Genomic DNA, 70181 nt, shown 5'->3' with positions numbered 1-70181 from the left:
ATGTGGCTGGCAGGAAAAGCTGGGTTTGCTGTAGAACCCTCTGCAGAGGGTGAGGGACACTGGGGACACTGAGAGCTCCCTGTGCAGAGGAGCAGGAGCTGATGCTCGGCCAGTCCTCTCTGGAATCCAAGTGCAGCCGAAGGTCAGGGGTCCTGCCTGGGCAATGGGAGTCCTGGCAATCCTTCTGTGTCCCCGTGGCTGCTGTGGCACCTTTGCTGTGTCGCTGCCACTGCACAGGCTCAGCTTTTGAGAGCCCTTAACTCAGTGACTGTCACACTCCTCCCTGTGCCTGGGGATGGGTGAGCACCTCTGACAGGTGAGGGAACAGCAAAGCCCTTCTTCATTCCCTGTCCTGCCAGGGCCCCTTGTTCACAGGACTTACACATGTGCTGTTCCTTCTCAAAGCTGTGTAATTATTTCTCCTGTGACTCTCCCCTTGGATCTCTTTCTTTTTTCCCTGTCTGTGCTGGGGGGCTGACTGGTGACTGGTGATTGCACACTCAGCATCTGCCTCTGCCCTCTGATTATCAAGGACAAAACCCAACAGCAGACTGGAACATCACGTTAATCAAGGCAGAAATATTATTTTTACAGCCTTCTGATTATTTCTAACAACCTGCTAAAAGCCAGTGGGACTGGGTGGGTCAGAAAAGCTCTGGAAACATTGGGAGAGTTCCAGCCCCTGGAGTTTTTCCAGCTCCTGCAGTTTTCAGCTCACCAGCTGAAGGTTCAATCCATGTGGGACTTTTCCACAGCAAAATATGGGATGAATTGTGTTTTCTCTGTAAGGTTTACAAATAAATCCCTTTCCTATAATCATTATTTTCATAGACAAGTGTTATTAATATATTTTGGCATTTTAAAGCACATCCTTGAATTTACCCTGGCAACTGCTGTACAGCTGAACACACAATCAGGGAAATCTATTCCATGACTTTAGCAGTGTTCGCATTCTTTGCAATGGTCTAACAAGGAAAAAAATGGAAAAAGTCCCAAAAGCCTCAAATTTAGAGCCATAAAAGGCCTCCTGAGTTATTTTTCAGATGTTGGCACTCAGACAAGTGACTGTGTCAAAAACCCCAGCAGGTCTATGTACAAAACCATCTGCTGGAAGAGTGCCAGCAGCACTATCAGGATATTAGTTCAGCCTTTTGGGGAGGGTAAATGTCAGTGTTTGTAGCTGGGAAGGGTCGGGGTGTTCGGTGTTAATGAGGCTGCCTGTCCACAGCCCAATCCTCCCTTTCTACGTGATCTGTGGGATCTTCCCTGTTTCCATTGCCCTTGAAGGGATGGATTAATATTCCAGCCCAGCCTCGCTTGGGTTTGGTTTGCCGTTTGTAACACATCGATGTCTGCAGCAGTTAAATGCTGGTAGGTATTCAGGTCTGTTAAACAAATGATGGGAGCCTTTAAACATCACTGCACTGGGCTTCATCCCCCACAGGCAGCATGCAGATCACTGAGGTGCGAGTGGAGAGGAGGGAATGGGGCTTCCTGCCAATCCCCCTCTCCAGCAGAGCCAACTCCCTCCTTATCTGGGCAGGAGGGGAGTTAATCAGCATGTCTTGGTGGAGGGTTTAACAGCAGTGCCCCGGGCCTGGGGATAGAGCTGTGTCCTGTTTTCTCCCCCAGCTCTGGCTCTGTCTCTCCAGGTGTCTCTGCTATCTCTCAAGTTCCTTGGCTCTCCTTCCTCCATCTCCCCCTCTCTTTCCAAGGGTATTTTTGTGTGTTTGTGTGCTGTAGCACCCTTCCCTTGAAGCTCTGCCATGGGGATGGAGCCAGGCCGTGTCCTTGGGACCTGAGCCATGGTGTGCACCCCTGCAGCACCCTGGGGAGAAGGAAGGCTGTGGCTGGCTGTGTGTGTGAGAGCTCCCTGCCCCAGCTGCTGCTGCCAGCTGGGCTCTTTGGGACAGGAGTGTCTCTGCAGGGCCAGCAGCAGCTCCCCTTGCCACGGGCAGTGTGGGTCTGATGCTCCTGCAGGGGCTGTGCCAGCAAAGTGAGTGATCAAACTGGGCACCAAGGGGAAGAGCTGCTATACATTTATATATTATGCTATATGGTGATATTCTGAAAATGGCAAAGCCCAGGTCCTGCCTATAGGAGCAAGTTTTATCTGTTATATCAGCAGAGTTGTAGCAACAGGTAACTATTGCATTCAGTGCTGTGGAATAGCTCCCAGTGGCTTTTCTTACCAAGTCTTCACTAGCAAAAGAGGTGTGACCTTTTTTTTTTTTCCTTTATGGGCAGATAGCTAAAAAAATAAAATAAATAGATAAATAAATAGATAATTTTGATAAATAAACAAATAATTTAAAATCTTTGAAATAATAAACAGATAAATGAATAAAAAGGAAACTATTTCCCTGTAACATCAGGGGGTGATGAGACTCCAGACCCAAAGGCCACATTGCTGGGTGACAGTAGCCGTGGGTCACTTGGCATTGGCCAAGGGAAATGGTTCAGTCCCCATGGTTATTTCAGACTCACCACTGCTCTTTACTTGCTGAGTTAACTTAAAAACCTGTCTCAGCACTTGTTCTGCTTGTGCCTAGGACCTGCCCTGGAACATTCATGCCAGCCTGTGTAGCCAGGCCAGCAGAAGTTTCTAGCTTAGCCTGCCCTTCCTGGCCTGAGGGGACCATCTCCTCTGCGAGCAGAGCTGGACAATTTGGTTGTGTTTTGCAGAGCATCATCAGCCCAGGCTGGTGCAAACCCAGGATCATTTATCATCGGGGCTGTGATGGATGAGGTGAGGTGAATTGGTGGCTTTGCTCCATTAGTGTTGGAACCAGCTGATCTCCTTGTTGGCAGCCTCAGCTGAAGAGACTCTTGGTGCCCTGTGGCACCTCTCCCTCTTTGGAGAAGGCCTCTGTCCTTCTGGGGGGCTGTGAGCCATCAGCACGGTCACCCCTGAGATTTTGCTGCCTCTGCTTTCTGCAGCTCTTTCCTCCTGTGCCAGGGCTCAGTGGATTCTCCAATTGCTGCTGCTAGTCTGAGTCAGCTCCCTGGGGACAGCGGCCAGGACCCCCAGGCAGGTGAGGCAGGTCCCACAGCAGCTGCAGCAGCCTGGGATTTGCGTGTCTGCACCGTGGCTGCTTTGCAGCACCGAGTTATTTGCATTTGTGGGGTTTTTTTTCTGCCCCAGATCCCACAGCGAGCTCTGCTCGGAGCTGCTGCCTCTCGCACGCAGCCCAGCCCAGGCTGGCTCTCTCCTGCAGCTCACCTGTGCCTGCCACACGTTCTGCAGTCCAACTTAAAGTTAGCCCTGGCTTTTAAAGTCTATTCCAACCCATTTAACTCCTCGGCTTTGTGTGAAAAACAAATGGGAAATATAAAAGCTTACATCAGCTCTTGCAACTTGCAAAGTGAATGGGAAAGCTGCAATAAATTTACAGTCAGAAAAAGAACTGTGTGTAAACTCTCACTTTGTTCAAAGACAGTTTATTATCAAAGGATAATTTTAGGTGACAGTTGTTGCTGGGGTATTTTGTGCTTTTTTAAAAATTATTACTACTTTTTAGTTATACAGTGTAATTCTTGAGCAGATACTCAAACAAGCGAGATTGGCTCATCATTCCTCTTTAATTCCACATCATGTCACTTTGGAAGGGAAATGGCTTGGTAAAAGCCAGAGAGTTCAGATACGATGCTGGCAGATCGTTATGAAATATTCACAAGACATTTAGTTTAACTTGGTGCTAATTGAACACTGACAGCACAAGTTACTCCTGCCTGCAGCAATAGTCTATCACGTTTAGGCAAGTGGCATTCCTTCCCCTTTGATGCTCTCCGAGATTGGAGGCTGTGAGGGAGCACAGTAACAACCAGCAAACACTCGGGGGGCAGCACTGGAGATGGATCCTGCATGGAGAATCCTGCAAGAAGTGGAGAGAGTTTATCTGCACAGGGGCTGTGATAAGGCTTCCACTTTATCAATGAAAATACTCAGCGTTAGGTGAGGGGTGACTCTAAATTGACAAAGTTTTATTTTATTTTTTTAAAATATCCACCTGAGAGGATAAGACACTTAAAAGCAAGACTATTTGCAGACTACCTAATTTCTGAAGCCATGGCCCAAAAGGCCTCCTTGCCCTGAGATGAGAGGTTTCCAGGGCAGTTATAGCTGTACTGGTGTGAGTATTTTGCTATGGAGACATGGCCTTGTTTACTTCTTTCTCCTTTATTTCTATAGCTCAACATGCTATTTACTGATACTTGTGAATTTGTTTCTTATTTGTCAGTTCAGCTTCCCTGTGGACATTTAATAACAGGAATTTTCCTACCATTTTAATTGTCTCCTTTTCCAGAGCCAAGCAGAGTTTGAAGCAGAGTATTGATGCCATCGTTTTAGTCATCAGACATGATGTGTGGTCTAAATAGCTTGGATCAAAACTCAGTGCCCAGCTTTGCCTGAAACCCTCTGGCCATCTGTGGCTTAGATGCAGTCATCTGCCTTGGGTGCCTCAGTTTCCCAGCCATGGAGAAAGGCCAAGCTGTTACTCAAGGACTTTTCTCATCTTCCCATTTGGAGGAGTTTGCTGCAGACTCCTCCTGTGTGGCCAGCACAGGGGGTGCCCAGCAGGAATGTGCAGGAACAGCTGCCTCAGCAGGGACCCTGCTCCCCCTGCACTGCAGCCCGTGCCAAGCACATTTTGTCACTCTCAATGGAGCTGAAGGATTGAGTGACTTCCATGTGCAGCAAAATATTAGAGAAGTGACCCAGAACATTTTTAATCTATCAGGGGAAATGTCCTGGTCTGCTTAACTCACCTGTCCCAGGGAGTTCAACTGGAGACTGTCACATAGGAGAAGGTGTTCATGAAACTGTCGCTGAGTACTGAGGTGACAGTGGCTTTGATTTCATGAGTCCCTCTAGCAAATGGGGTGGGGACTGAGCCCTTGCTGCCTGTAGAAAGGCAGTCAGTAGTGCAACCACCGTGACTGACCAAAGTAGTAGTACTACAACTGGTAGTAACCATATAAGAGCTCCAGCAGCTTGGAGTAAAGCCCTGCTGCTCAGTGCTTGCACAAATGCGAGGAAATTGGGCATCCTTTTCCCCTAACCCTGATGGGAAGCTACAAATGGGTGTAAACAGCCAAGGAATATGAGTTAAAATGTGAGAAACATTGCACAGGCAGCAGCCACACTGGTGATGAGGCTGTGTTTTTCCCTTTTGAACAGAAATCATTAGAAATTGGGAGTGCTAAGAAAGGATTTAAATGAGGTATCTGTGATTTCTTTGAAGCTTGGGGTAGGGTGCAGGGTGAAGGATGGTATCTGAGCTGGACAGACTGGAAACAGCAGCTGAGGACACTGCTGGGGGTGATCCCCACTCCACTTGCCTCCAGTGCCAGTCATGGTGAAAGAGGGATCACCCCAAAAGAGCTTCTTTCTGTCTGAGGTGGGGGACACCCAGCTGGGATTGAGAGGAGGGATCAGGTAAATTTCAGTAACTAAAAAACCCATAATTTGATTAGCAGAAGGTTTTTCAGATTCTGGATATAAGGTGATGGCTGAGCTGAAAGCCATGGAAAAGAAGCTTTCCTGCCCTGCAGTTTTACACAAGTTGGTTGATGGCTGTAGATAATGATCTGCTGGGAAAACACACCTTGCTTTCAACAAAAACTTATTTTCAAAAGCCAAGGATGCAACACTGGACTAAAAGAGCTCCCAGACTTCCTTTCCATAGATCCCACATCCCTGGATTGTTGAAATTCGCTCTCCCAGTGATTGTGTCCTTGGGAGGCTTGAATAAACGAACAGTCTCCCTCTGCAGAGAAGCAGCAGCAGAGGGAGGGACATGAACTGTCCCATCCTCCCCAGAGTCCTGCTCCAACTGGCTTCCATAAGCATTGCTCCTCAGGAGGGAAAACAAATGAGCCTTTCAAAACTGTTTTACTTAATTCATTTCATTCTGGGCTAGAGCAAGGCAAATAGACAGTGGGAGGACCTCACTGATAAAGTTTTTTGGTTTTTTTTTCAAAAGCTGAGAATACCAGAAGATAACACAACAGCAAATTAATGCATATTTTAAACCCTTGTAGCTAAACATTCCCTTTTGGGGCTGTGCCAGGTATCTCCTGGTGCCAGTGAAAATGGGATACAGATGTTCACTTGTTTGGATGGAGACACTGCAATAATTCATGCCTGCTACAAATGATCGGCTGCCTCGTGCTCACAAAAGAATACTCAGATCTTTTTGTCAGGAATAAGGAAATATATCCCCTGTGCCTATCTTAAGGAAAGTAAGGCCTGTAAGAGCTGTGAAATGTGTTTTTCAGTTTTCAAAATGTAATTACTGTGTAGCACCTCAGCCTCTGTTGCTGGAAGTGCAACCAGCACGATTCCAGTCCAAGGGTGTCCTCAATCCAAGGGGAATGAGTTGGTGTCTGGGACAGGTATATGGAGCATTAAAATACCTGATGTGAAATGTGTGTTCACAGAGGAGCTTTGGGATGCTGTCCCTGAGACTTTTTCCTTTGCTTTTTATTTTGCAACTTCAGCTTTAAATATTTGCGTCTTTTTTTAAGATGAATTTCGGCGGTTTGAACATGAACCTCTGACTTTGAACTCCCTTGTGGTGAATATAACCTCACTGAAGTCCACAGTAACAGTGCTCAGGAATGTGTCTGTTTTAATGGACATGAGATGGAAAAGGGAGCTGCATCCCCCAAAAACACACAGGGACGTGAGGAGGAAGAGCTGAGCCCATCAGGCTGCAGCACAGCAGCAGGGCTGACACTCACCTTCTGCTTTTCCATGTACAGCAGAGCACTGCTAAACTGGCATCTGCCAGAAGGATTTGTTCCATCCCTGAATACCTGCACCGCTGGTTTCCCCCCTGTGCTGCTGTCAGGAGAGGTACAAACAGGTTCACACCTGCTGCATAGCTTGGGCTTGAAGGAATGCATGTGCAAATTTGGCAGGTAGGAATTGCTCTCCTCGAATCACTTCTTGAAATAGGAGCTCTCTGCTTCTCCTGCCTGCTGTTCTATTTTTCACTTTCTTCTTGCAATGCCCATATTAAAATGAAGATTTTTTTTTTAAAACTTTTTTTTTTAAAAAAAAATCTTCTTAATTAATTTTCATGGTGAGGCTGTAACCAAATCCAAACTGGCACTTCTGGGAATCCAGCCCCAGTGTTGTATGAGGATTTTAAAGGTGTGCATAGATTTTTGCTCTCACTCCCTCAATCTTTTTTTTCTTGTTAATTTTTGTGATGTGGATTTGGACCTGACACAACTGGCATAATTTGGGATGTAATGACTTTTTCTCCTGGTTTGTTTGGGAGTTTTTTAACTTTTTGCTTACCTTTCTCAAGTTGTAGGTTGACATCTAATTGAAAAATCCCATTTAGAATCAAAACCAACTGAAAATCTTTGGATTCAGTACACTTAAATGCAGTGCTCTATTTTCCTATTTTTTTCAACTGTTTTTCTTGGCTTAAATGACTCACCAGATTTTTTATTTTTTTTTTCTTCCAATTTAATGAAAAGTTTTGGCATTCTGAAAGGGCATTTTTTTCAGGACTGTTAACTGATTGTTTTTTCCTGTTACTGTTTACTACATTGTAATTGTAGTTTTTCACACCAGTGTAGACCATGGACAACCCCAGCTGGGCACATATATATATATATATATATATATATATACACACACATATATATATATATATATATATATGCAGACTATTCCAAACTTTCCAAGGGAACTGTGGATCCCTGGATAGCAAATTTCTCTCTAGCAGCTGAATACCTTTTCTCATTGTGCTCCTCGAAGTCCCCAGCCCCCAGAAGTTCACAGAGCACAGCTAAAAACTGTTTCAGGTTCATTCCCACTTGCTCACAGAATGTAGTAGTTCAGCCAAGATGTGCTGCCCCACTGGTGTTGCTTCACTGGAGCAAGTCATAGCCAGAAATAAAGGCAGGGTCTATTTTTTTCTTCTCTAAGTATGTTCAAAACATGAATTTCCATGAGTTTCCAACATAAGACCTATATCTGCATGGTAAGTAGAGTCACTTTCACTTGCAAATGAGGTTGGATCTGCTAAAAAATCTGCTAATTTGCAACAAAAATAGCATCCATCTTTGCTCTGCAAATATAGTCTCTTTGAAAACTGTCCCATTTTCAGAACTGCAGAAGCTTGTAGGATGGGAGAAAGGGGAAGGAGGAAATACCTTGCATTTGAAGTCACTTCGTATTTCTCCAGGACTATTTCACACACCTTTAGTCATTATGTTGCGTTTTGTGTTGTCACATTAATTTTCACAGTAACAGACTGATACAAACAGTGTGACTGCACTGCAGAAGCAAGGGAAGCTGGATTGATTGGGAGGGAGAAGGATTTGTTCAGACATAAATATCTCCTGCCATATTGAGGGGAGCTTAAAAAAAAAACGGCCAGCCAAGAAATTGCTTTTTTGTAGGAACGTTCTGTTTCTTTCTTTTTCCTATTTTTTTTTTTTCTTTTCCTTTTAATACAGGCTTTAATGTGAGAGACCAGGAACAAGGGGAAAGCAAGTGGCTATTTAATGAGTCTGAGGTGCTGAATCCAACTGCTCTTTCAGAGGGTGAAACTGCAAAGAATGGGAGACAAGGAAGGTGATGTGGAAATGGTATTAAATAAGGAGGCCTGGTCGTGTAAGGTCTTGTTGGGGAAACTGCTGACTTTCTTGCAGGTTAAATGCTTGAAGGAATTGCAGACTCAGGCTCCTAGAAAATGAGGGCACACACCAAAAAATCAGCACCTCAGCACACAAGCAGGTGAGAACATCAGGTGCAGGGAGGAAAGCCAGTGCAAGGCCTTCTATCCCAATCTCCCTGCACCCCAGGAAGGATGCAGAGATTGCAGAGAGGAGCAGCTACTGCTGTCCCTGTACCTACCTGGCCACCACTTTTATCCCCTGGGATGGGGTTGCTCTGTGCAGCTCTGCCCAGCCTTTGAGAAAGCTGTTCCAGCACTCACATCTGCTGGCTTGCAAATGCTGCTTTTGCCCTGCCACGGCCCGTGGGATGATTTTCAGTGCAGGCTGGAAGCATTCCCTGGGCTCCCATGGCTTTTCCTTTAAGGGAGGAGCTGAGATGTGCCTCAGCTTTGGAGCTGACTGAGCTCTCTGCTGGCACTTGTCACTCCTTGAATATTCTGGGCTAGAGCTTGTGGTCTGGTGTAAGAAAATAAATCCGCCTCTGAGGAAGCTTGAAGAGAAGTCCCAGTATCTGATCAGAGGTTTTGCTATTAAGGATGGGATCAGTTGCAGCTCTAGGAATGCCTTATTCCTCACACTTCTGCTGTGCTAAGGACAGCTGGGATGGGTCACTCTGTCCCTTGTGCAGCATCTGAGCCTTCAAATGAGGTTTCCACTCAGTATGTCCAAGTTTCTGACACCAAAAGCCTTGGGTGGAAACTTGCTTATGTCTGGCTGGTTGGCAGCACGCAAAACTCTTGAAGGAAGAACAGCTAATTGCATATTCATAATGGCACATACTTGAGAAAAGCCCTTAATTTCTGCTGTGGTGTATCTGGAAATTCACCCCTGTCCATGCTCAGCAACACCCACCCCCAGTCTCTGAAGAATGTGGATCAAGCAGAGCTTTTTGGCCCTTTTCCTCTGAGAAAGAACCACTAATTTCTTCAGTTGGAGCACATTATTTTTTTTAACAAAAGAGCATGATACAGCTCTATACACCAGTTGGAAGCAACGTGATTTGTGTCATGAATACTAATATGCATTTGACGGTATCCTATAAATTCAACACGTTCTGAAGAGCGTTAACAAGAGTTGTAGGAACCATACTTAAATTCTTCCCCTACTTTTTTGTCAATTAAAGGAAAAGGAAGCTAGTGAGAGTCTGTATTTGTATCCAAAACAAATATGGCTTGGGTCACGACAAGACTTCTGCACGCCGTGCTAGACCTGGGTCTACAGCACATTCATTGATTTTTGTCTCCATGAATCACCCTAAAGCTATAGGCAACAAAAGCTGAAGCTATGTAGATGTGATTTCTAGTTCATTTGTTGTTCATTAGAAAGATTTTGTCTCTCTCATTTGCAGCACCCCTGCTGCTGCGTGTTCATTAGGAGAATGGAACGTATTCCAAATATTTCCTAGCTCTGGCAGGGCAGATGGTGGAAAGTAATTATCCAAACTCTTCTGGAAAAGGGGGGATGGGGGGGGAAACACACCCAAATAACCCCAAGTCACCCCCTACATGCCAGAAGAATTTGGTATTTCTGAGTGCAGACGTGCCGTACACTCTCTGTCTCTCTGGTTGTACAGTGCAGCGTGTCGGAGTGGTGGGAAGTGTGTATGAATGGGAATGTATCACATTACATGTGGGATGTTAGCAGGGCTGGGATTTTTTTTCACAGGAAACTGCATTTGCAAAGAGCACACAGCAACACGCAGTACCCTAAAAGATGTGTGTGAAGGAGTGAGCAGGATTCATTTCCCTAAATCTTCTGGGCAACCCAATGCCTGAGGGAATCCCAGGGAGGGAGGACAGAGCCTGGGCCCCACTCCAGTTTCCAGAGGCAGAGGCGTGAGGAACTGGAAGCTTCTCAGACATCCCATTGCCACTGCCTGCCCTTGGCCGGCGAGGGCAGAAGGATGTCCCAGTGCTCAGACAATGGTGCAGGAAGCGGCTCTGGCTGCGTTTCCCTTCTGCTCCCTGGAGAGCCGGGGGAGCACACAAGGCAGGGCCAGATTTAGCTCTTGGATCCACATGAAACATCCCAGTGCCGACTGCTCCCTTCCTCCGTGCCGGGGCTCTCGTCTCGGAGTGGAAGTGGCGCACACAGGGGGAACAGAGGGGCCGAGCCCGAGTGCAGCAGCAGGGCCAGGGACACAATGCGGGGCAAACAAAGAGCGGGGCTGTGTTTGCTGCCTTCCCAGAGCCATTCACTTCTGCTCAGAGCCCGTTTCCTCTTCTCAGGAGCCTCTTGACCTGCAGCTCCCTCTCCTCGGCAGCCAGACCCCCAAGCCCCACGGCTGGATGCTAATGCCTCTTCAGATCAAACCAGCAAAACACTCGGCACACAGAGCCCGAGCTGTGTGTTTGCAGCCAGGCTTTAAGCTCCTTGGCGCTGGCACCAGGGGTTCCTGTTTGTTTTCCAACTCCTGGGGACAGCAATGGTGCTCTCGAAGTCACCACAAACAAACCGGGAGAGGCTTTGGGCAGTGCATTATCCAGTGCATTATCCAGTGCATTATCCAGGGCCTTATCCAGTGCCTTATCCAGGGCCTTATCCAGTGCATTATCCAGTGCCTTATCCAGTGCCTTATCCAGGGCCTTATCCAGTGCATTATCCAGTGCCTTATCCAGTGCCTTATCCAGTGCATTATCCAGTGCCTTATCCAGTGCCTTATCCAGTGCATTATCCAGTGCCTTATCCAGTGCATTATCCAGTGCCTTATCCAGTGCATTATCCAGTGCATTATCCAGTGCCTTATCCAGTGCATTATCCAGTGCCTTATCCAGTGCCTTATCCAGTGCATTATCCAGGGCCTTATCCAGTGCATTGTCCAGTGCATTATCCAGTGCATTATCCAGTGCATTATCCAGTGCATTGTCCAGTGCATTGTCCAGTGCATTATCCAGTGCATTATCCAGTGCATTGTCCAGTGCATTGTCCAGTGCCTTATCCAGTGCATTATCCAGTGCATTATCCAGTGCATTGTCCAGTGCATTATCCAGTGCATTATCCAAGTGCTGCCGTGCCTGCACTGGGCTTTGCTCCTGCCGATGGAAGGTGCCTCCAGCACTGACCTGTGCGTCAGCTCAAGCCTGCACACCCCAAATCTCACACAAAGAAACACGACGGAACACAGAAGTTCCTCAAAAGAAGGGGGCAAATCGACCCATCCGTGCCAAGCCACCCAGCCTGGGAGGGAGGTGCTCTGACAGCTGCTCTAAATCCTCGTCAGATTTCCAGAGCTCGCTATCAGTGATGGATTTTCAAGCCCCCTCTTTCTCCAGGCACTCCTGCAGTGCAGTGAGTGGGTGCAGGTGGAGGTGTTGGGGGCTCTCACTCGATTAATTTCATAGAATCACAGAATGGTTTATGTTGGAAAAGCTCTCTAAGGTCATCAAATACAACCATTCCCCCAGTGCTGCCAAGGCCACAACTAAACCCTGTCCCTAAGCACCACATTTCCACACGTTTGACACGGAGCAGGAGGCAGGGGATCCCTCTGAGCCCGTGTTCAGCTGTCAGGCAGCTCCATGCCCTGGCATCCCGTAGTTCAGTCTGGTGCCTACACGTGCAGCAGGCTCTGGGGAAGCGGGATGGGAAACGGATGCATCCCGGAGCAGCCGTGACCTTAAACCCCACTGCTCGGTCAGGCAGCAGGAAAAACCAGAGCGTTCCTTCCCACCAGCCGAGCGTGGGGTCCTGCGGGAGCTGCCTTTCCTCTCGGGCTGGCCAGAGCTTCCTCCAGCTGGGACTGTCCCACCAGCCGAGATTCAGGGATTTGTGGATCCCACATCCAGCACCTGAGCCTGTGTTTCCTACAGCCAGGCTGAGTTTTAAACTCCTCTCCATCAGCTACATCCAGTGGCCTTCAGAGATGAGCAGGGGCTGTAATTGATTAGTCAGGGCTCCTGTTAATTGGGCTTTGCTCAATTGTTGTGATATATTTTGTTCCCGATTATTACGCTCTGGAGCCAAGGTTCCTTTAGGTAATTTACGCTGCAGCCTACGTATGTGTAAAAAATTTATTGCAATCATGTTTTTAATTAAAATGCATGCGATAATACTAAAAGCAGAGAGGGAGAGGGAGGGAGGAGAACGCAGATTAAGTTTTTAATTGTTTTAATAGTGAGATTTGTTTCAGAGAGAACAGGGCATATTGGTTTCCTTGGAAACATTGGCGATGTATTAGCTGTATAAATCTAGCATAAAAGATTTGAGAAAGTGAAGCCTTTAGGTTTTAACTGATGTTATAACTCTTTTCATTTGGAAAATCAGATTCACACAGGTTCCCAGGAGTCCTGAAACAGTGTCTTTTTTGTGTTTTCTCTTAAACCTTAGACTTTATCATTTCGTAGATTATCAGAATCATTAGAAATCCCAAACTGCAATAACAACAAGAAAAAAAAACCCTTCAACAATTCAATATCCCTGATTCATACGATTTAATTAGATGTGCCTGTAAGTTCTCTTTGTGCCAAACAGTACCAGGCTCAGGCAAGGCTCCATGTGATTTGAGAAAGAAGTGCAAAAAAATTGGCTTTTTTAAATGTTCCAGTAAAACTAGAGATTGTTGGTAATGGACAGGGGGTGATGTTTATATACATCCTGTGTTATTTTATTGTACAGGATGTACAATATACAATGCACAGACAGGTTCAAGCTCAGGGAATCACTGAGGCTGCTGATGATGGTCTGCTCTCACACAAAGTCTTCAAGGCCTCTGTTTTTCCTGGTTTATATTTTAGGAACCAGAGGATCCCCAGAGAGCCTCATCCCCAGAAACAGCATGTCAGGTTTGGGGCTACAACAACACTCCAAGGCAGTACAGGAGGTCAAATGTACATCTTAAAGATGTTCTCATCTGAAGTTAAAACACTTTCTCATCATTCTCTTTGAAAAGCAGGCTCTCAGATTATCAATTTTGTCTCTGTGAGGGAGGATTCAGCTCTCTGCAGCCAAATGGGACTGAAACGACGACTTTTAATATCTGTGATTCACCTCTGAGCCCAAACTGTGATGATACAGTGCATCTGGGGATCAAATACTGCAAAACACTCTCTTTGAAACAAAAGGGGGGGGAAAATAGACTGCAGACAAAGTACCAGATGTAGGATTTTGGACCATCAGAGAATGAATGGCTTGGTTTTAGCATGTAAGACTAATCACTCAGTTGAAATCATTTCAGCAGCTGAGTAAATAGACTTATGGAAAAGACATTTATGGGAGCATTTGTGTTCCAGGATCCTCCCTCTTCCCTAGCCCTGCCGTTTGTTTGCTTTTCTGTCTCGTTGGTGTGGCAGCCTCCGCTGTCGCAGGTTTACGAGGCAGCGGTGCCGGTGCGAGCAGAGGGCCCCGGGCAGTCCCGGCTGTGCCACCCGGAGATTGCCGGGGTGTCACGGGGAGCCACCGGCACCGTGTGCAATGAGTGAAGCCTAAAGGAAAGCCGAGTTTAAGGGCACGGGCCAGGCAGGCTCGGCCTGCACAGGGAACGGGGGATCTCATTGCCCAGCCCTGCCTGCTGGCCGTCTGTCCTGCCCGGCCCGAGCCCTGCCTGTCTGTCCGTCCGTCCGTCTGTGCCCGGCTCCGGGCAGGGCACGGTCAGCGCCCGGCACCCCGCAGGGGTGATGCCGTAAGTCCCAGCCTGCTGTGCCGGTTCATGACCGGGGCAGGAAGCGCTGGCAGGGCCGCGGGTGCCGTGACGCTCCCGAGGCGCACGGCCCGCAGCGCCGGGGGTCGGGGCGGCCGCGGGCCCGCGCTGTCCCTTTAAGGCGGCGGCGCGGGAAGGCGCGCGCTGCGCCTCTGTCACGGCCCCGGGTCACGGCGCGGTCACGGCCCCGCCCCACGTGGCGCCGCCGCCCGCATGGCCGCGCGACACGCCCCCTGCGCTGATTGGCTGCCGCGCGCACCGCGGCCGCCGCCGCCACTTCTGATTGGCTGATCCCGAGCGGCCTTTACCGGCGGGGGCGGGGCCGAGCCTGCCCGTGACACCGGGGCCATCTGGGGCTGCCCCGCGGCCTCCGCGCGATTTAAAGGGGCCGCGTCCCGCCGGGCTAGGCGAGCTCGGTTCTGGGGGCACGGTCCCGCTGGGTTTGCCGTGCGAGACCGCGGGCGCATTCCTGGGGATACCCTTACGGTACCCCGCGGGTGATGGTGATGGCGGGAGGAGGGCTCGGGCTCGCCCTGTGCTGCCGCTGAATGGCGACTTAAGGCATCTTCAGAGCCTCCTCCTCCTCCCCTCAGAGTTTCCCTGTGGCAGGCGCGGAGGGGCTCCAGGGATGAGTCCCGAGCTGCTGCCCGCCTTGGGCCCGGGCAGTGAGCGGGGCCTGCCCGGCCCGGCAGCTCCAGCCCAGCCGTGTGAGGCAGAGCCTGCAGAGCCTGCGTCTGCCCGAGCTCACCTTTCATGCAAGAAACAAAAGCGCCAAAGCGCAGCAGATGTGTTTTGACAAACACCAGCGTGTGTAGTGCTTTTGCAGTGGGTGTAGATGGGCATCAAACAAGGCCAGGCCCATCCGTGAGCTGCTCCAGCTGCTCCGGTTCCGAGAGTGGTTCCGAGAGCGGTTCCAAGAGTGGTTCCAAGCTGCCTCCCAGCATCACTCAAGTGCTTCCTCGGATGAGTCTGAAATCCTCACTTGGCTGTGGCAGAGCTCAGGGTCACCTTGGTTTGCTCTCCAGAGCGCCATTCCCCTCACCAGAGCGCCTGGTGTTCCCCTAAATCAGGGATTATTTTATGTCCGTACAGTTCGAACTCTTCCCTCGGCGCTGTTTTATTTTACATGTGCCATGCCGGTTTCTCTAGCACAAGGAAATGAGGTGTGCTCAGGTGGGGAGCTGGGAATTCAGAGGGTGATGTATTTCCTACCAGTGCCCCAACAAAATGTAAAGGTAGGGTGGAGTCTTTCCAGTGATGTCAGCCGGAGTTATATCAGGCCCCTGATGAGACAGAATGGATTGGAATTACATTCTGGTGGCTTCAGTGAAAAATTTTCATTGCAAATACTCACTGACTTTTTATCCCTCCTGGCTGGGAATAAAACCTCCTAAGTGGGACCCTTAACTAAAGCTGCTGAGCATCCGTGTCCCCGTGGCATTGTCCTCCTCTGTGGCAGCAGAGATCCTGTTCTAATTGTTGGGATGAAAACCTGAGTTTCTGGTACCAAGCAGTTAAAAAAATAAACTTAAATTGAGAGTTAGTCACCAGAAAGTGGAAACCATGTCTGGAATTGTTAGAAATAAGGCTTGCTTGGAAATAAATATAGAATTATTCACCATGGTAACTATTGCCCTATTGCGTTAGTGTGTATCGATTTAACATTAATCCAAAGACTAATGCTGTGAAATATTTGGGCTCTTTAATGGACAACTGTTTAGTTAACAAAGCTTTGGGGAGTTGTGGAGTTTTTTTGTTTTGTTTTTCCTTAGGTTGTCTTGAACACGATTTGACTCGTAAGGTTACTTATTTCTCAGATGGATCTTGCTTTTCCATTACATTTTATGAATTTATCCATAGTGCTGCACTGTAATGATCTAAGTGATGCTGCAGTGAGGAATAAAAGGAAAGATTTAAATGTGACTGCACAGGCAAATGCCTGACTTCTGGTCTGGCACTGAGTGAAATTACGTTACAATCCCCCAGAGCAGACTGATGTGCCCATGTCCTTCAGTTTGTCCAAGGATCCCAGATGATCTCAGAGCTGCTGGTGTCCCTTTCCATGGCTTCAGAGCCGGAGGCCCTGGGAGCAGCCTTGGCTTTCCCTGAAATTTTACGGCAAACCCAGGAAGCGAAGGGAGATCTCACAGTTCCAGCCTCATCCTGGAGCCGTCTGAGGTGTCTCCAGGGAAAACATAAAAAGAAATGGAAAAAAGCTGATCAGTGACAGAATACAGGAGCCAAAATCAACAACAGTGTGTTCTGGAAACGTCCCACAGATGAGCAGCACTCGCTGCTGGGACAGAAGCTCTGACAAATGCATTGGGCTGGAGGCTGGATGGTGTCATTACAAAGAACAGGGTGAAGCATTTAAGTTAGCTGATGTACTTTTAATTTTTACAAGCCCATCTGGGATGACTTTAATTATTTGTTCTTAAATCATGGTGGAAAAATGCTGATTATTCTTAAAGCCACATTAGTCGTTCAGATGAAATGGGGATGGTGGTAAACAGCATTTTTAAACCAGCATCGACTTGCAAACAGTTATTTTTTCTTTATTTTTAAAGGAGCTTGGAAAGATGTGTGAACTTGCAGCAGCCTGCACCTGAAACGGGAGCCTTTATCCACCAAAGCTTTGTGAACTTGTAAAAACTCCCCCCAGAAGGAGCTGATTCATGGGGTGAGGGCGGGCACCTCTGCCCTGCTGGAGCTGCCTCTGCCACAGAAGAATAATCCATTGCTTGGAGCTGCATTCACTCTCTTGAGACCATTTGAGGGTGTCCCAACTGTCTTAAAATCCAAGAATTCTGAATCAAACGTGAAATGTGGCCTCATCCACGCGGCTGAAGAGCTCAGAGGGCTCGGCAGGGCTGGTGATGCCAGCTGGGATCTCACATGACACAGGGACACGTGCAGTCTTCACCTTGACTTATTTATGGCAATGCTACGTGTTTTAAGTGCAAAAGATGTTAGTTGCAAGCTGGTAGGCTCAGATAAGCTTCCAGCCACCTTTTCTGGCCAGTCAGGCAAGATCCTTTGGAAAAGTGTCGCTAATATTTGACTACCAAGTGTTTTAAACATAATATAAAGATATGTTTCCAGATAAATAATAATAAAAGTCATTTGATTGATAAAGCATATCTGAACTGGAATTTGTCTTCAGAATTTTGACTGTCTGTGTGCCTGGCTTTAACTTTCTTGATATCCTTTCTGGGGCAGGTGGGTCCAGTGTCCCTGGAACAGGGGTAATGTTTCTTCACATTTTCACAAAAATTTCTAAATTTTCATTTCTAAAAATCTGACTGCCACAATATAAACTGAGCCCCCAGAAACAACCTGAAGGAATCAAGATTACCCCTCCTGCCTTACTGATGAGGAAACTGAGGCAGGGAACAAAAGAGAAAATAGGATTGGAAATTCTTTGTCTCCAGTTCTAGCACAGATTTTTTTTTCCCAGTAATTGTCCCTAATCTCCCTGCACACCAACTCCCACCCCTGGTGCCACCCCAGCACCTTCTCTTGCCTTTGGGAATGGCACTTGTTGGATAATTCACGTCTGCCCAGTGCTGGGAAGTACAAACTTCCTAAAGCTCATTTCTATCCGGGCCACACGATCCTCTTCCGTGTTTCCTTTGGATTAGTAATTGTTGGGAGTTACCATCTGTTGAGTGGCAAAGAGTAAAAGATTAAACAACCTGGGAATTCCTTGCTCCTTCTCTCCAGGTATTTTCACAGTATTGGATGGGGCTGCAGGAGTAAAGTACAGGTGTGTATTTAACATTAGTTTGTAGTAGTCATGTAGAAATAGATTCCTTTTTTTTTGGGCAGGGAAATAAAGGTAAAACCTTACCAATAAGTGCCACTGTCTCTGACCCAGATTTTGAGACCATTCATCTTCTGTGATTGCTTCAGCTTTGTAAGAATAGGATTTCTGCTGGTTGGTTGTCTGTCCCCACCTCGGTGCATCTTCCCAGCAGCATCTCTGGGGAATGCCTCAGATACTCCCAAATCCTGAATCAGAGCTATCAACAGTTGTGGGGAAATGTGCTTTCTTAGGAGATAACTGAAGCTGCCTTTATCTCCCAGTAACAGGATTCACCAAGTATTATAGCAGCTACTTCACACCAGTGTAGTTAAGCTTGTTTCAGCATTTTTATTATAAACCTTTGTTTTACAGGTTTATTTCCCAGAAAAAAAAAAAAAAGTCTGTCTTGACTAAAGCTTAGCACATTGAGCCCTTAGGGAAGAGAGGATGTTTTTTTCCTTTTACCTGTCTTGCAGTGAATGGGGTCACTCCATTTTACAGCATGTGGTTCGAAATAAAAGTGGGAATGTGTCATGAATAGTTCCTGAGCGCTGAGCAGCACCACTGGCACTACCATGGGAGCTAATGGTAGAATTTTCACTGAGCTCAGCCATTGAGAGAGGGAGCAGACTGGCCCTTACAGGTTTATCCCCCATGTTTCTTTTCCAATCTTTCCCTTTTTTCTGTCTGAAATGCTGCACTGGGGACTGGCTGTGTGAAGTGAGGATGAAGCCCTGGGGCTCAGTGCTGTGGGGCTGGGGCTGAAGGGGGTCCCCAGAGCTGGGTGGGTGTTGAGGGGTGAGCCTGACTTTTGGGTGCTTTTCCAGCAGGATGCACAAATCCAGGTGCTTTTGGAGCTGATGTGCAAAAGCTCTGCCAGGTCCTGCTGGAGGCTGGGGGTGCCACTGGACCCACTTGGCTGGGCTCAGTGCAGGTGGTACTGTGAAGATGCGCAGGGGGTGGGTGGTGCAATAAATATGACTGGAACATCTCGGATGAGGAAAGGCTGAGAGAGCAGGGTCTGCTCGGACTCAAGAAGGGACATCTGAGAGGGGACCTCATCAATGTGTGTAAATATCTAAAGGAAGGGTGCCAGGAAGATGGACCAGGCTCTGCTCTGCGGTGCTGAGCACAGCACAAGATGCTACAAAACTGATGGCCAGGAATTTCCAGCAGAACATGAGGAAGAACTTTGTTCCTGTGCAGGTGAACGAACACGGAACAGATTGCCCGGAGAGGGTGTGGAGTCTCCCTCGCTGGAGATATTCCAGAAGTCTTCCGGACACAATCCTGTGCCCTGTGCTCTGGGATGACCCTGCCTGAGCCGGGAGGAGGGACACCAGGTGACCCACGGTGGTCCCTGGAGTCTGACCCGCTCTGCGCTCCCGGGGGTCCCGCGACCCCGGCAGCCGCTGCCCCGTCCGGGGGGAGCCGCACCGAGCGCTCCCCCAGCCCCGGTCCCGGCGGCGGCGCGGGGAAGGGAAGGGAAGGGAAGGGAAGGGAAGGGAAGGGAAGGGAAGGGAAGGGAAGGGAAGGGAAGGGAAGGGAAGGGAAGGGAAGGGCAGTCCCCGTCTGGCGCTGACGTCACGGTCCCGCCCGCGGCGGCGGCGGCGCGGCCGCGTCCCCGTGGCCGTGAATGAGCGCGGGGGGCGGGAGCGGAGCGGAGCGGGAGCGGGCGGGCCGCGCTCCCACCGCGCTCCCACCGCGCCGCGCCCCACAAAAGTGCGGGGCTGCCGCGGCCGGGCCCAGCGCTGCCGCTTCCCGGGCCGGAGGGGCGCGGAGCAGCCGCGGGGCCGAGCGGAGCCGCTGCCGGGGGCGCTGCGCCGCGCCGGGGTTTTTTATTTCCAATTTCTGATCGCAGCTGCATTTCCCTCCCTCCGCCCCCCCGCGCCGAGGAGGAGCCCCGGCTTTATGTGGTGCTGCCCGGGGAGCGCTCGGCGGCCGGGAAGTTCTTTGTGTCGCCGTCGCCTTCCCCCTTTTTTTTTTTTTTTTTTTTTTTTTTTTTTTTTTTTTTTTTGGTGTGTGTGTTTAAATGTATAACTTCATGGGGCTGAACAGCACGGCCGTAGCTATTCAGCCCAATGTGTCCTGCACATGCAACTGCAAAAGGTCTTTGTTCCAGAGCATGGAGATCAGTAAGTACCCGTCCTGCTGCTCCGGGGGAGGGTGCGGGAGGTGCCCGGGCTGCGGGGGTGCCCGGCGGCCCCGCCGCGGGCGGGGAAGTTCCCGCGGGGGCTCCCGGCGGCTGCCGGGACCCTTGGCTGCGATGCGCGTTCCTCCCGGAGTGCTTATCCTCCCCGCTGCGTGCGATCCCCCCTCTCTCATCTGTTGCCGCTGGGATGTCGGTGCGGGTGTGACACGGCGCGGGCCGGGCTGGCGGAGCTGCCCGGGATCAGCCTCCCCCGGCCGCTCCCCGCCGGCACCGGGGCTGAGATCCCCGCTCTTCCCCATCGCGGCTCCATCACCGCCCGCGTCTCGCCCTCTCCCCGCCGTGCCCCGGTGCTCCTGCCCCGCGCCTTCCCCTCCTGCGGGGGTGATGCTCGGGGACCCCCGAGCCTCCTCCGGGGCTCTGCGCTACCCCCGTGTAAATCACCGTCCCCTCGCTACCGGACACCCCAGCAGGGCTTGTGTTTGGAAACCGGTTCTCCCCGTCTCCAGCCTCTCGGGGCTTTTTGTTCCGATGGGCGATTTGGCTTTTTTCATTAATATTTTTCAACCCTCGCAGAGTAGCAGTGAGGGCAGTGCCTGACCTAAATATCCACCACTTCTCTATGTGCTCTTTCCCTCTTGGAAATGAAGTGCACGGAGGTGAGAGAGAAGGAATATCACTGGTGAAGGGAGAGGAATGAGTTGGGTTCTTGGGCAGTTTTAAGCAAATGGTATTTTCTGTAAAGGGAAGGTTTTCAAGGCATCCCAGACCGGGAGGATTGTCAGGATTGTACCCTGCTTAGCACCTTATTCAGTGCCATGAAATCCAAACGCTGCACAGACTAATGCAAAATGGCCCAAAAGGAAAACTTGGGAAAGAGTCTGGATTTTGCATATATTCCTGGCACTGCGACGGGGCAGGCTGGCGCTCAGTGCGTGCAGGGAGAGCCAGCTGAGCTGTGCCTGTTTCTGCTAGCACAGGATCTGCCCCGTTACCTCCAGCGGGGCTGCAGAGCATCTGTCCCTTGGTATTTTGGATGGCTTTTGTCCAGTGTCATCTGTCTTCTCCAGCTTCATCCTTGTTTAATTCAGGTGTCTGAGTCCCGGAGAAGGTCTGCAGGCATTTGTATACCGGGTACTAAAATGTGTTCATTCTGAATTTTAGCATAAACCATACCCTTTGTACTGTATGCACTTTTAATCTTGATTTAATCTCATTCATGTTCAGACAAAACTAAGCTGGATTTGCCTGATTTTATTAACACTACCGGTACTGAATAGACCATTATTCTTCCCTGACTTTAACAGGCCGGGCTAGATGTGCATACCAATAGCAGTGTATAAATAATGAAGATACAGTTCTTTTTTGTGTCAGCCAATTGCTGAACATAAACTGTGTCCCACAGAATCCCAAGGATGAGAGACTTTATGTCTGATCAAGGCTCATGGTTATGATAAAAGTTGTGAATTAAAATGTGTAATGTCTTTTGAAGAAAAATCTTCTATTCCAGTCTAACTCTTGGCATGAGGTTTTGTTGGAACAACTCAGGCTTTTAATTTCACTCCCTGACTTTTCAGAAATAGCATAGTTTATCATTTTCCCCCCCATTTTTGTCAGCATGTGAAAGGCTTGGTAAGAGGCAGGTGCTGCTTATGGATGGGGTGTGTGAGAGACAGGGAGCAGTGAATTACACCGGAGGAGACCTTGCCTGGATTCGGATGGATGCTGTGGGAGCCTCATGCCTGATGCTCCCGAGGTCCTTCCCTGACTTGTCCCCTGGCCTCTCTGGACTCTGGGCTCCTGACACTCAGTTCCCATTAGCTCCTGGGAGCCTTGGGCTGAGCTCCCTTATTGCTGCCCTTCCTTATTTCATGCTGGGGTAGGTTTCTTATCACTAATGTTATTATTTATTTCCTGCTGATGGCGGGCAGCGTTCATTCACCTCTGTGCTACAGGAGAGCTTTGGTGGCACTACAGGGGCTGTTACCTGATCGCTTCCTCCACCTGGCTCCAGTGGAAAGGGCAGAGCTGATAAATAATAAGAGAGATAAATTCATTCTACAGCGTTTTTCCTCCTCCAGTGGCTTGATTTTGTGTATCTTTCTGATACGACTTAAAGGGAACCTCAGAGCAGCTACCAACAGATGCTCCTTAATTTTTCAGCCAAAATGTTCAGTTACCAGGCAGGAATGCCTCAGGAAAGCGGCACGGTGAGGAACACGAAACTCCGCTGGTTTACAACCCTCTAAATAGGTTAACTGTCCAAGCGATGCCCAAACCCCTTTTCCTCGCAGGCTTTATTCCGTATGGCGGCTGCGGCGCTGCGGTGGAGGAAGCAGCTGGTTTCTGTGTGTGGCGCTCCCAGATTAGGATTATAAAAGGGTTTTTTTGGGGGCGGGGGCGCGAGTCTCGCCGGGCTGGAGTGCCAATATGCCGGGCGGTGCTAAGCAGCCAGACGTCTGCAGCAGTGGGCTCTAATCGCCTCGGCTGGGTGAAGGAGGTCAGGGGTGAGCGGAGTGGCGGAAGAAGCTGTAAATAACTAATTATTTGGCACGGGCAGCGGAGCGAGGCTCCGTGCCTGCCTCCCCACCTGCCCGCTCCGGCCATCCTGCGGGCACCTGGGCATCCCTGCAGCTCTCTCCGCGCTGGGCGGCTCTCGGCAGGGGCTTTGCTCGTGCAGACACTTTGTTCGTGTGCAGAAGTGTTATCCGAGGCGTTTGGGATTTTTTGGGAGGTGTTTTTGCGTCTCCAGGAGTCGAGGCCGATGCCCCCAACTGCAGCACCGTGTCCGGCTGGACCGCGCGAACCCAGAGCGAGAGCAGGTTCCTGTCCAAGCCAAGACTTCCAGGTTTTCACATTCTTTGCTTTAATAACAAACCAAATGCATATGGCTCAACCAGGGATCACATCTCCTTTCCACTTTCACACTGCTTTTCTGACAAATGCATTTCTTTCCCGACACTCTGTCATTGGCACTTACGGTTTATTCCAGGGCAGGGTGGATAAGAACCGTGTGCTTCTTTATTTCCCCCCCAAAGTTTTCCTCGTGGAGGGAAGCCAGAGCTGCTCCCAGCATTTCAGCAAGCCCAAAAGTGCTTGCACAGAGGATGTTCAGTTGTGGCATCTCAGTTTGACCTCAGCCAAAGCGGGGAGTTCCCTGTGTCTGGCTCTGGGCGGTGTGTCTGTGACAAGCTCTGCTTTTTGCTGAGATCAGCGTCCCAAGGTACGATCCTGGAGGAGCTGAGCACGGGTGGCTTTTGCTTATGGTGGCTCAAGAGCTGTCTGTGTGTGCCTTTGGTCATCTCAGGGGACTCAGACACTCTGCAGCCCCAGCCCTGTGTGTCCCCTGTCTCATACCCTCAGCCTGGACAGCACAGGGGTCTTTATTAAAATTACAGTTTATTTTGTGCCCTCAGGTAGTGATTTTAATCTTAGTGTTTTGTAATTGATGTCAAATGGGAGAATGAAAAGACGCAGAGAGGGAAATGCAGGGAAAACAGTCAAACTTTGGTTTTCTTTTTCCTGTGGGTGAACACCTGCATTGTGCTGTGCTGCACAGCGGGACTGGCACACGGCACCAGAGGTGATCCTGTATAATCGGAGGTGATCATTTATAATGCCAAGTGGAGGCAAGACATGGTTCATTCTTCCTTTTCAGGCAGTGTCAGGGTGTTTTCAGAGGAGGGTGTTTGCTGCAGTAAGTCCTGTTACCTTCTGGCATGGAGGCATCCTGCACCCCCGAGTGTTTGCTTCTGTAGGGTGTTTTTGGATCCTGCTTGTGAGAACACCAGAACTGAAGGGTGTGTGGGGATTAGCAACCATATTCTTTTCCTTAAAGCCAGGAATTCCCGAGGTAGGATCTGGGATTTCTAAATTTTTGAGATATTGAATTAGCTGCTACCACTGCTTCCTTTGCAAATGGGGAGAAGAGCACCCAAAATTACATGTTTTTTTATTTGCTGTTGCTCACCAAATGTACTAATAATTTTAGATTTCCCAGGATGAAGTTGGTGGTTTGATAAATCCAGTTTTAGAATGAATTTGTAAACCCAAATTTTAAGTGGAGAGACATGAGGAGACCTTTCCAAGGGAAGTGCCAAACTACATGGTGTCACTAAGAGAGGGTAATTACAATCCAGCTCCTTTCCTGAGTAACTCAGTGTACAGTCATGTCTGTCAGTGTTGTTTCATTCAGGTAGCAGCAGCCGTCAGAATTTGCTAAGCCTAATTAGTGAAAATAAAGGTCATTTATTTGCAGTGTCGTCTCATGTGAAAACTGCCAACCAGTTTGCTTCCTGGAGGAAGATCCCGTACTGGTGTGTGGTTTGTCTTATCAGATCCCTCCTGTTCTCTGGTACACGGTGCATCTGTTCCTGGCGGGTTTCATCAAAGGGATGAAGCCTGGCTGGAGAGCTGCTGAGCAGAGAGGTGCAAGGGCCACTTCGCTGCAATTAAGTGGAAACTTCCTTCACGCCGTGAGCACGCTCCCAGACGTCCATAAAGCACAGGAATCATTGGTGTCAACGGGGATGTTTTTATGCAGTGTTCTTCCTGTCTGGCTGAATTGCTGGGTGATTATTTTATAACTATTTTGGGTGACAGGAGGTAGGTCACTCGGGCAGGTCCCAGGTGAGGAAGTGCATCCCAGACCTGCTCGGTCTGCGAGCGGCGTGGCCGAGTCCAGCACCAGGAGGAACAGCCAGGAATTCTGTGGTAGCAGGACCTGACCCCTCATCTCCATCTTCCAGAAGTGATCAGTGGCTGCTGTGTTGCTGCTTCCTTGTGCAGGGAATGCAGTAGTGGTCTGGAAGCTCCTCCAGGAGCGATGGGTGAGTGCAGGGTGTAGGGGAGCAGGGCAAGGGCAATCCCAGCGCTGAGCATGGGAGCAGCTCCCTGAGTGCCAGCACCTGGAACCAGTGTGAGAGCTGGAGAAACCCTGCACACACCCTTCTGAGAGCTGGAGAGGCTCTGCACACATGCTCCACCAAGGGCTGTCAAGTTTTCAATCCTTGAGGAGGTCTCGGGGTACTGTGTGTGTGCACGCAGGCATAAACACATCCATGAAACTTAATTTAGTAATACAGGAAAGTGGCTCCAAATGAACTGGTTAATGAAGTAGTTGGTAACCAGAGAAAGGAGTTTTGGGGTTTGGGCTTTTTTGATTGTTTTTGTTTTTGTTTGTTTTTTTAAGGCAGATAAATTTCAGTTGTAAGAATTTATCATTCAAATCAGAGGATTTGGGGAGCTATTGAGAGTAAAGAGAGCTTTGATGATTTGGCAAGAAATACTGCTTCTAAGGCAGCACTTTGATCTGCATTTTAAATGCTTCTTTGTAATGACAGTTTCACAATTTCTTTTCTCATTTTGAGTCAGTTTTGCAGAGGTATGTTTTGAGAGAAAATAGTAACAGCACACATTATTCTTGTTGGCTTTGGAGCCAGCTAGAACTTGTAGCTCATCCCAGATCTTTTGGCTACTGTGGTAAATTTATGACTGCACCAAAAAGGAAATTAGTAAAGATGTTAAATATTATCAAAGCTTTGCAAATCTTCTGAAATCTCTCCGGTGTGAAAACTAAACTTGAATTAGCATTTCTGCTGCGGCGTGTTGAACAGTGTTTATCCAAGCATCCACCTAATACTGCAGGTTCCTGATTTAGCTGTTTTTTTCCCTTCTGAAGGACACGCTACTGTTTAGCACATGCATCCTTTTAGTCATGCCTTGCACCTGAAACCTTGGCTCTAATGACTCCAGCTTTCTAAAGACAACCCTACTGGGAACCTTTTTCCTTCCCTTCTGTCTACAGCACCTCCTCAGATAAACTCTTGTTGGAGGGAGAAGGTCGTTGGTGCCTGCATGTTCTTATACGAGAAAGCTTGTTGCATTAATTCATGTAGCATGGAGTGGGGTAGGAATTTGGAATGTTTGTTAAGGTTTTAATTTAAGTTTTCTATGGCATCTTGATTCCAGTTTGCAGAGAGGTTTATACCTCTCATTGGAAATCAACAGCCTCAAGCTTGAGAACAAATAAGCAGGTTTTCCCAAATTGGTTTGGAGATGTGTGGCAGCTCTTCTGCTGCTGGTTTTGGCCTCTCCTGTGGCTCTGATGAGCTGTACCAGGCTGGCAGCTCTCTGCTTGTGGAGCAGGTGTGTAAAACAGGACACACATTTCATTTGCAAGGTAAATTTGCCCAGGAAGTTGGGTCTTCAGTACATGCAGAGGGTACTGGTAGGCCGTAGATAAAGAGTGCTGTGTGTACATTTGACTTGCATCCCTCCCAGACTGTCAGTGACTGTGCTCAGTGGGGCGTTATCCCTGTTTTTGGATCTCTTTGGTACAGGGTGCTGATTTGGAGCATGTGGCTCTGAGACATGTCAGTCATCCATCCCACTCAGAGATGGTACAACCAGGGCACTGTCTGTGTTCAGGCTCAGGTTGGCATCAAGTCCACCTTCACTTTTAGCTTGTTTTTAACTAAATGCTGCTTTTTCACTGCGTACAGCGAGGTAGCAGTGCTAAAGCTGTAATTCCTCAGTGTCTCCTTTTTCTCCAGGTAGTCAAACTTGCCATTTCTCACTGATGCAGGACTAGGCTAATGCTCCATTTAGAAGAGGGTGTGTTTTTCGCTGTGTGTGGTGTGTGTGTTCGCATGTCCCAGACTGTGGTGTTACATAAAGACACCTTGCACATCTTTGGAAACTTGCCTCACAAGTTGTCAGTGTTGGTGGATGTCCACAGTGCTTTCAAGTGGTTCACACATTTGTGTTTGGTGTATTCAGTCTCGCACATCTCTTTAATAAAGTGCCTCAGACTGGGTAATTTTTCACTTGCAGTATACATTGAAAAACGTGCAGTTAGAAAGGCAAGTGCTTCTGCACATGGTGGTTCTCTGAACCATTCCTGAGACCCTGCTGATGCCTGCAGAGCTGAGGGATTGTGCCTGTGATGGTTTGTGCTCTTCAGCAGGTGCAACAGGATTTCCCACATTTGCAAACTTGGCCCAAGCAACCCAGCAAAGCAGAATTTAGCCTTGGCAAATGAAAACTGATTAACCCCCAGGCTTGGAGCGTACCAAGGATGAAAAAAGTTACTGGCACAAAAATCAAGGCTACTTTTCAAAGAATATGTGCAAGACATGGCTTGGGGATTTTTTTCCATCTCTTCATTCTGTCCAATATGTAAAGTAGCTGGTTTGTTACTCTAACCCCCTACAAATGATTGTCAGTAATAATTCTGTAAAACTGTGAATCAACTCTGCATGACTTTGTGCAAATAGACTGAGTAATTTCTTTGTTCTTTTCTTCTTACTTTGTAATTGGAGTCTGTAAAAGCCCAAAGGTTTGGTCTTGTGGAAAGCATGATTCATTTATTGGTGTCTGTGCCGACTAGTTATCTTTCAGTAATTCCAGAGTGCTGCTACAAGCCAAGAGTGATTCATACATGGCTAAGTGCACAAACAAATGGGGTCATGGCCATCTGCAGAAACTTTTCTAATCTATTTATGGTATCGGAGAAAGAAGTGGGTGTATTAAGGATGATGGAATAGGTGTCAATTACATTAGTGACTATAACTGGTTAAGTAACGCTCACCATTACTCAAAACCACATCTGCTCCTTGCTAAAGATCACAACAGCAGGTCCTGTTTAAATGTTAATGCAGGTCTGATACGAGAGATGGATTGAGTGTCTAGCCTGCCTCCTGAGGAGCTCTCCATCCTCACAGCTCTTCTGCTTTCCTTGAGATTCAGACAGGGATCAGGAACTTGCACTGGGAATATCTGTATCTAAGTCCATCTCTGCTGTTGCAGACCTTGGTCATTGTAAGCTTTACACACGGAATTTGGCCTTATACTTGTGTTGATGTTCAGGGTAGGGTTTGTCATTGGCACACCAGGCAGAACGGCTGTGCTGCATCTCACAGTGCTGGTCAGGTGGTCAGTTTTCCCTCAAATGCATCTTCAGCGGTGTAAAATCTTGAGGGGAACATGACCAGCATCTTATAAGGTGGCCTTTCTCTACTTCTGTCCCTTTTTACTGGTTGTGAGAATTAATTCTGCCTTTGTGACTCCAATAACAAAACATCCCTGGCTGCAGCTTTGTCAGAGCTGTGCTCTGGTCAGGCTTTAGGCTTTTACTAATGGCAGACCATTTGTTCCTGCCCTGCTCAGGGATGGAGGAGCCAGGCCCAGGGCTGGAGTTGGTTGTGAGGAAGAGAGAGCTTGGGACCAGTGATAGGAAAGAGCAGGGCAAGAAGCACTCCAGAGGTCTATGGTTGGGGGTCTCTGGGGGGCTCCCTCTGGCCCCCTGACTGCCAGAGCCTGCCTGCTCGTCAGCCTTGGGTGCTGCAGCTGCTTTTGCACCTGAGATACGTGTACCCAACGAGATCTTGCCCTTGCAGAGCATGGAGGGGTCTCACAGTGCGTTAGAAGCGTCCCACACCCTCAGGATGGATGAGTGTTACTCACGATGGGGTTTGGAAGTGGCCATGGCCTTGTCTCCCGAGCCCTGGGAGATCCTTACAGTCACTGCTAAGTTTTTGATTTCAGAGGACTTGATTAGAACACAGAGCTCACAGACTCCAGTTTTTGTGAACTGAATTTAAGCATCAGCACTGGCCAAAAATATGGCAGAATTTGGCAATACATTGTTGTTGTCCTTTCACTGATGTTTTGAGCACTGTGTTCTGCTGCACCCTCACTGCACGTGCTCCCATGAAGGGACACAAGGCCTGGCTGACTCCCTGTGAGTTCTCTGTGGAGGGGGAAGTGACCCAGACTTTTGCCCAAAGGACTGATGAGCCTCTCCTGATGTCTGAGCAGCTTTTTTCTCCTGCCCTTGCTTTACTTAAGTCAACAGATTGTGTAAGCCACATGCGAGATTTACCTGCAGGGCAAGTGGGAGAGAAGCAGTGCCATTTGGATGAATTCCCAAGAGACATCTAACCACTGAGTGTTCAGACTCACATTTCCAAGCCCAAGTCCTAAAACAGTCCTGAGTCTGCTCGTCGCCTCTTCCATCCGTGGCTTTGGCTGCTGAGGATGAGTCCCAGGGAATTTGCCGGCTGCAGCCGCTGGCTGGCAGCTCCCCTGCGGGCTGGGCTCTGTGCTGAGCAAGCTTGGAAATTCTCCCCCTTAGTGGTTTCTGTTTAATGTTATGATTAATGTCGTTGTTTCTTACAAAAACAGAAGATCCCCCCAAAGCAGAGCAGATCCCCGCGCTGCCCACACCCTCCCGCGCCGTTTCCCACGGTGCTCAGGGTACATGGGGCTCACCCTTGCAGCCCTGAGCTCTCTTCACGGGGTGGAACCCACAGCTCAGCAGCTGAAACGAGCCAGGGTTGGGCTTGTCCTTGGTGCCTGGTCCAGGCCTGAAACCAGGCTGGATTTCCTTGTGCTCTTCCCAGGTGTTGGTGCAGTGAGACCTCGAGTCAGTGGTTGTCGGTGTCCCCTGCGCTGGCTTGGCTGCAAGGGCTCACTGAGGGCAGATGTCTTTCCTGGAGGAGCAAGTCCTGCTCTTTCTGTGTTGTTTTCATTATTTCCACCATTATTCCGCTTTACCAAGGGTGGTCTCTTGGCTTCAATACCTCAGAATAGCATATACAGATTAGGCTGTTCATCACTGAGCTCTGAAAGTACCTTGGCCTGCTAGGTGCTCTCTTTAGGACACTGAAGGAACAACGATTGATGGGCACTTGCTTCACACAATTCAGGGGAAAATTATCTTAAATTGCAATTATTTCCTACGTAATAAGCAGGAATCTCATTTTTGTCGTTACCCTTACATTACTGTAATGGGACTTTGCTTGAATGGGAAGATGTGTTTTCAGATTCAGCATTTCCCTCTCCAACTGCTCAGACACACTCAAGGTGTGTAACATTTAATGATACTGATCACTGGTGTGTAATGCAATCAGGGTTTATGTTTCTCTAATGTGACTTATTCATAGCAGTATATACACACTGCACCTTCCTCAGCTTTTTCTGGGAATGCAGGTGCTGGCTGTCCTGTCAGCTGATGAGCCAGAGATGGGCTCAAAAACAAGGGGAGGGGGCAGAAATCTCTGATGGGGGTCCTGTGTGACGTGCAGAACAAACTGCAGTGTTACAAACACGTTCTTTCCTGCTGATAGCTTTTAATCCTCATTGTCTCATGGGTTTTCTTGATAAATACACTTCTCAGCCTCCACTGAGTTGCCATCCAGGCCTGAATTGGAAGGAACAATAAACATAATGGACAGGCTCAATTTAATAGATTTCGCTATGAGCTATTTATTAGTGCAGCTTTTTTAAAAAATAAGGAAAAAGAGATGACTGCATTTATTTACTTGAAGTGCAGACAGCAGCTCTTGGAAATCCAAGGGAAGCGTGCCTGAGTGGGCTCAGTTCAGCTGGTGACTGTGGAATGAGGGATGGATCCATCCTGCTGCGGAGCACCGGCTGGTCTGGAATGGGTTAACAGTGCATGCAGATGTTCAGGAATTCCTCTTTTGACTTGACCGTGGGGTTTTGCTGCTCTTCAGAGCACAAGTGCACTCCAATCACAGCAGGTTCATGGGTTTGGAGATGCCTTTCATCCTCTCCTGTTCTTGCTGCGTGCTCGGGAAGGGATCACGCCGTATCTTGCAGCCATGTGTCTTCCTTGGTTGCGTTCCTAGAGATTTGCAGACCCACATAAAGCATCCATTAAATTAAGCAGAATGGCCTTTAGAAAGCTACGTTTCAAGTGGCAGAAATGCTTTATGTAACGTAGGGGTATGTGAGGGGACCTAAATACAAGCTTAAATTGGCTGCTACGAAAATAGGTATAATTGGGTTTTTGCACAGTGATTTTACAGCTTCTGAGTTTAATGTCCTGATGAAATTCTGCATCCAGTCCACGTGCAGCCGAGGAGATGGGGGTTGAGGAGCCTGAGTAATGGGAGTTGTTCTAGGAACAGCCTTGCCCTCGATTGCAAAACTGGACATACCTGTCATTTGCTGTGTCTGAGAGGTGTCTGGGGTGGTGATTCCCTCTCACCTGTATTTGCCCTTCGGTCTCTCCCCTCAGCCGCCCCGTGTCAGGGGAAGGGGCATCTCCAACCGTGCTTGTAACTGCTTGCAGGTGAAAAATGCAGCTGTACCCTCCTAACTGGGCACGTGCCAAGAGCTGCAGCTTTGTTTTCCAGCCAGATCAATGCAGTTCGTTTAAGTCGTTGGGTAATTTAGTAGCTGGAGGCACTTCTGTGGGCTTGGCATGAGAGTGACTGCTTCACTTCCCCCCTTGGGAAGGCTGGGAAGGGTTTCCCTCTGAACCCAGGCTTCCCCAGCTGCATCTGGGCACAGGTGATGCTGTGGGGTCCTTGCCCAGCCATTCTGGGACCAGGAGCCTCAGGAAGTGGAGGATATCACATTTTGACCTTGCATCCTCATATTAGTCCCAATGGTTTTTCCTGCTTTATTATTTAAAGCCTTTCCGTTCTTCTGTCTGGGGAGACAGGGTATTGGCTCTCCTGGGTAAAGACTGACCCATCCTCTTTCAGAAAGCTTGTCCCAAAGCAGGTTTTCTTCCTGGAATTCAAGGTGCCTTCAAATCCTGTTGGCAGGAATTGGAAGAATAATTTTTTTTATTTGGTCTACCTTCAACGAGTTAGGCCTGAGACCTGGTTTCCTTTCTAGCTTACTAAGGTCTTGCAAGGATGAAAAAAACTGTTGCTTTCCTTGGAATCTCTTAGCCAAGGCATGGGAAGAAAGCCTGGTACTGACGGGGTGGAAAAAGCTCAGATAGTATTTGCTGCTTCTTTGAAATGATCCCTTTTTAATTGTCTAAACAGTGTTTCAAAGAAAATCTCTGCTCTTCTCTATCTTCTTCCAGCATTATAATTTTATATAATCACTTTTCTTTCTCTAAAAGAATAGAGCGTGATTTTTTTTTTTTTTTCAGAAGGGAGAAGGGATAAATTCCAGATGTTGCTGGGATACACTTTTTGCCTGTGTTTAATGTTTAGTGGCTTTCAGTAAATATGCTCTAAGAGGTGGGGCTGATGTTTTTATTCCAGGACAAATCATCTACAACAAATCCCATCTGCCCATGAAGGGAGAGCGTCTCTTGGGTGTGACCTGGTGGGGTTAGAGCTGATTCTGCCAGAGACTGAGGCTGGCCCAGGTGTTCCTGTGGGGTCTTTGCCCTTGGTCACTCATGGTCTTCACGCTTTCCTTCCCAAACCACTGCTGAGCTCCTGCTCCATGAGCACGGGGCTCGGATCCCTGCCATGGGAGTGGGCACTTCTGCTCTAAACTGGCCATGGGAATTTTTGGGAGCAGCTCTGCTGTGCAGGCAGCCCTGGCTGGGTGAGGGCTGTCATGTCCTCTGTGCTGTCCCACATGGGATGCTCGGTTTAGCGAGACTCCCCTGGCAAGCCAGGCTTTTTGGTGCTGGTGTTGCAGCCCAGCAAAGAACATCTGTGTGTCCTGCAGCGGTGTGGGGCTGGATCCAGAAGATCCAGAAGCTGGGCTCTGCAGATGGCAGCCCTTTTCCCTCATTTCTTGCCTTTTCAGTGCATGCCACGCTTGTCCCTGCTCTGCAGCCTTGCAGGCTGAAGCAGCAGTGATTTTCCAGCAGGTGCTGCACAGAGGCGTTGTGGGACCAACACGGCAGCTCCGTTCCCTGTTTCATGTTTTCACCTGTTTAGGCAAAGTACATCCCTGCTTTGTTGGCAGCCTGTTGGGTTGCACAAACAGTGTAAGACAAAACCACGAGCAGGTGTTGGTCCAGCCAGGGTAATTACTGGTTCTCTGCTGGTAGGCAGAGAGCCTGAGCCACCCTTCCCATGGAGCTGTCTGGCAGCACTGCGGCTGCAGAAGGGCTCCGGGCTCGGCTCAGCCACTCCCTGGAGCTCTTCCCTGCTGCCGATTGCATAAAAAAAGTTTATGCATATAAGGAGGGAGGGAGGAGAGCTGAGGGTGGCTCTGGTCAGGTTTAAAGCACCGACTTTATGTGCCAATTCTTATTTGCATTTAAAAAGTTGGCAAATGCGTGGCTGAACCTAAAGGGCAGATGTGAGGATGGGAGAGGCAGGCTTGCTAAGAGAGAGGGGAGAAGCAGCATCCCAAAATCTTGCCTGACTTCAGAGGGTTCAGGCTGGTTTCTCCCACACAGCCCAGACCATGGCCAAAGATCTTGGATGAGACATGATGGGAGCTCATGTCCACACACACACAGGGTGTCACGCTGTGTCACCTGGGCTGTGCAGCAGGGAGGGGACAGACATTGCTTTCTACCCTCTTGGAAGTTTAGCCAGAGAAGAGCTGATCCTGATCCAGCCAGCTGCATGCACAGGGTTTCTTTTTCTGAACCTTTACATTTCCTTTGGACTCCCACCCTTTTGGGTCTCCCAAGCCATTTTGGCATCCCCTTTTTCTCAGACTCTACATTTTACTTTTGGGACTCCCACCCTTTTTGGCCTCCAGTCTTTTGGCCTTTCACTCCTTTTCAACCTCCCACCCCTTTTCAGGCTTTGTGCAGTGAGCTGGCTGAGCAGGAGGAGGAGGATGAGGTCCAAGCTTGTTGCCACACGTTGGTGTTTGGCTCGGCAGAATTCCTTTCTTCCCTTTCTTGTCACGCTCGGTGTTGGTGCCCGTTCCAGCAGGGTGGTGGTGCTGCACATGGGCCTGGAGGCTCTTGGCTGCCTGTGGGCATTCAGGTGACACCTGATGTGTGCAGGCCCACTTCTGAACACCCACATGTGAAGCATCTAAATCATCCTGACTTCACATCAGTGAGCCCAGCCTGCGACCCCTCGTTATTTAGCTGCTGCAGTAACTGACAGGGATGCTCTGCTCCTGAATCTTTTCCTGGGACTAAAAAATTGCTTTTCTCTGTCCTCCCAGGTACATGGAAAGTAACTTTTTAAAGCTTTATTTGAGAGCAGTGATGTGCTGATACATTCCCTTGAGCCTGCCAGTCTGCTCTCTTGCAGCAGAGGCAGGAGCAGTGTGAGGAGCGGGCGGTGTGTCCGTGGCCTCAGCGTGCTGTGTCTGGCAGCCACAGCCTCCCTTGCTCTCAGGTTAAAGGCCACTTTTATAGGCCAGTAGGACTCCTTCCGATCAGACTGTAGTAATTAGTACCAATTAACCATTATCAGTGACAGACAGTTCTTACAGGCTTCATAAAAGAGTCCTGTGCACACGTGTTTCTCTGGCGAGCATCCTGCGGGATGCAGAGCTCCCACCCAGCCCAGAATGTCTCAGTTTGCCAGGCACTGGGAAGGATCCATGTCCCGTAATCCTTTCAGTGTTACAGGCAGTCACACATTGAGGGCTGAGAGAGAAGCCATGAGTTGTCTTTTGTTGCAAACTTTTTGCTGCTTTGCTGTTCTCACTTGAAAATACATCTGCTGGGCATTGCTCCAGGGGTGTTGTGCAAGATTTTGCTGTGGCTCTTCATTTCCAGCACTCCACAGTGCTGTGGGCATGGGGTGTCAGCAGACCCTGAGCTTTCACCAGGCTCAGCAGCGTGTGGGGCTTAGCTCTGTGTGTTTGCAGTGGAGACAGTGTGTGATAAACAGTCCACCAGTGCCTTGAAGTGCAGAGTGCCGCCCTGGGCCATGGACAGGCAGTCTGGCACTGTTGGATGTGGCAGGGAGGTCTCTGGGGTGGGCTGAGCGATCCCAGAAACTTCACAAACCTCTGTGAAGCTTTGGCATTGCTGTCAGGTGAGATCAGGAGAGCAGTCCTGAGGAGGAAGCAGGGCAGAGAGGAACAGGACCTTGTGTGACCTTGTCTGGTGTGGGAAGAGCATGTGGGGTCATTAGGCAGGAGTGGTGGCACCTCTGGTGGTGCTGGCCCTGTGGAGATGGTGGGAGAAGGTGTCTGCTGGCCAGGGGGAGCTCTGCCAGGACGAGTCCCCAGGAGGGGAGCTGGGGTGTGTGTGCAGCCATTCGGACATGGCTCCCATCACTGACGGATCCTTTCTGTTTTTCTTTCAAATGTCTCCAGGCACTGAATGTTTAGGTCGCACCTTTCCAGGTAAACTGGGTAAGTGAAGTATTTCAAGAGTTGCCAAGATGTAATTTCGAAGGCTGATTGCATGATTGCAGCTGCTGTGCCGTAAACACCCCGGTTACTGCTCCAGGAACGGGTGGGACATTGCCAGCCCCCAGAGCAGCAGGTACCTGCTCTCCTGCTGCACAGGGGGATGCAGTGGTGTCTTCAGAGGCTGACTCTGCAAACCTGCTGGTTTTTGTCTAGCCATATCTGGCTGCACTTTGGTAATCCTGGATGGGATTTCTTTTTCTTCTGTTGTTCAGTGTAGAAACATGTACAAAAGCTGAGTGTCATTTTAAGCACCAGTACTCTTTCGTTTGCTGCTACTCTGGCAAACTAATGAGCAGTGTTACTTTGAGGAAAGAGGCTTTATTCTATGAAAGTAGTTGGCATCCTGAAACTTTTTTAAGCCATGGGATGTGGGACTTCTGCTGAGTGTGGTCAGAGATGCCCATGTTCAGCACAGACAAAACCAGGTGTTGGAAGCCCTGTTAAACCAGGCTCCTGGATCTGAGCTGAACCTGTTTGCAAAAGAGTCTTTAAAAATACACTGTTATAATGTTTATGGGTCTGTCTCTCAGTTTAGAACTGAGTTTATGACAGTACCTCAAAACTAAGGTGTATTTGCTGAAATATGATGTCCCAAGCCTGCTGGAGAAGAATCAGCTAAATAAATTGTTAACAAGTGGTGAATGAATGATTTTAATAAATTGCAAATCAATTGCTATAGAGCTTGGAAAGTCAATAGAGCTTATGACCTTGGCTTATAACCACACTCAGATCCTTAATATGCTTATAATGCCTACAAATCATTCATTAGGCTTTTATCAAGCATCAATTAGTAGAAGTCATAATCTAAAATAAGAGGAAAAAAAGAATTATTTCAGTTCCTTTATTTCGAGCCTGGTGGCACAATTTGGCTGCACAGCAGGATAGTCCTTGCTTATGCAGAAAAGCTGTGAGACACCACCGGTCCCCCGGCAGCGTTATCGTGGTGCAGGCATCAGGCAGGGGAACCACGGGAGCCTGAGGCTGGGATCAGCCCCAGAGCTGGGACACTCACACCGGCCCGTAGGGAAACTGTCCTGCAGCAATCAATGGTTTATTTACATTTATTTTATATTAATGCCCTAAGATCTCAGCAGATCAGGCGGGCAAAGGGAGCCACGGTGTCCCAGTGCTCTGAGCAGCTGCTTGGGGCGTTTTCGCTCCAGCAAGAGGTGTTTGGCTGTTGCTCCATGGCTGTAAAACTCACACCCGTTTTCTTGTGCTGTGATTTGGGAAAGTGTGTGAGCGGGGATGTGTTTGAGCTGTGCTGCTCTTCCTGCTTTCCCTGGCCTTCCCATTTTGTGTGTGTGTGTGTTTGTGCCTCAGGGAGGCAGGCAGAGATGCAAGTGAAAACATGCGGTTTTCTTAGAATATAAATAACAGAAAATTAAGTATAATTTTTGTTTGTTGTAGAGTCATTCCCTGCAGTCTCCAGTTGTTTGCTCCTTTGCTGCACTCCTGTACTCTTTGTGTTTTTTTCATCTTACCAGATGGATACTATTTGGAGTGTGCTGCAGGACACTTTAGTGATCTTGCTGCGGGGTTAATTGTGCACCCAGTGAAGAGCTGTGCCTGCAGACACCAGTGCATGCCCGGGCTTCTGAAAGCCCGGCCTGCCAGACGGGGCTGCCTCTATCAGACGGCTTTTTGCCTCGCCTTTGTTGTCTGGGTCCTTGTCTGCAGCTCCAGCCTGGGCCGGCATTCCCAGACATCGCCACCTCCACCACCCGCGTCCTCCCGGAGCGTCCTGGTGCTGCCTGCAGAGCCAGAACCCTGGGGAGAGATACCTGTGCCCATCTCAGAGAGATACCTGTGCCCATCCCAGAGAGATACCTGTGCCCATCTCAGAGAGATACCCATACCCATCCCAGAGAGATACCTGTGCCCATCTCAGAGAGATACCTGTGCCCATCTCAGAGAGATACCTGTGCCCATCCCAGAGAGATACCTGTGCCCATCTCAGAGAGATACCTGTGCCCATCCCAAAGAGATACCTGTGCCCATCCCAGAGAGATACCCGTGCCCATCCCAGAGAGATACCCATACCCATCCCAGAGAGATACCCATACCCATCCCAGAGAGATACCCATACCCATCCCAGAGAGATACCTGTGCCCATCCCAGAGAGATACCTGTGCCCATCCCAGAGAGATACCTGTGCCCATCCCAGAGAGATACCCATACCCATCCCAGAGAGATACCTGTGCCCATCCCAGAGAGATACCCGTGCCCATCCCAGAGAGATACCTGTGCCCATCCCAGAGAGATACTTGTGCCCATCTCAGAGAGATACCTGTGCCCATCCCAGAGAGATACCCATACCCATCCCAGAGAGATACCTGTGCCCATCCCAGAGAGATACCCGTGCCCATCCCAGAGAGATACCCGTGCCCATCCCAGAGAGATACTTGTGCCCATCTCAGAGAGATACCTGTGCCCATCCCAGAGAGATACCTGTGCCCATCCCAGAGAGATACCCGTGCCCATCCCAGAGAGATACCTGTGCCCATCCCAGAGAGATACCTGTGCCCATCCCAGAGAGATACCTGTGCCCATCTCAGAGAGATACCCGTGCCCATCCCAGAGAGATACCTGTGCCCATCCCAGAGAGATACCCGTGCCCATCCCAGAGGGATGCCCATGCCCATCCCAGAGGGATACCCGTGCCCATCCCTGTGCCACCTGGGATAAAACCCTGTACGTGGTGGGTCAGAACACCAAACCTGGGCAGGGAGCTGCACTACCTCCTGCAAGGGAGGCTTGGCTTTCTCTGGGCTTTTTTTCCTGGGTTTTTAAGGTATTGCACCATTTCCCTGGTAACTCCTGGGTGTCTGTGGATGTCAGACACTTGGATTCCTGTAAATGACTTGTGGATCCCTCTCCTGCCTGTTGAGAGGGAACAGTTTGGTTGAGCTGCAGCCTCTGCCCAGATTTGTGCACTGGGGCATGGTCAGGCACCACTGTGTCCCCTCCATGGGGAGTAAAAGAAGAGGTGCTGCAGTTTCTGGTGGATTTTGTGTCAGCTCTCCTGCTTCTCACAGAGGGTGGCTTGGAAATCAGTACAGAGGGGGAAGGAGAGAATGCGCTCAACAAACGGCTATTCATCTTACTTAGGAGGAGATTGAACTCTGTAAAATCAAAGGGCAGGGTGAAGGGTTTGCACCAAGCAAAATTCACATAGCTAAACATGTAAGTACATGAAAATGTGTGCTTTCTTAAAAGTTTGGGTGAATTCTGAGAGAAGCTGGGTCATGCCGTGCATTCACTGTGTTGCTCCCATGTGAAAATGCCAACATACACCATTCTTTATTTATTGTTGTGGGTTTGGGCATTTTGTTATATTAGTCTTAAATGCGTTTGTTTCCATAGCTGCGCACTGCTGATAAATTCCCAGTGTGGGATCTCTCACTCTCCTTGTGTATGTGCACCAAAAATAAATCCCAGGCAGTTGTCAGGAGATGAGCTGCTGCCATGGCAGGTGCCAGGCTGTGAGGAAGTTCTGGCTGGACCCTGCTGAGGCTGCAGGTATGTGGCATCTTGCTCTGGTGCCACCATCCAGTGTCCTGCCACAGCTCCTGGCTCTGTTGGTGCCTCAGTAGTCCCAGGGACCTGGAGCACCTGGGGAAGGAGTTGCCGCAGCACTGGAGATGTTTTGGAGATGGGGTAGGAAGCAACCGAGGCAAGAGAAGAAGAAAGTCCTCATCCCTCACCTTTTTGTTGTGTAAGGTGTGGATGTGGTGAGGTGTGCTGGTGAAGGATTGGCATCTGGTGGCTAGCAGGATGCTGAAACTCCTCTCTTGCTCTGAATTCATTGTATTCCCCATCAGCTGTTGATTTATCACCTCTCATCAGAAGGAGGTGGGGATTTAATAGCTGTTTAAACGATCTGGGTTGTTGGGTCTGGTTTTGTTTGGTCTCAGGCTGTAACTCCAGAGCTCCAGCCTGGAGCTGGCAGGAGTGGGGGGTTCCCTGCAGCAGCCTGAGGTGGCTGCTGGCTGTGCCCAGGGTTGCAGGTCCCATGTGCAGCGGTGCCACTGGTCCAGTGTCACTGATGCCCAGGGTGCCACCGTGGGTCACACTGGTTTTACATCTGTACTGCTGGGCTGGAGCACATCTTCCAGGTATTTACCTTCAGGAACAGTGGAACTAAAGGGTTTTGTTTTGCCCAGAGCTCTGATCTGTGGGTTCCCAGGTTTGTGTGCAGCCCCACTCTGTGCTGGGTGTGCTCGGGGCAGCTGCTGCTCCTGCTGCCTGTGCTGGCATGGTCAGGGCATGGTCAGGGCATGGGATCACCCCAAAACCTCATCCTGAGGGCACATGGGGGTGGTTGGCCAGGAGTGCCTACCCTCACTGCTCTGCCAGGGGTGTCCTTAACCCCCCTGAATGCTCTCTCTCTTTTAATGCATCTTTTTAAGTACTGGGTAGTACTGTTTTCTTTCTGGCAGAGACGAACGAGGGCTTTTAATAGGTCTTTTATTTTCTCTTCGTGCAGTTCCCTGGCAGTAACCTGCCATTAGCTCCAGCATTTATTTAGGTTTATGTTTGTATTTTTATGTGTGGGGAGCTCAACACTGGGAAGCCAAGGGGTTTGATCAGGGTCACACAAAAAATACGTGTTAAAGCCGGGATTTTGTCTTTTTCTGAGTGTCGAGCTGACCTCTAGGTTTGGCAGAGAGGGAACGTCTTGGTTTGTCCCCTTTTGACTGAGCCGGACAGAGAAAGCAGAAAATAAAGGCTCTGTGGAAGGAAGCATATATTTTTTCTTTGCTCTTTCCTGCTGGCAATCTGCACGGGGCTGGAATTGCAGGATCCCTGCGTTCAGGAGCCTGAGGATGCTGCGTGCGAAACACACGGAGGCAAAGCCGGGAAACGCGGGGCTGGCGATCTGACGGCTTCCTTCACCTCCACGGGTTCCAGCTGTGCAGGGAAGTGGAAGCAGTCGTGCAAACCCTTCCAGCCGTGTTGTGGGGAGGCAGGGTGGGCTGTGCGGGCCCCCTCCCCCGGCTGCAGCGGTTCGGGCGCTGCCGCAGCTGCGGCCGCCTCGCTGCTCCTGCCCCGCAGCGCCTCCGAGCCCGCCCTGTCTGAGCAGCCCCAGTGTGCCCGAGCACAATGCTCCCTTCACTCCCCGGCAGACTGCAGGTCTAGACGCTCTCCCTGCCTTTTGTTGTCAGGGTCACAGGTTAGGGAGCGTTCCCAGCTCCTTTTCCCTCCGCTGATCAGGGATGGCTCCCCGCGTCCCTGCGCCGGGGCTCCCCTCCGGAGGGAGTCACCCCGCTGGCCAAACACACGCAGACTTCAAATTATTGTGGCAGCTCCCAGAAAGAAATGTGCTTTTGAAAGGCAGTCGGGATCACCCCCACTCCAGTTCTTGCCGGCACAGATGCTCAGCTGACACCAGCTAAATAGAAACCTTTTAGCCCTTGCCAGTAAGTCTGGAGCAAACTGCCAAAAAGCATTGAGGACCAAGACACAAAACGAAGTCAGGCCCGAGCAAAGTACTTGCAAATGAAGGATGGAACTGATGGGTTCTGTCTCTTGATTTTTAGCACATGAGGTGCTTCAGTCTCAGGATTGTTTTTTGGTTTTTTTTTTCTAAATACAATGGTGGCATTTTAAAGGTTTTCAGCAGATATAAAGCAAGGAAGTCCCCTAGCAACAAAGGGAAGGTTTTTCCCTTAATGTGGGCTTTTTTAACGTGAAGCATTTGTGAAATTTTCCTTCCCCCTTAAAGACAAGTTTAGAGAAGGAGACATTTTTAGTGGCTTTTAAGCATGTTTAGAGATGGGACTGTGATGTTGTCCCTGTCCCAGCCCATCCTTGTCAGCCTTGCCCTGGCCAGGAGGTGCCTCTGGGCTGCAGCTCCTTGTCTGGAGGAGGGATGTGCAGAGGGGGGAATGGTTTGATAAAGAAGTTGGGAACAACTTTTTTCTTTTTCCTGGCAAGAAGACATAACAAAAAATTGGCAGGTTCATGCTTTTTAATATTGAATTAAAATCTATTAAATAGTCACAGAGAGCCAAAACCTGGAATTGCTGTTAGGCACCGCTTCTTGGTAAAGTGAAATGCTCCTGGATCTGGCTCACTTCTGCATTTTGTGTGTGTGTGCATGTGTATCGTGTGAAGAATGAGTCTGTGAAGCTCAAATAGAGGTTTTAAATAGAAATAATGCTGGCAGCTCTTTCTCCCTGAATCCAGGGCTATTATATGTCTGGCTCTTGCCAATGTGAGTTGCAGAGGAAGTTCATGTGAACTCCATGGCTGATTTGACAGCTGCACAGCCACAGTGGGTTCAAAGCCCATGCACTGTTGAGCAGAAGTGATGACATTTTTTGGTGTTTCTTCTTTTCAGAGGGTGAGGGCAGACCAAGAGAGCCCCAGTCCTGGCACATGCAGGGATGGGCATGTTGAGCAGTGGTGGCCCAACTCCTTCCCCAAAGCTTTAGCTGTGGTCCCGGATGCTTCCACGCTCAGGGGGATGTCACTGCTTTGTGCTGCCTGGGGGACACGAGGGGGACACAGATCATCCTGCTGGCAGTGGTGGACACCACAGAGCCCCCAGACCTGTCCCTCTCACCCCTGTGAATCCTCATGCACCTGTGTGCAGTGGGAGCAGTTTGGGGTTAATTCCTCTGCAAACCCGCAGTGCAGTGAATGATGCTGCTTGTATGGGGCGTGGGGGGAAATAATGTTAAATTAAACTCTCCGTAAAGGAAGAAAAGCATCCAGCCCCATTCTTTACTGCTCATTTTAGTAATTTCTTCCAGATAACCTACACATCTGTGTCAGTGCAATTAAAGCAGAAATTCTGTCTAATGAACAGTTGTAGCCCTTGGGCTATTGCGGAATGAACAATGAAGTTGGAAACAGTCTTACTAAAATAATAATTAAGAAACAAGGGTTGGGAGACAGAGGGAGGTGCAGATGAGGTGGTGGTGGGATGCTATAGGGTGAGGAGCAGAGAAGAACTGAATTCAAGCTGGTTCTGGACTTCCAGGGGTGACTCCCACCGTGACCCTCCCCTGTAGAAGGGACTGGGCAGTGAGGTTGGAGCAGGGGCTGGGCACAGGGTCATGCCAGGGCCATGTGGTCGTGCCATGTCACAACAAAACAGTCTCAGGCCAGTCTTGCCCTGGGAATTGTTGGCTCAGGGATGGCTGTGGCCTGGCCCTGTCACGGGCAGCGTTTGCCCTCCCCTTCAGCAGATCAGCGATTTCGCCTGTGTGTTTTATTTTGAGGTTTTTTGGTTCTTCAACAATTGATGAAGCTCAGAGAGGAAGGAGAGTGTTTCTTTTGTTAGACAGGATTATATTTTGTTTTGCTTTTCCCAGAAAACTGTCCTTTCTCAGTAAAAAAAACAACACTCAGCACACCCACATAGTTTGCTTTAACTTTCTTTTCTTTTTTGCATTCCTGAGGACTGGGACTGAGCAGGCTCAACTGTGTAAGTGATGGGGACTGGCCAGTTTTTCTCATGTGATACAGTTTATTCTTTTGTTTTGAGGTAAATAAAAACAAAAAAATTCTTTTTTCAGTGTTGTTAACCCTTGGGGTTTTAATAGTGTTTCTCCACAAGTCATCATTTTATGCAAATAAATCAGTTAGAACTTGGAGCTAGATTTTTCAAACTTAATACACTTCTATTTAGAAATGCATGTGCTGCAGAAAACTACTGACATCTCAGATTAATAAAATAAATTTTTTTAAAAAATAGCAAATGCCATAAAAAAAGAGGCCAGACAAATCCCACTGGAATGATACATTGGAATGATTTTAGTGGGATTTATATCTATGAGCTGTGGGGGTTTTGTGGGGTTTTTTTTCCTTTTGAAATGGTTGTGAACCAGAGTGATTACTTATCATTTTCATTTTAACTCCGTCTGACAAATCGTTTTAGATGGAGAAAGCAATACTGCGTCTTTAAATGGCTACTCTGTCAGCGCATCTTGCAGGGCTTTAAATGCCCTTTGTTATCGCAGTCTAGACAGGACGCAGGCGGAATATTTGATATGTTATAAGGCAGAGATGTGACAAGGTTGAATTAATTTACTGGCTTATTTAAAGCTGAATTTCAAAACATTTTTCCTTACAAACTTGTCTTTTTCTCTCTCTATCCTATATATATATTTTTTTTTTTCGAAGTTCGTGCAGTACGTTTCAACTGTTTAGACTGGGAGAGGAGACATTGGCTTACTGCAGCCTGCAGTACTTTAATTGCCCTTTTTATGACTGTCTAGACATCATGCAGATGCATGTTTGTGGTGAGAAGACATTTCCCCCTCTGGTTATACGATAGTCTGAAACCTTTACATTCCCTATCTCCTTACCCCCTCTGCCTTGGAATGCGCTTTACTCCCTCCATCCCCGAAAAATCACTTTTTCCCTCAGTTTTATTTTAAGAAGGACACTTGGGCCCCCGTTTTCCTGCTCTTTTCCACATGCTGGTGTGCAAGCGCTTCTCGGGGCTGGAGGTGTGAGGAGGGGATGGCTCTGGGGTGTCCCCGCACCGGGGGTGTCCCCGCACCGGGGGTGTCCCCGCTGCCCTGTCCCCGCCGTGGCTGCGGGTCCCCCGTAGGAGCGAACACATCGGCGGGAGTTTTAGTTATGCAAATCGATGCATTAATTAACCCCGTTGCTATAGCTACTGCTTTATTGTTAAATGCAGTGAAAAGGGGACAGGCTGTGTCCGTGGATAATCCTCCCGTCGGTGCTGTGCCCTCTCCCGCCCTGCGCCCGATGCGGGGCAGCTGCTGCATCCCTCATCCCGCATCCCTCATCCCGAATCCTGCATCACGCATCCCGAATCCCGCATCCCGAATCCCGCATCCCGAATCCCGAATCCTGCATCCCGAATCCCGCATCCCTCATCCCGCATCCCGAATCCCGAATCCCGAATCCCGAATCCCGCATCCCGAATCCTGCATCCCGCATCCCGTATTCCGCATCCCGCATCCCGAATCCGCATCCCGCATCCCAAATCCTGCATCCCTCATCCCGCATCCTGCATCCCGCATCCCGACGGGCAGGTGGCGGGGCAGGGCCGGCCCCACAGCGGCCAGGATGGGCCAGCCGGGGCTCCATCGCCTCCCCCCGAGCCCATTGTGGGGGTTAACCCGGGGGTCGGCTCCCCGCAGCCCCCCTGCCCCGTGTGTCTGGGGATGGGACGGGGGAGCGGGACAGTGGGGCTGCAGCAGGGATACAGATGGGCCGGGATGGGCCGAGAAGGGGCAGAGCACCCTGGGATGGGGATGCTCGGGGAGGGCAGGGATCCCTGGGATGGGGATGCTCAGGGAGAGCAGGGATCCCCAGGATGGGGATTGGGTTTTTTGCGGAGGGCAGGGAAGCCCAGGATGAGGATGCTCAGGGAAGCCCAGAATATGAGGATGCTCAGGAAGGACAGGTGACCCCAGCCCTGTTCTTGGCCCCAAACCCCATCTGTGCCTGGCCTTCTCTTTGTGTGCATCCTAAAACCTGCACATGCAGAACTCCCCAATGAAACAGACTTCCCAGCAGATCTGCTGTGGGAGTTAAAACCTTTCTCAGGCTGTTGCTGCAGCTGAGGTGGAAGTAAATTTATTACCTTTAATTTTGTCAGATTTGGGGCGGTTGTACTCACCTCCCCCATTCACTCTGGTGTGTGTGTATATATATATATATATAAATATAATTTTTTTTCACATCTCTGTGAGAGTGTGCACATGCATTCGCTCCCATCTGGTGGTAGCGACCAGTTCAGACCAGTTCAAGAGCTGAACTTGAATCCTGCAGTGACCAGACACAATGTGCCTTGTCTGGGCATTTGCATGCATTTTGCATATTTTTTCCCTGCAATGCATAATTTTGCCTATAACTTAAGATTGTCCTTGTTCCCTGGGAGTAGCTTGCCTTGTGAAAGGTCACTCCTCTGGCGAGCGGGAGCTGCAGAGTGGCACAGCTGATAACGGCGCTTGGGAAGAGGCAGGGCAGGGAGTGTTCCCTGTTTTTTGGCCCTGGACCGTGCTGAGGAAATCCGGTCGCAGTTGCAGCCCTGCCATGACCTGTGTGGCTTTGGCCAGCTTGCTCAATCTGGATTTCAACACTGTCTGCGAGCCAGGGCAGCCCCTGTGGCGCTGCTGCCCGGGGCTGCATGTCCTGGAGCCCCTGGGGGAGCTGCAGCCTCAGGACATGGGCACGGCTGGGTCCCCAGCACCGTTCCCAAATGTCAAGGGGCTCCTCAGGGCTGTGCTGGTGGATAATCGAGGTGGTGTGAAGGAGCCACGCTGGTATGGAGTAGAAATGCTGGAGGAGCACAGGTTACCCAGCCACAATTTGGGGTGCTTTGTGGCTTTTCTGCACCTCAGTCGCGTCCCTGAGGCGGGTGCTGGGGGTGAGCTGATGGTGTTGTGCTCATGGCAGGGAGGCACAGGCACTGCTGCTGTCAGTGTCTCCCTCGGGGTGCCCCATGTCCCGCAGAACTTGCTGGGCACCATCACAGGGGCTGGGTGCTGCCACCAGGGCACCTGGAGCTGCTTTGGGCTCCGACAGGCTCAGCGCACTGGGAATTGACCAGTGGGTGTTTTCCCCAAGAATAAGTGGAAATTTAAACTTTCTAGGGGACAGCCAGGGTGGAGAGACATCTGGTGAAACCTGGTGTATGCAGCATTTGTTCAGCTGGGAGAGGCTGTGGTTGATGCCATCCACAAACCCCCATCTCCACACCCACTGTGCTCTGCGGTGTCCCACTCACAGGACAGCCTGTCCAGCTCCCTGCCCTGCTGCTGCCTGCCTTTCTGTGTGCACAGCAAGTGCAGCCTGCCCGCTCCTCCTGACCTCCAGAATTCAGGGCGCCTTGTGCTGGGTGACAAATGAATCCCATGTTCCCTGGTGTCCCCACAGCAGCAGGAGGAGGGAGCAGGCTCCGGCACTGCCGGGTGATGCTGTGGCGCAGGTGGATGCAGCTGAGGGAGGCTGCAGGTGCCCTGGCAGTGTGAGGCAGCTCTGTTGCAGTGGGAGACGGGGCTGGGAGGAAGCTGGAATCAGAAACCCAATCCCTGTAATTGCTGTTAGCTTTCTGGAGAGGGGCAAATCCCTCCCTGCATGGAGCACTTGCTCTCCTTGGAGCGTCCGCGTCTGGCAATTTGTCTGTCGAAACAGATGTGGGCAGCGACAAACATCTATTTCTATAACTAGAAACAAATTTGGTAATTGCCTCTTTCAACAGGACTTGCTCAAGCAGGAAATGAAATTCCTAAATGGCAGTTAGCAAAAGTATTTATAGCTAAGTTCATAAATGAGATGTGCTTTCCTTTGTCATGAGTTTCTGCTGGGTGGAAGGCAAAAAAAACCCTCTACAGTAGCAAGCCACATATTGATCAGGAGTGTTTCCAGGCTATACGAAAATACTTATTTATTAATGTGTTTATTTTTATTGGCTGTTAGAAATACCCCTGACAAACAAAACCTGTTTGGTCTTTCAGGGCCAGCCAGTGGGGTTTGATCCGGATATTGTGTGCTGTGTTTTTTCACTCATTATTTGGTAGATTTTTTTTTCTGGTTCAGTCTATTTATGATTGCAGATGGTAAACTCTTTATTCTTGTGTCCCTCTCTTTTGGTTCTCTTGTTCAAAGGGGTGGGTGATCTGCCCTCACCCCCTGCCCAGACATCATCCAGGCCTTTTTGGCCTCCATGCTTTTGGGAAGCAGGAGATATTTTGGATGTTCTCAGCTTGGTGGGGACCATGAGCCCTGCTCAGCATTTTCTAGTGAGCAAGCAAATTTACTTTCCTTTCAAGTGCAAAATCAAAATGACTTTATTCTTTTAATCCAGTTCAGCTGTTCTCACCCTTGGGAATAACTTCAAAAGCCGTGTACTCCTTCCAGTCATCTCAGTAGGCTGGGATCAGCCTGGCTGTGTGTGAAATACCTTGTCTAAAAACCCTGGAAAAGGGGAGGGTGAGAGAAATAGACACAGAAAAGAGAGAAGGGGTTGGCATATGCGAGATTTCAGAGAGTCTGTGTGTCCCAAGGAACCTTGTTAGTTCTCATTGCTCTGAGGGAGCTGTCTCATGTCTTCAGGAGTTTCTCTAAACAAGTGTCCAGTTGACAGGTCTCTGCTCGGAGCCAGGCAGCGTCCTGGCTGACAGAGCTGCTGACCCCAGCTCTCACATTTGCCATTTCCCTGTAAAAGCTGAGTTCTGCCCTGCTGATCCTGCCTCTCTGGCCCTTGGATGGGTGTCCCGCTCCCCACAGCTGCCACTGAGCTGGGTGAGCTCGGGAAGGTCACCTTCTGAAAACAGGCCCAGTGGCACGGCCAGGACAGTTGCTGTGTTTTTTAAGCACTAAAAAAAGTTCTGAGGCCTAACCAGTCTGATATTTCTGTGACTGTAAAGCATGAAATGGGGCTGTTTCTTTAAAACAAACAAAAATGGAGGTGGGGAGTGAGGCCATCATTTGCCAGTGACTCAGAGGATGTGATGCTTGATCACCTGGGGTGACATCTGGAGAAAAAGAACTATATTAAACACAGTTATGGCCCAAGGCTTGGCACTATGAACAGGACTTCTTGAGGCCCTATCCCCTGTTTTCCAGCAATGTTTCAGTTTTTTTTTCAACTGGCTCCTTTTGTAAGTCTCACTTGCTCCCTGCCCTCCTGCCCCATCTCAGCCTGTCATCACTGGCTCGCACGGCATCATCTCTGCTCCCTGCATCATAATTGACTCTGCTGGTCCAGAAATGAAGGTTAGCTGTTCACTGTCCTGATGATGCATGATGCAGGCCCAAAATGATCTCTTCTCTGTCCTGCCTGTTGTCCCAGACCCGGTCCTGGCCCCTTTGATGGTGTTGCTGCAGGTGGAAGGTGCTGCCAGTCAGTGCCAGCAGCGACACTCTCAGTATTGAGATCATATTCTGTGTCTATCTGCAGCACTTCCCCTGATGTCTTGTAAACAAACACAATTGTTGACAATCTGATGGGCCCTTCCTATCTGGTTTTATGGAGGTATTAGAAGATAAATGTAGCAGATGCTAATACAAAAATAGTGCAGTAATGACTTTGCCTGCTCTGATTGTTTCTAAGATGACCTAACAGATGAGCGAGGGTGAGTAATCTGCTATCTGAAGTTCTTTGCTCTTTCATCTCTTCTTTGCTGTCCACAGCCTCTGAGAGGGAGAACACTCTTTAAGGAGAGTAAGAGTATGTGTGAGTGTGTAAGAATGTGTAAGAGTGTGTGTGTGTTTAAGAGTGAGTGTGTTAAGAATATATAACTGTGTGTGGGTGTGTAAGAGAGTGTGTGTGTTTAGAGTGTGAGGTTTTTTTAACTTTTTTTCCTTAGGAGTTATGGCTAGTGCAGCTACATTTCTTCATTTTATCCATTATCTCCTGAGTAACTTCACTTCTTCTCATCACTTCTCACATGATGCACAATTCCAGTACATATAGAAATTGTAACTGAAGCTCAGGGATGACTGGTTTGACCTGCAGATGTGTGTTATACCTGGCTGAAAGCACAGGTCATCTTGGCTGAGACCCTGCCTGTAAGCTGTTCTGTCCACCTGTAAATGATAGCTGGAGTGTCTGGAATGATTGCAGCAAAATACAGGTTTTGGTCTGTTGTTTTTATTCTCTTTTATACTTGTGGTGGTTTGGAGAGTTTGTCTTCTGCAGAGATACTCTGCTTGGAAAGAAGAGCATTAATAAAGTTTATAGGAAGCATTTTATGAACTGAAATGTAGCTGTAAAAGGCAAGGCAATGCATTTAAAGTGTAATACAGCCTCACCTCCCCTACGGCTGTGAGGGTGCTCCCAGCATCACCATTGACTCAAATCACTTTCCCTCCTTGTAAATATATTAATTAATTTGAACTTGTGGGTGCCAGGATTTTGTTTATAAGGACTCAAGGAAGCTCCCAGATGTACCTTCCTGCAGCAGCTTTTGTGGAGCCATGAGTGTGGTCTGCAATGGGAGGAGTGTGGCCGGCACCTCAGTGTAGGACCCTCACATAAAATCCATAAATTTCAGACACTTCAGAGCTTTATGGTCTCGATGACTGGGCAGCAGAGTGGGCAACAAAGGCATGAGCTTCTTCTGAATACAGGAGAGTGGAGTCCCCAGGCTTTGGGAAGCAGAATATCTTTATCACTCATTAATCCACCTCCATAATCCACTGCCAAGCCCTTGTCCAAGGCCACGCGTGGTTTGAAGTGGCAAGCGAGCGGTGAACGTGAAGAATGGGACGTGACAAGTGCTTCTCCTTGGTCACGAACACCCCTTTTTAGGGTGGTGAGAATCTGGGGGAAAAAAAATGCTTAGTTGCAAAACAGTTGCACGCACAGTGCCCGGCTCCCGGAGCTGCCGCGTCTAGACAGAAAATACGGAAAAGCAGGTTGTGTCACTTAAATGTGATGTCTGAACCTGTTAGTTTGAAATGTATTCTGGAATAAAAATTATGCAAAATTAAATTAGTGTGACCTTGCTTTGCATTTGGAGGCGGAATATGCCCATCTTGTAAAGCCTAGTGCATTTATAACACTTCCCTTGGGGAAAATTACAGAGAGAAATGGAATGAGGTCTCTTCTAATTGAAAAGTGACAATGATTAGGAAGCCAAATACAAAATGTGTTGGGTATTTTTTTTTCTTGTTTTGTTGTGTGTGTGTTTTTAAGAATACCAGTAGAATTATAAATTATGTGCTTTGCAGTTTGGCTTGTTTTTCATTCCCCAAAGGCTTTTTATTAGCATAGCAGCTGAATTGCACTTGTATAATAACATATTAACTCAAACTTTGGGTTTTTAATGATCTTTCTTCATTAGTTTGACTGAGCTGCTTGGATAAAAATCTTACTGAGTATATCCAGCTTTCCAGTGTGTTGGGTTTGTTTTCCCTTCTGCAGAAAAGAAGTCCATGAAGACAAGTTAAAACAGAGGGAGAGTTGGCAGAAACTTTGGTGCCTCGAGTGGGTATGAGTCTCTTGAAACATGAAAAGCACAAATTGAGTGTGTGGGATTTTTTTTGTTGTTTGTTTGGTTTGACTTTTATTTTATTTTATTTTTTTCCAAAGGCCAGATTGGGCAACCTGAGTGTTCTTGGGATTAAAGCTCATCTCTGCATACGGGGTGGGTTTGCTCCTGGGCATGGGAAGGCTGGGTTGCTCCTCAGAGCCTGGGCTTGGGGTAGAGATGGGGCAGGAGGAGCATCCCTGCTGGAAAGCAGCATCCCCTTTGTTCTGGTAATCATCCTGTGCCTTTTTAGCTCTTGGTGAGCGTTGTGTAATCCCCAATTACAGCAGTCCCAGAGCTCTGAGGGATGGAGGAGACACTGGTGTGTTTTCCCAGATGCTGATGGAATTCCCACCCTTTCTTCTGCTTCAGACTCTGTTGATTCTGTGTCTGTGTGTGCAGGAAGCCTGGTTTAGGTCATTTGTAAGTGACACATCTCGTGTGTTCCTTCCTGGGAAGGAGTTGAGGCAGCACTTCCCAATGGCCAAAACTTCACCTGTGTCACTGAGGCACCAGGACCAATTTAGCAAGGTTTGCTTCATTTAAGGGATCTCTTGTCCTAGGAAAGAAACTTTTCTTTACTACTACTCTGGCCATGGTTTTCTTTAGAAATATAACCCCTTTTAACAGAAAAGGAAGTTTTCCATCACTGGCTCCATTTATATTTTTTCTTGTGTTTTCTTACCGTGGCCAAAGCATATGCTGCATTTTGAGGCTGAAGTGACTCATCTTCTTAAAACATTTGGGTTTTTTTTTTTTGCTTAGTTTTTTCTTTTCCATAATGATTTGTGCAAAAGATGGGCTTTGCACCCAGGCTGGGTGGCTGCTCTGCTGCCCACGGGGAGGGCAGGCACAGGGGCTCTGGGGTCTGGGGGAAGCACCCAGGGGAGCTGTAGGGTTCCCTGTGCCTGGCTGGGGTGCTGGGGGGATGCTGTCAGTGCTCAGTTACAGCTGGCACCAGGACATGTCTTTGGGATGTGTAGGGACACCCCTGCACAGTGGGGGTGACATGGGAAGAGTCACTGTGCCTATTTTTAAATGGTTTTGCATCGTCCCTTTTCCCAGCCCTTTAGGTTTTGGTGTGTTTGTGCCTGTGCTCAGTCTGGGTTCTGCTCAGAAGCTCTTGTTCCAGCACAGGACACCAGGGGCAGCTTTTGGGTCCCACAGATGAGCTGTGTTGCTTTGGGGCTGGATCAGATTTTTGGGAATGTGGTTTTCTTCCATGCTCTTCCTCTCGCAGTGGCGTTGGGCAACTTGTTGGAGTCGCTGTGAAAGACTCAGAGCTTGTCTTTTATTCTATCTGAAAAGCATTTTTAAGGCAAAACTCCTGTACAATGGTTGGCTTTTAATCCCTCTCTTCCCACCCTGTGTGCAACCTTCCAGAGTAGAGACAGCTGCATTTCAGGGGTGCTGGAAGGATCTGGGCTCCAAGTCCCTCATCCATCCAGCTAGAAGTGCCAGATAAGGCTCCTGCTTTCAAGGCATAATTCTGCTTTCTGCAGACAGTGGGCAGAGCTGGTGGAGCATTTTGGGCAGTGGCAGAAATAGCTGCTGTTAAGCAGAAAGAGATCCAAGGTAACTGGCAGCACTCACCACCTGGACTGTTTTCTTGACATTTATTTGCTTTTACTGGCACTCAAATGCCACCTGTCAGGAGAAAACTTTCCATTAAAAAACGTTCCCCCAAAAAACCCCAAACAAACAAAGAAAAAACACAAAAAACCCCAACCAAAAATGTAATAAATCTGCCTGACTCAGCAGAAGCCACCCCAGCTGGTGTGAGTGGTGCTCTTTGAGGTCTGGTGGGCCTTGCTGTGTGTCTGCAGATGTATACATGTGTCTGTATAGATTAAATATAGATGGCAGCATCCATGATAGCTTAGGACATGGCTTTCCCAAACTGGATTTTATAGCTGTCACTGCTGAGAAGCAAAGTGCAAATCCCTGGAATGATTGAATTTTGCTGTCTGACCCCTCCTTTTTGCTGGGCACCGGAGTTGCTGCTGCCCAGTCCTGGGCACTGCTGGCGTGAAGGGAGCTGGGGGGAAGGACTGAGCAGTTTGGGAATGGCATGTACTCCCTGGGCACCAAATTCACGGAAATAATGACCCAGCACAATGTTTGCCTCCAGTACTCGATTTTCCTAAGCCTCAGAGAGGTGTGAGGAATTATTTCCTTAGGAAATTTTAGGAGCGCCTTCTCGCTGCCTCCTGCCAAGTGTCTGCAGAGTTAACCGGATAGTCTGTTGTTTGCTTGTTCTTGTTTGTTTGGAGGGGTTTTGGCAGTTTTCCTTTCTGCCAGTTGAAGCCACTCAAGCTGCCGCTGTCAGCTGGCCGAGCCCCGAGCCGAGGGCTGTCTGGAGCTGCGGGATGCGGCCCCTGGCAGACGCATCGCACCCATCTGGCGTCTCACCCAAAAGCAGGAGGTCTCCTCGCCTGCTTCCTCTGCTGGGTGGGCAGCCCTGGCGATGGGGGCTGCCACTGCCTGCTGTGCTGTGCTGTCCCCTGGGCCACCACTGTCTGAGCCCTGGGACAGGAGGGACGTGTGCTTGTGCAGGGGTGTGCTGAGGTGCTCAGTCCCGTCCTCCCCGGAGGAAGGACTGGTGGTGATGGGGAGAGAGCTGCAGAAATTTAGCTTGCATTTAGCTGACCCGTTCCATTAGGATGACTTCTGTTGGTTTATGGCTCTGCAGCCCCAAGAGAGGCACGTGAGGCACTGGGATGCTACTGGGGGACATCCAGGAGGTCTTTGGGAAGTCCAGTCTGTGCTGTAGCCAGGAAACACTCTGCAGTATAGCTTGTCTGCAAAGATCTCTCCTGGAGGCTCTTCTGTGACACTGAAAAAGTGAATGAATGAGGATTTTGTGGGTTCAGGGCGCACAGAGCCCTGTGAGAGCTGTAACAGGAAGGGCTGTCAGTGTTGTCTCAGCCACTTCAGTTGCTCTTGTGCTCAGTTACCTGCTGCTGTTCCTGATGGCTCAAAGTCTGTCTGTCTGTCTCTCTTGCAGCGGAGTTGGAGTTTGTACAGATAATCATAATCGTGGTGGTGATGATGGTGATGGTGGTGGTGATCACGTGTCTGCTGAACCACTACAAACTCTCTGCGCGATCCTTCATCAGCCGGCACAGCCAGGGCAGGCGGCGAGACGAGAACCTCTCCTCAGTAAGTCACACCCTGCTCTTCCAGCCACACATGGCAGGTCATGCTTGGCCTTGGCATCATCTGTCCCTGTTGTTGGGTGTGGGGGGTCTTTTAGGGGTGCCTCTGGCTCCTTAGGGTGCTGTGTGTATGGACAGCCATAGCCTCTGCCTTTGCCCTGAGCTTTGCAATTCAGATTTTACATCAGTAAAAAATAAATGACTTCAGGAGGCTGTTCTTGGCATGTCCTGTTCCTGAAACCACCACCCCCAGCTGCTTGGGGTTCATATGCCTTGGTTCAGCAGTCCCAAACTATCCAGTCCTTGGCTCCAGTTAGAGTCTCCAGTGACTGTGTAAAAACTTCCTGCCTGCCCTGCAGAGAGCAGGAAATCCTGACTGTACTGCTTCCATTTTCACCAGTGCTGCTGCCATTGCTGCGGTGGAAGGGGCAGAAAACACTTGTCAGCCAGACAAGCAGAGATCTCTCCAAGGGGATGTGTGAGAGGCTCTCTGTAACCCTCTGTAGCTCTCTTTTCATAAAAGCCTGAGGAGAAACGTGTGAATTGTACCTCTGACAGGGATTTGAGGGACGCCTCGCCAGCCTCGAGGCAGATGCTGGTTCATGCAGTTTCCTCAAATATAGTGGCTCAGAGAGACTTAGGAGGATGTATAGAGAAAAAGCATTACATTTCCACTGCTGCCTCCGTGGCTCTGTCTTCAGTGCAGGGATGTCTTTTACTGATACTTGTCTTTTTTAGCATTCACCCTGAAGTGAATTCACCCTTTAAATAGGGCTCCCCCAAGGTCACTGCTGCCAATCCCTCCTCTGCAGACTGCCAGGGCAGGCTGGACACACAGCTGGTGCTGTGGGGTGCTCTGTGTGGGGCTGTGCTCCCCTGAATCAAATCCATACTTGCTGCAGGAAAAAGATTGAATACAGGGATTGCTTGGGGTTTTTTCCTTCTACTTTTCCATTTTCTTTCCTCTATTTTTTTTTCCTTTTGAGAGGGATAGCTGAGCTCTTTCACTAAGCCAGCCTTCAGTTGCAGGTGCCCAGGGCTGTCCCTGTTTTTGTCACACACAGCAGACAGAGGTCCCTTCTTGGCTGCTTTGCAAGGGGGATGCCCCGTGGGGAGGAGAGCTGTGCAAACCCCAGCCGCATTAACCCCTCCTCGCTCCGTGGGCTGTGGAGCACCTCTCCAGAGGCACGGTGTGATCCCAGCTCAGGGTCAGCTGTCATTGCCAGAGAGCTGGGAATGCCTGATCCCACGGGATGCCTGATCCCACGTGAAACCAGCTGGTGTGAGGGTGGAGATGGCTCAGGCACCTCCTGCTTGGGGGATCAGAGCCCAGCTCCCCACACAAATCCCAGCTCCACCCGGAAATCTTTACGGTCCCACTTCCAGCAGCGGCAGAGTGTGGGCATCCGAGCACATGAGTTATTTAAAATAGCAGAAACATTGTTTTCCCATTTTCAGATTCTTTCACTGTATTATCATGCCCGGAATGTTTTACCTGCACAATGCCAAATGTTTTACGTTTTCAAAGCAAAGTTCAGATCAAACCCTCTTTATTTTAATACAGTAATTTCTCTTTCCTTAAGTGGCCTGCATTTATTTTCTTTAAAAAGAGTTAAGAAGGCTAACATGGAAAGAAAAAAGAAAATCACATGGAGATTGACCCAAAATTTCGGGTTGAATGAAAAATTGACTCTTTAAAAAACAACTTCCTTTTCTCCTTTATTATTTTTTTCTATTTTAAATTTTACCAGGCCAAAATTTCCAGCCATTTTTTTGGCTCAGCTCTGTTACTTATTCAGCCTTCAGACACATTAATGATTAAATGGCTTTTCATCAGTGTTTTACATCTGCACCTCTGCTCAACCCCAGTGAGGATGTGGAGTCTTTAAAACCTTTTTTGGAGCTAAGGAGAGAAATAGGAATGTCTTGTACTGATACCCATAATTTTGGGTATTTTTTTTTCACTTTTTCCTGTCTTTATGGTTGTTCCCCATCTCCCTGCCCTGTCGGTGCTGTGTGTGCAGCACTGATGGAGTGGAGCAGAGATTCCCTGTGGTCCCAGCAGCCTCCTGAAGGGACAGAGAAGCCCCTCGTGTGCTAACGAGCGGGGAGCTCGTTACAGTGGGATCCAGCATCATAAAGACCTTACAGGCAGCACCTCTCAGGCTCAGCACATCTGTCAGTGGGAAACAGCTCCAGTCTGAAGGAGGGCTGCAGCCTGGCAGGGAGAGGCCTCACTGGGCTGGATACTGGTTTATGCAATCCATTAAACTTGCACTGAACTGGTGTTGGGCTTTTTTAAATCCCAAACTTCATTTTGGTGTCGTGACCGCAGACGGGCACTGGAGCTGCATTCACGCTTTTCATCTGCTGAAATATTAAAGCAGTTCATCCCATGGTCAGGATGCTGCTGGGTCTGCTGGAGTTGTCCTTTTTTGTAGCTGCAGCTCAAAAATTACAGCTGAAGGAGAAATTAATTTCCCTAAAGGGTTTTTTAATGCGGCTCTCGCTGGCAAGCAGTTTTTGTATTACTTCATGCATTTCTCCATCACCATTCTCACTCTACTTAAACTCTTGTCTCCTCATGACAAGTACCTTTTATTTCCCAGAACTAAGAATATTTAAGAAATGCTACTGATAACTTTTTTTTTGCTATAAGAATAGCATTGTCCCTGCACCTTTGGAACAGTGGTATCCCACTCTCCCCAGAAGACGTAGTGTAAGTGCAATTTCTGAGCACACCTTTGTCCCCCAAAATAGAAAATGAGTCTTCCTGAAGGCTCAGAGACTTAATCTGTACCATGCAGCTTTACAGAGCAAATTCTCTGACATCACTAAAACAAGTAGTTCTAAAAAAGTTGAAGATTGATGTCTAAAAAGAGATTTTAAAGTAATTTTAGGTTCTGCAGCGAGTCCTGCAATACTTGCAGAGGCTTTTACAGCTGTGTTGTTCACCATAAAGCAGAATCCTACCTTTCATTTCAGAAACCTGTGGCTTTCTAGACTGTTCATTGTTGAGATGGATTCAAGTCCTAAATATTCTGAAAATCAGAGATGGTTGAGGGGAGGCTGAGGGTTTGCAGTGATGTTGCTCCTGCAGTTTTCCTTGGCTCAGTGGGGCTGTGGAGCCATCCCAGGGCCAGAGTGAAGGGTAAAAGCAGGGGTGTATTGTGTCCCTGAAGCTCTGCCCTCCTCTAACTACTGATTTCCAGCAGTTTTAATCTTGCTGTGGAGTTTTTATGGGAGCTGAGCTGCTCCCCAGCTGAGTTTCATGGCAGTGTGTGGGGCAGAGGTTGGTGCTGGGGAGCACTGGGTGCCTGTGGTCGGTCAGCCATGGGCACAGGAGCGTGGCCAGGCCCTGGAGTCCTGGGAGAGGTGGTCAATAATGGCTGCAGACATCCAGCTCCTACAGAAAATGAGTTTCCTGTCTGCTCCTCCTCTCTCTGCACATCCCATTTTAATGCTGTTTCTGCTGGTTCGCTACTCTTGCATCCACGTGTTGCCCAGGGCATCATTCCTGGACCTCATCTGTGCAAACAGATGAATGGTGTGTGAGCCAGAGCTTTGATTCCAAGCACAGGGGCAGGATCCCGGGGCAGGCTCTGGGTGAGGGGGCACAGGGCAGGGCATGGTTTGGGTGGAGCAGCCCTGCTGGGGTGTCCCAGCTGAGCCTGGCAGGGCTGGGGAGCACCAGGCTGCAGCCACCCTCGTGGGAGCTGGCTGACATCACTCCCGGGAAAGGGGGGAGCAGATGGGATATTGCCATGGCACTGCCCACTGCCAAGTTAAATATAAAACATCTAGCAGAAGGCAGCAGGGTACTCGCTGCTCAGGAAGTCTGCCACGGGGGCACGGCAAAGTAAACACAATTTTGGGAGTGCTTCCCGCTCCTGCCCACTGCTTGGGCGTCCTTTGGGGTGAGGTGACAGGCTGGCAGCGCTGTGGTGGCACTGGGAATCCTCCCTGGGCCCTTTGGTGTCAGTGCCTGAGCACAGAGTTGGAGGTGAGGATTTGTCCTGTGGCAGATGCAGTTCCTGTGCTGGGGGAGTTTGACTGCAGGCTCTCCCTGCAGGCAAGGAATCCATGTAAAATGGACCAGCCTGAACAGTCCATGCCTGTGTAAACAGTTGCATGTTGGAGTCTCGAGGTCTGGAATGGAACAGGGCTGTCCTGCTCGGGAAGGGCTGTGGGGCTGCAGCTCAGCCAGCACATTCCTCAGCTGTGGCCAGGGAACGTGCTGGCATTGCTGCACTTCACCTCTGCTCCAAGGAGATTCACCTGAAAAAGCCATGGAGAAGGGGGAAGACCCTGGGCAGTCTCATTTCCATTTAAATCACCATTTTCCTTGCACTGACACCAGCCCTGCCTTGAGGTTTGTGTGCAGAGCTGAGCTTCAAAACCCAGAACCTGATGGATTCTCTTCGTACCTGAGACCACGTGCTGTGCCAAAGGAGAAAATACATTCCAGTGTTAGGGAAAGAAGAGAAAACAGGAGGGTGGGGGATATAACAGGTGATCTATTTGGAGATTTTAATGTGCTGCTGGTGCTGTGTTTGGGGCAGGTAGAGAAATAGGAGTTCTCCTAGGGGGAATGTGTGTGGTTTGCTCAGACCAGGCTCTCAGTGCAACACTTAAAGGGGAAAAGGGGGTTTCTTTTTCCCCTGGCATTTTTTTTCCCACTGGTGCTAAATACTTCTGCCTGTGCCTGGCTTACTAGTGCCAGAATTGGAGATTCACCTGCAAGGAACTGGGAAGTTCCAAGTTATAATTACAAGCCTTCTGGCTGTTTTCCTCCAGCTCTGCCTGCCAGAGGGATGTTGCTATATGTGAATATTAGCAATATTTAAATATTGCAGTTCCTAAGGCAAAAAAGTCTGGGGTGAACTATGCGTGCTCAGAGTATCACCAGCAGATGGGAAGAACCTTTGTTTGTTTGTTTTGATCATGAATTGTAAACTAGTCTCAGGGTTTGGGGGAAATTGTGGCTTCACCGTGCCTGGGGTTGTTGGCACTGAGGTTTGGATCTCAGGATCAGGGTGATGCTTGCAGTGTAAGAAAGCCTCTCCCAGTTCAGTCTATTTAAGCCAAGGACCACTTACTCCTTGGGGAAAAAATACTCTGAAACCATCCTGTTGCTACACTTTTTTTTCTTTTTTCCATTTTTTTTTTTTTTAAGCCAAATCAAAATTAGACTTAACATTTGGTTATTCACTTATTATCTTTATTTTCCCATGATGGCCGTGGTTGTGAGCATCAGAATGTGGGTGTGAAGGTTTTTATTTTTTTGGTTTGGTTTTTGTTTTTGTTGTGTTTTTTTTTTAATTTTGTCATTATTTCATGGAGCATTTTTTGATGTCTTGTGAATCACCCACGGCTCATGGATCACAAATTGAAAAATACTCCTCTGGCATGTTTGAACCGGGGAAAGAACCGTGCTGGGGGTGTGGGGGCGGGAGGGGGGAAGTCTGCAAACGGGAGAGGGTTGTTTGCTGGTACCATTCTCATCATTCATTCTGCAAACGATCCATTAAATGGAGATGGAGGAGCAAGGGGAGGGAAGTTTTGATCCAAGGGGTGTTTTCAGTGCTGATGTGGTCACACTCGAGCGTGCATCCATGTGATGCCCAGCACTCATGATCGTAGTTGGAGGTGGAGTTGGTGCAGGAACACGTTGGTGGCAGTGTCTTCTCTCGGTGACACCTGCCACGAGCTGTTTGCAGAAGGAGCTTGACCCCCCTGGCATCAGACTCACCCTGCCCTCTCTTCTCCTTTCCCCTGCAGGAGGGAAGCCTGTGGCCTTCGGAGAGCACCGTGTCGGGGACCGGCATAACCGAGGTGAGGTTCCGCGGGTGCCGCCGCCCGTCCCGCCGTCCCACCGCGCCCCAGCCCCTCGCACCTCTCACCCTCTTTTCTCTCCCGTCCCTTCCAGCAGCAGATCTACACCCCGCGGCCCAGCGAGCGCCTGGCAGTGCCCTCCTTCCTGCAGAGGGACCGCTTCAACCGCTTCCAGCCCACCTACCCGTACCTGCAGCACGAGATCGACCTGCCGCCCACCATCTCGCTGTCGGACGGCGAGGAGCCCCCGCCCTACCAGGGACCCTGCACGCTGCAGCTGCGCGACCCCGAGCAGCAGATGGAGCTCAACAGGGAGTCGGTGCGCGCCCCCCCAAACAGAACCATCTTCGACAGTGACTTGATAGATAACTCCGTGTTCGGGGGGCCGTGCCCCCCCAGCAGTAACTCTGGCATCAGTGCCACCTGCTACGGCAGCAGCGGCAGGATGGAGGGGCCGCCGCCCACCTACAGCGAGGTGATCGGCCACTACCCCGGCTCCACCTTCTACCAGCACCAGCAGAACACCAACGGGATGCCCCCCATCTTGGAGGGCAGCAGACTCCATCCCTCACAGATCAATGGCCTTGAGAGCACAACGACGACGACGACGACGACGACGGCGTGGAACAAAGAGAAAGAGAAACAAAAAGGGCACCCCTTTTAAAAAAAAAAAAAAAGAAGGAAAAAAAAAAAAGGAAAAAAGTTTAAAAAAAAAAAGGCAAGAAATTAAATGAAACACTCTGCACTTCTCGTTGAAAGAAAAAGGAGAGAGAGAGTTGAGGAAGATGAGCAAAGAAAAAAAAAAAAAAGAAGCCCTTCCCCATCTCTCGTGTATAAATATTTACTTGTTATGTCTGGTCTGAATGCACAAGCCTACCAAGCTTGCAAAAACATTTCTTTATTGAGCTGTGTCTAGACGTTTAAAAAGGAAAAAAAAAAAATCAACTGTAGTCTTTTTTTTTGTTTGTTTCTAGTTGGGCTGTGTGTGAATGCTTTTCTTTTTTTTTGTTTGATTATTTCACTTATCTTTAAAAACAAAATATTTGCACAAAAACCATTTTGTTTAAAGATCTGCAATATAAATATATAAATATATATTAAAAATAAGAGAAAGTGTATGTGTAAGGAGCAGGAGTATTTTTGTATTAGAAGAGGCCTATTCAAAAAAAAAAAGTTGTTTTCTGAACTAGAAGAAAAATGGCAATTTTTTGAGTGCCAACTCAAAAAGCATGTATTACATTGTAAAAAAACAAAAAACAAAAAAAAAATCAAAAGCAGGGGTTTAGAGTTATTTATATAAATGTTGAAATTTTGCACTATTTTTTAATATAAATATGTCAGTGCTTGTGTTGGTCAAAGCCTCTATCATGTCTACCATGAACCTGTTAAGGGATCTATGTGGAAGTGAAGAACAAAGTAGCTGGAAGGGGAGGAGGATCGCTGGAGTGGAGATGCCAGCCCTGGGAGGAGCGGTGAGCAAGACTGCAGTTTATGCAAATCCTTAATTTTCCAGAGTCCCTGCGCGTGGCCGCCGACAGCCACGGCTTTTATACATTCCCTACAAAGCAAGAGGAGTTGGTGTGTGTCTGTTTGTCACCCGGTAGGATTATTGGAGTAACAAGGTAAAATGAAAACTCCCTGCTTCCCTCAGTCAGGAATGACTGAAGCAGGCAAAAATTACTTGATTTTTTTTTTTTTTTCCCTTTTTTTTTTTTTTTTTTTTTGGACAACCTCTAACTTTTTGGAGGGGAGGGTGGTGGGGGTTGAGAATAAACTGTGTCTGAAGGAACAAAAGTGTTTTTTGGTTTATTTCTTTCCATGTTCAACTGAAGGGCCCTGTTGGAGCCAAAGCGGTGGTGGTGGAAGTGAGGAAGTGGTAACTCACCCACTGGCTGCCCTTCAGCTGGGTTTAAATGTCTCTTTGAAAGGTTGAGGTGGAAAGTGTGGTGATGGTGAACATCATTTTCATTTTGTTTCAACCTCCCAAACCTCAATTTGGGATAAACGGGCACGGCCGTGTCCCGCGGCTCCGCCGTCCCTGCTTGTCGCTATTTTTTATATTCTCCAGCTAGAGAGGCACCAGGCACAGTAGATGGAAATGAATCTGCTCCTGTGTTGTATTCATTAAAAGCTACAAAAATAATGCTTAAGGCTTTAGAAGCAACCCCCCCTTACCTCTTCTGCGACATCCTCCCCCCCCAGGTCCCGCCTGGTTCATTTATCTCGGTTTTGGAAGCAATTTGTCTTGCTCTGCTCTTGTTTACATTTTGTGTCACCCCGGTGTCTGGTCAGGGCCTCACCCTCGCGGTGAATTCGTGGGTGACCGAGTGGGTGAGTGGGAAAGCTGAGAGAGCGAGGGGGAGAAGGCAAAAGGGAAGAATCCCGTGGTGGGTCCGGTCTCTGCGAGGAAGGGTCGGTAGGGAGCCACAGAGAGCGAGGATTTTACCAGGGGGTGTGATTCCATTTCCTGCAGGATGCTATCTAGTAGAGTGACATAAATGAAAGATATAAAGGCAATAACTATTGTTTTTAAGCAACTTTTTTATTACTTGAAAAAGAAAAAAAAAGCATAACCATGAGAACGGTTTTGAAGTTCTGACCATTTGAACAATATTTATATATATTTTAAAGAAGATGATGAATAGCTGAACTTGAAGTTTGATCATTATTTTTTTTTGCTTTTTGCTTTTTATTTCTGCCTAGAAATAGTCCTGTACCTTCTCAGTACTTCAAACTGCTTTTCCACAGCTCTTGAAATCTTCATAGTTTTACAGTCGAGTAACCTAAATTTCGATGACCTAAAAAATAAAAAAAAAAATAGAAAAAGAAAAAAAAAGCCACAAAAAAAAAAGTAATGCAAAGGAATAAATCTAGTTTGTCATGAAAGGTACAAAACTGACGAATTTGTACGAGTTTTTAAAATGTATCTTTCCTTTATGTAACATGTCTATTTAGTGCCTTATTAAAGAAACAGTAACCCTCCCTTATTAGAGAGAGGGACACAAAATCATCCTTAGCATTACGAGTAACCAGCGTCTGGTCTCTTGCTCCTTTGGACCTTGCATTCCCTTTTCCAGTCCCTTTTTCCCGGAGCAGCTCCCTGTGCCTGGCCACACCTGCTGCTCCCTTGGCCGCTGCTCTGCTCCGACTGTTCTTAGGGAACTTGAACACGTTTTATGCACATTATCCTGCCCAGGGAGGTGGGAATCTGTGGTGGATATTGTAAATGAGATACCAACCAAAAGAGAAAGCGAAATATAATATCTACTGCCCTCTTGAGCCAAAATGCGTGAATAGTGTTGTTGGGGTTGGGTGTTTGCTCTTTTTGTTTTGTTTTTTTGGGGAGGGAGGGGTGGGTTGTTCAGTGATCTGAACTCGTTTCGTTTGCTATTTAAAAAATACGGTTACCTCAGCAGATTTTGGGTGGAATATGCATCACATGTTTAAAACTGAGCAGTGAGTAAAGAGGTGGTGTGTGGGGACCAGAGGTTGTTAAGGAACGAGATTGTCTTGTCACAGGGTGTCACCTGGCCACCAAACCCCGTGGAAAAGTCAGGGAAGTGGGCAGGGGGCTGGATAGGCACAGAGGGGTAGTGGGAGAGGGTCTGAAGATGCAGTGCAATTGAACCCAGCTCTCATGCTTGAAAGTCCTCAAAATTTCAACCAATTCTCTTTTTCTTTTCCCCCTATTTTTTTTCCCCTCCCTCCCCAGTCCTCTCCCAGTGTGAGCTTTTATTTGTCTAGCATCACCCCAAGCTCTGCAGCTGAGTGATCAGTTTGTTGAGTTCCTGGGCCCAGTTTCATTTACCTCTTTCTCTAGTTTGGGGAGCTTAATGAGTGTGAAATGGGTTGGCTCATCAGCACCAAATTTCTGTTGCAAACGATGCCTTCCAGCCCATCCATACACAAACCCCAAGCTGCCACCTCTCCCTGCTCTGCTGCAGCTGCAGTGGGGAGAGCCCCAGGTCCCAGGCAGTGGGTGCAGCTCCTCAGCAGAGCTCAGTTGTTATTTTCTGTCTTTCTTCTGTCCCTCCCTCTCTTTGCAGTCCTGAGAACTGTGTATTTCAAGTGCAGATACCAGATCTGGGGCCCAGATCAACTCCAAGTTCTTGAATGGGTGTTTAGAAATAACGGTCTGTTCTTTTTTTTTTATTATTATTATTATTATTGTTGTTGTTATTGTTGTTATTATTATTATTACTACTATTTAATGTTACTTTTCACCTCGGGGTCCGTTTCTTCCCCATTCCCACATCCCAATTTGCCACCAAGGCAGGGAATTTGCTTTGCACACCCTTGCTGATGCCCCATTCCCTCTGACCTTGGTGCAGCTCAGTGGAGAGCGGTGCTAGAGTGTCCTGCAGCTGCCAGCACAGAGATTCAGGCCCCTTAAAACTGATTTATTTTTAAAGGAATACAGAAGAATCAAGGCATTGCTAATGCTTAGCAACCTCACGTCCTAGCCTGCCTTTTTGCTCGGAGTTTTAAGTCGTGTTAGCTTTAAAAGGGGTTGTTCATCCTACGGAGTTTCTTAGCTTACAGTATGGCAAACAGCATCCTTAAAGTGCTCCCAAACCTTACTGGCCTGGAATGGGAACGTGGCTTTGTTGATTCTGGTGGGGAGGAAGGATGGGTTTCATTTGGGGCTGACACTGGTCAAACACGTGTTCCCTTCACAACCCTTGGTTACACCAGTTTGAAGATTCAGCTTTACTAATCCAGCGTGTTGTTTCCATAAGTGTTACAAAATTCATTCTGTCTTAAGTGGGGTCTAAGGAAATCCAGTTGCTTTCTGGAGAATCACCCTTTTTTGTATGTGTATTGAATTATAAAATTGCACTAACTGCTATATTAAAAAATAAAGAAATCAAAGCCCAATGTTTTCCCTAAGGATTGGGAAAAGATCGAATCAGATGTGTAGCATTAACAGTGCTAGGCTGGAACAGAATGAATTTTAATCTCTTCTGTCTCTGTACTGCTCAGAGATCTTCTGTGTACAACACAAAGCTACAAAAACAAACAAACAAAAAAAAAACCACAAAAAGAAGTTTTCCAGAAACTGCGCTTCAAATTTTTGCTGTACTATAGAAGCTCATGAAGGACAACATTAAAGTCCTAATTTGCCTGCCTTATAGACACATTTCATTGTATTAATATTTTCTTAAACTTCCGGTTGCATTGTGTTGGCTTTGGAGTTTGTTATAGGCAGTCCTGTATCCTGAGTTCTGTTCAATTTAAACTTATGTAAACTATTGACAGCACATGCAATGCAGTACTTATCTATATTTTGCTGTTTTAGTATGAATATGTACTCTGATGCCAATTTACAAAAATCTGTTGTAAACGCTTCTTGTGTACCAGTAACCAATAGTGGCAATTATATGTCATTCTAAAAGCTGCAATACTTATACAATAAATTTTACAATACTTTGGAAAATTTGCCTTCACCTTTTGCTTTGTTACCAAAAAAAAAAAGAAAAAAAAAAAGAAAAAGAAAAAAAGAAAAAAAATCAGGGTTTGTCAACACAATGTAATTTCAATTTTCCTATTTTCTTCTGGAATGTTGGAAAATGAATCTGCTCAGTTTTGGATATTTGTGTGGGTTCCCCCCTTCCTCGTTCTGAACCACGGCCCCACCTCTGTACTGCCACCCATGTCGTCCCCGTGGAGCTGTAGCTGGTTCCTGGTGTATTTGCATGCTCCATGTGTGTGTGTGTGCATGTACAACTGTTTCCTTTTGAGTGGATCAGGTGGCACAGCTCTAATCCCAGAAGAAGCATTCCTGGTTTGCACCACTCTGTCCAACACTCGTGGTCCTGCCTTTCAGCCGAGAACGTCACTGATGCTCAGAAGGTCTTAACTTGAATATCGTCAATCAACAAGAACTGCCTAGATTGACTCAAATCCTAAGCACAGAGAATTTGTGTGATTTTTTTTTTTTTTTGATTTTTTTTTTTCCTTTCTGAAACTGTGGTCAAATTGCAGTGATCACATTAAAGCGATTGAAAACTTGACTGTTTGCAGGGGGTTTTCTTTTGTGTGGCTGAAGGATGGCTGTCCTGTAGATTCACCCAGACCCTGGGCTCCCTCTTGGGGCTGGGGGATGTGGAGTCATGAATCCCTGGGTTTTGCTGCCCTCAGTGTCCCAGGCTCTCTCTGGCTGGGCACAAACCTCTGTTTCAGGTGGCAGCACTGTTAGCAGCAGCCTGGCTTTGGCAAGAGCTCCTCCAGCTGCTTGGGATGGGCAAGTGGTGGCCCCTTGGCTTTGATTTGGGCATAAGGAGCTCCTGTGGGCATCAGCAGGATGCTGGGATGCTCTGCCTCCCCTCTTTCTTGTCACACAGCCCCAGGCTGATGGTCAGCTGGGAGAATATCTCTGGTAAGGAATGAAGCAGTTTAATTGCAGCCCAGGGAGGAGAACCCCAAATCCGCCCCTCCAGCCCCAATTCTGAACTGTGCCGTTCACCTCCTGCTCATGGTTTGTTCTGGGGGATTCCTGGTGTCCTCTGTGCATTGCTGCAGGAACAACAACCTGGTGTGACAGTGCTGGGAAGCAGCTGGCCTTGGTTGGAACACTTTTCCCTGTGGTAGGAAGTCAGATGATTCCAAGGCTGTGCCAGTGCTGTGACCCCAGCGCTGGCTCGAGCACCTCCAAACCCTCTTTCCCATCTCCTGCCCAAAGAAATGCCAAAACACCAAATTTCTGAGAGCAGTCAATACCCCTGCCCCAAGCCCAGGATCACAAACATCAAGTGGAATACATCCACCTTGCCCCAGGCATGGTGAGGCAGGGAAAGGGCAGGGTTTGGTCTGAATCGCTGTTTCGAAATGACATTTTTGGAATCACAGCTGAAACCAACATCTTCCCACAGAAAAAGAGAACTCTGCTGAAACCACAGTTTCCAAAAGGGAATTTTTTTAAATTACAAAAAAAAAATAAAAAAATAAAAAAATAGAAATCAAGTTCAACCAGTGCAGTGCGTGGGAATGGGCAGAGGTAGCTGTTACTAAGCTACCTTTCCATGTCTGTTGAGGAGATCTGGGGACACTGCAGCACCACTGATTGGCAAAAGATTATTTTTAAATTTTGGGGTTTTGGTCAGGTTGGTTTTTTTCAGCTCAATGGAAGAAACAATTTTGTGACTTTTGGAAACCACAGGTGGCAAAGCCTTTGATTTCAAACAGATTTCTGTGCTGCAAATGGAATGGGAGTTAAGAAATCATGTTCAGATTTTCCCTGTGCTTTAGCATCGAAGCTCTTCTTGCAGCTCTTGTGGGCCTCCAGGGTGTGCTGGCTGGAAGGTGCAAATTCCCACTGCAGAGAATTTAAACTTAGATTAGATAGATGCACTTCTTGCTTTTTCTTTTTTGTCTCTGTATTTTCCCTGTTTGTCCTGATCCAGCTCTTCTCTCTGCTGCTGCCTCTGCTGTCCACTGGAGTCCTGTCCCTCCTGCTCTCGTGGCAGATGATTCACTGCTCACACTCATGTCTGTGTTTAATCTGGTTTGTGCCTGGAGGGAACGAAGCAAAACCCCTCTGGGGCTTGTCCAGCTCCAGTCCTGGTGCCCAGGGATGGTCCCACCAGTGATTCCCTCCCAGGAAAGATGAGGATGGCTTGGGGTGCTTGAGCTGGGGAAGGTGTGAAACCCGGAGTCAGCCTCTTGCTTCTCAACCTGCTCAAGCTGCGTTTCCCTGGGTTGATTTATTGGAGGTTTTTTCCTCCATGCTGTGCAGGCAGAGCCCTGTCTCACCACTGAGGGAGGGGAAGCCTTGACCAGGGTTAGGAACCCTGAGTAAAGCGGCTGGAAACAGATTCCCCCTGCAGGGATGGGTTTCACTGAGATTTGTTAAGAAAGCAATGTGCTCTCACAGGGATCCTGCTGTTGACTCTCCCAGCTGTAATGGGAATTTACTCCAAATACTTGCTGCTATCCCATTTAAAAAATAAAATAAAATAAAAGGAAAAAAAAAGTGTAGAAATTCCCACTGCCTTGGCATAAAACAGGACTGTGTAACAGTATTAGTAACAAAAGCAAAAGACCAGACAGGAGAGAAGAGGAAATAATTCCTGCCTTGGGCTTCTAGGCATGCTCAGGCTGGAAAAGTACTGCCCAAGGGTCCCTTCATTTAAGGTGTGATCGGGTCAAACCTGATTTCCCCTCTCTTTCCCCAGCTCAGGAGCCCTGCAGACAGCTCTCCCCTCTCCCTGGAGCTCTCAGGGGCTTTGCTCAGGGCTGGGCAGGGGTGGGCAGCTGGCCCAGCTGGGGGATGTGGCCCATGTGGCCACGATCTTGCCATGGCCCCAGAGGAAAATTTAAGCAGCTCCAGGGAAGATTCTGATTTGCTCTGGGGGTTTCTCTTTTCTGTTGAGTCAGAGCTATAGGAGGTTTTGCAGAGCCTTTCCTGACCGGGTTTCTGAAGCTGCCTGGATGATGTGAAGAAAAGATAAACCCTCTGAAAGGGCAGCTACCTTGTTTTGAGGTGAGATTAGGATTTAAGGCATTTTTAAGGATACCCAGAAGTGGGTTTCAGGCTGTCCTGGAGCCACACACTGCCAGAGATGTAGGTGTGCTTTTTCTTCCTCTGTGGCTGAAAGCCCATTGATCAAGGCAGCTCCAGGGTCTCCTTCCTGTCCCCTTCTCCCTGGGGAACCTGTCCCCTGCTCCCTGAGTGAGCAGGGCTGCTGGGGATCATCCCCACACTGCCCAGCAGGTCAGGCTGGTGGCTGCACCACCTTTGAGTTTTCTCCCTGTCTTCTGCCTGTTGTCAGGTAAGATTGAAAGGTGCATCAGTGAAATTTACAGCTTTGGCTGACCAGACTGATGGCTCTGCCCTAGACAGGGGAGAGGTGAGATGAAGCCCTCCATGCAGTAAGCTTGGAGTGGGGCTTGCAATGCAGAAATGGGGGAGAGCACTGACTGCAGGATTCATCAATTGTGAGTGGGTGTTCATTCCCCCCTTGCTCAGTCCTGAATCAGTTCAAATGCACACGGTTGCCTTGGGATTGATTGTTATCAGCAGCAATAAATCACAATCACAGCAGCCAGTGGTGAGTTTTGGATGACAGTCAAAATGCTGCTCCTCAGAGCGTTTATCTCTGCGAAGGCAGGGAACCTGGACATTGAACAATTAGATCAGCGTGGCTCTGTGAAGCTGCATTTGATTAAGAGAGTAACTGCAGTAAAGTTATTGCTTGGTGTTGCTGTGCATTGCTAATAAGCAGCCTGGCTTTAAAAACAGAGAGGCTGGAGCAGAGAACAGCTCTGCATCGCCCTCCAAGCAGCACCAGGACCCCACCTTGTCCTTCCTGCTGTGGCCTCGCTGCTGCTAAGACATAAAAAGGAGAGAAGAGGTGGCTTTTTCTGCAGTGGAAGCGTGGCACAGGTGTCCTATCTTGTTTCCTCATTCCACAGGAGCTGCTGGGCAAGTTCAAAGACTTTTCAGATGGGTCCAGGTGACCCCGAGTCTGTGGGCAGGGCATGGGGCAGTGGCTGAATGTCCCAGACAGTCCCTGCAGTGTCACAGGTGGGAATTCCCAGTTTGCCACTCTGTGTTCCCAACAAGGGATGGGCTTGGCCACAGCTCCTGCTCCAAGACAGCACCACTGAATCCACATCTCCAGCACCAGGAGCCACCAGCTGCCTTTCTGTCTTTACAGATTTCTGCCCATTAAGGTGGGAATTAAACATCCAAAACACTCCAGCTCTAAAATAGCCATCCAAGCTCACAGTCCTGCAAGCCCAGCCCCTTCTGGGTGTTTTGGGGAGGGTCTCTGCAGGTCTGGGGTGATCAGCAGAGTGTGAGGAGGGAGCTGGGTTAGGTTTTAACCTGGGATCAGTGCACACCAAGGGCTTTCCCAGGGAAGAAGAAGGCTCATAAAACTTCTCAATTCACAATTGCTCCAGACAATTTACTAATGTGCACACACAAATTTTTTTTTTTTTTTCTCCTTGAATCTCAAACCCAGGCTCTGCAAGGTTCAGATGAGCAGAACCAGGTTAACAAACAAATGTTGAATGACCCTCGAGGGCCCCACTGCCTATCTCCTCTCTATTTTTCTCTTGAGAGCTGCTGTTTCTCCCTGCTCTGCTGAGCAGGTCTGTTGATTTTCTGTTCTGAGGAGGAAAGCCTGAGGTTCTCCAAGAGCCTGGCCCTGGTGCTCTGCCTCCCTGCTCCCAGGGCAGCCCTTCCATGGGCATGGAGGAGCCTGAGCTAAATATAAGCTGTGGAGGGGAAAACAGGGGGAGTTGGAGGAGGTTGAGAGAGAGGATCTGTTTATTTTCCCTCTGATCTCTGAGCCCTGTTATGTTTTATTGCTTTGCAAACAGGAGGTCTGGAACGCTTCCTTCCCTCCTGTGCCAGTGCAAGGTCAGCTGGGTGCATAATTCCTGCACTTGAAGGAAAAAATACCAACTATTTACAGTAATGTTGTACAAGTGGCATGAAACTGGAACTCTATTTACTTTCTCCAGGCCAGGTTTTACTGTAAATGCCCAAATAAGCTATTTATCAAAACAATTTCTGTATATTTGCTCTGTGCCTGGATGTACTTCTACCCTGCTGCTGAGAATTTAGATCTGATGAGTAACCTGTGGCAGAAGAGCAACTTTGATTGCAGAAAACCCCCTGGAAGGTGATGCAGGCAGGTGCTTTATGTGCACTGATCTCAAGGAAGGTGAGGCACCTCCAGCACGCTTTTTCCTTCCATCTGCAGAAGGATGTGGTGCCCATAGCCTGGCAATGCTCCCAAAGAAACCCATTTTGGGGTGTGTGGTATTTGAGAAGCTGTGTCAGAGAACAAAGCAGCACCAAGGAATGTAGCTGAGATTCCTCATGCTGTAGAAAAGGCTG

General features: G+C 48.7%; 1 protein-coding gene across 3 annotated transcripts; it reads left to right on the top strand.

Moving 5' to 3' along the window:
* The first annotated feature begins 19735 nt into the window (after positions 1–19735).
* On the top strand, positions 19736–65330 carry PMEPA1 (prostate transmembrane protein, androgen induced 1). Of its 3 annotated transcripts, none has more exons than XM_058850683.1 (5): positions 19736–20281; positions 35269–35307; positions 53344–53498; positions 59276–59329; positions 59427–65330. In XM_058850683.1, exons 1-5 carry the CDS (start codon positions 20179–20181, stop codon positions 59991–59993), a joined length of 918 nt encoding a protein of 305 aa, XP_058706666.1. In that variant the 5' UTR covers positions 19736–20178; the 3' UTR covers positions 59994–65330. The 3 variants fall into 3 exon arrangements, with proteins under 3 accessions (XP_058706666.1, XP_058706665.1, XP_058706667.1); XM_058850682.1 differs by having other exon boundaries at positions 59424–65330; XM_058850684.1 differs by lacking the exon at positions 35269–35307 and having other exon boundaries at positions 59424–65330.
* The last annotated feature ends 4851 nt before the right edge of the window (positions 65331–70181 follow it).

The sequence above is a fragment of the Poecile atricapillus genome, chromosome 15, assembly GCF_030490865.1.
Source record: "Poecile atricapillus isolate bPoeAtr1 chromosome 15, bPoeAtr1.hap1, whole genome shotgun sequence".
Taxonomy (NCBI): domain Eukaryota; kingdom Metazoa; phylum Chordata; class Aves; order Passeriformes; family Paridae; genus Poecile; species Poecile atricapillus.
Note: the sequence above shows the minus strand (reverse complement) of the source record. Positions and strands in the feature narration are given on the sequence as shown.

What these genes read in the sequence shown, in the direction of transcription:
- PMEPA1 (XM_058850682.1), top strand. Translation starts at nt 20,179, where the DNA reads ATGTATAACTTCATGGGGCTGAACAGCACGGCCGTAGCTATTCAGCCC. An exon ending in CACCTTTCCAGGTAAACTGG is followed by an intron (nt 35,308 to 53,343) that starts GTAAGTGAAGTA and finishes TCTCTCTTGCAG; the next exon opens with CGGAGTTGGAGTTTGTACAG. An exon ending in GAGACGAGAACCTCTCCTCA is followed by an intron (nt 53,499 to 59,275) that starts GTAAGTCACACC and finishes TTTCCCCTGCAG; the next exon opens with GAGGGAAGCCTGTGGCCTTC.